At 40.4% G+C, this 56,795-nt stretch overlaps 2 long non-coding RNA genes across 2 annotated transcripts; both read left to right on the plus strand.

Moving 5' to 3' along the window:
* Nucleotides 1-1,866: 1,866 nt before the first annotated feature.
* Nucleotides 1,867-18,443, plus strand: LOC146785699 (uncharacterized). Its single transcript, XR_014970766.1, has 13 exons — nt 1,867-2,023; nt 3,275-3,396; nt 4,648-4,768; nt 5,986-6,138; nt 7,390-7,513; nt 8,765-8,887; nt 10,139-10,261; nt 11,479-11,630; nt 12,882-13,004; nt 14,256-14,377; nt 15,629-15,751; nt 17,003-17,124; nt 18,376-18,443. It is a non-coding gene; the product is annotated as an uncharacterized LOC146785699 (long non-coding RNA).
* A 1,273-nt stretch (nt 18,444-19,716) lies between these two features.
* Nucleotides 19,717-41,776, plus strand: LOC146785700 (uncharacterized). Its single transcript, XR_014970768.1, has 17 exons — nt 19,717-19,873; nt 21,125-21,247; nt 22,465-22,616; nt 23,868-23,990; nt 25,242-25,363; nt 26,615-26,737; nt 27,989-28,110; nt 29,362-29,482; nt 30,734-30,856; nt 32,074-32,226; nt 33,476-33,597; nt 34,849-34,969; nt 36,187-36,338; nt 37,590-37,711; nt 38,963-39,085; nt 40,337-40,458; nt 41,710-41,776. It is a non-coding gene; the product is annotated as an uncharacterized LOC146785700 (long non-coding RNA).
* The last annotated feature ends 15,019 nt before the right edge of the window (nt 41,777-56,795 follow it).

Here is a 56,795-nt window from a genome sequence, read left to right on the forward strand (position 1 = left end):
ATGTCCAACTGAAAACTAAGATGAAAGAAATTAGGAAAGTTTTTGAGACTTGTCATTTTGTATCAACGTACGTTTGAGGATAAGAGTCATCTTCACCATTTCTGAAGTGGTGGGAATTGGCTAAAATGGAGATGGTCATTATGCTATTCATAGTTTTTATTATTCCCATGAACTGTGGCATAACCCTTACTCTCAACTTATCAGCTGGCTTAATTGCTACTGGTGTACCATATCCTAAAACAAAAGAAGTGAGAATGGTTCACTGCCACTTGGCTGGCAAAAACATCTATTGATCTATGTCCTAATGTACGCGCTACAGTTGTTTAGAGAGTTTTAGCAAATGAGGCAAGGGATGCAGAGAAGTATGCGAGGATAAAAAGCTAAAATTGAGATTTGATTTTCTAATGAGCTGTTGATTTACACAATAAAAGACTCCATAGTATTGATCTGTTTACCCTTTATAAAAATCAAGATTTTTTTGTATCGCTTATAGAAAATGTGCTAACAGTGGACTTTTCCATCTGCAGATTATACTGAATGACCACCGGTGGCAGTGTTTCACAACCGAGTTTCTCTGAATTGCCGAGACTGAAGGAAAAAAAAAAATTGAAGTCTTCCGGCATACGGCATCATTTTACCAATTTATATGGTAAGTAAAACTCCCAATCATTCCTTTAGGCATTAAAAAGTTCACAGCATCAGCATGTCCTCACTAGCTTGTAGTGGGAGACTGTGCCTGAATAGAATTTCTGTCAAGCTGAAAGTAATATGGATCACATTGTGTTGGTCATAATAATTCATAAAAGCCCGGCTGTCTCCAACGCTACTAAAGCCTGCTTTAGATCCTGGAACTAGCAATGTTCCATTCGAGCAAATTGCTGCCTTTGAGGCTGAAATGTACTACCTCATTTCAGAACGAGCGTGTTACATTCTCATGGAAGGAAGCTCATTTCACCTCTTCTCCTGCACTCCCTATGTTGGACTCTGATACTCAAGATGGATTGTTAAGGATAATCTGTTTATGTATCTCCATCCGACTTTCAAAAAGGCCCCAGTGCTTTGAGTGGTTCAGAGTCCTTTACCATTCCCCCTCCTACTTGCCTTGTAGTCATGAATACAGATAGTAACCTACTGCATAACTTCTGATCTCATCCTCCTGTGTGGTCAGCTGCCACAAGGACAATTGGTCCAGTGGTGCGCTGACATCATAAAGCTAATCAGATGTTGTCTGACATGAGGGCCACTCTGTTGCCTAGCAAGCTGACATCATAAAGCTAAAGCAAGATGTTGTCGGACATGAGGGCCACTCTGTTGGCTAACAAGCAGTAGGATACATTGATGTTGGTAACTAAATGAGTAGCAGGGTGGACAGGATGTCCAACTGAAAACTAAGATGAAAGAAATTAGGAAAGTTTTTGAGACTTGTCATTTTGTATCAACGTACGTTTGAGGATAAGAGTCATCTTCACCATTTCTGAAGTGGTGGGAATTGGCTAAAATGGAGATGGTCATTATGCTATTCATAGTTTTTATTATTCCCATGAACTGTGGCATAACCCTAACTCTCAAATTATCAGCTGGCTTAATTGCTACTGGTGTACCATATCCTAAAACAAAAGAAGTGAGAATGGTTCACTGCCACTTGGCTGGCAAAAACATCTATTGATCTATGTCCTAATGTACGCGCTACAGTTGTTTAGAGTGTTTTAGCAAATGAGGCAAGGGATGCAGAGAAGTATGCGAGGATAAAAAGCTAAAATTGAGATTTGATTTTCTAATGAGCTGTTGATTTACACAATAAAAGACTCCATAGTATTGATCTGTTTACCCATTATAAAAATCAAGATTTTTTTGTATCGCTTATAGAAAATGTGCTAACAGTGGACTTTTCCATCTGCAGATTATACTGAATGACCACCGGTGGCAGTGTTTCACAACCGAGTTTCTCTGAATTGCCGAGACTGAAGGAAAAAAAAAAAAAGGAAGTCTTCCGGCATACGGCATCATTTTACCAATTTATATGGTAAGTAAAACTCCCAATCATTCCTTTAGGCATTAAAAAGTTCACAGCATCAGCATGTCCTCACTAGCTTGTAGTGGGAGACTGTGCCTGAATAGAATTTCTGTCAAGCTGAAAGTAATATGGATCACATTGTGTTGGTCATAATAATTCATAAAAGCCCGGCTGTCTCCAACGCTACTAAAGCCTGCTTTAGATCCTGGAACTAGCAATGTTCCATTCGAGCAAATTGCTGCCTTTGAGGCTGAAATGTACTACCTCATTTCAGAACGAGCGTGTTACATTCTCACGGAAGGAAGCTCATTTCACCTCTTCTCCTGCACTCCCTATGTTGGACTCTGATACTCAAGATGGATTGTTAAGGATAATCTGTTTATGTATCTCCATCCGACTTTCAAAAAGGCCCCAGTGCTTTGAGTGGTTCAGAGTCCTTTACCATTCCCCCTCCTACTTGCCTTGTAGTCATGAATACAGATAGTAACCTACTGCATAACTTCTGATCTCATCCTCCTGTGTGGTCAGCTGCCACAAGGACAATTGGTCCAGTGGTGCGCTGACATCATAAAGCTAATCAGATGTTGTCTGACATGAGGGCCACTCTGTTGCCTAGCAAGCTGACATCATAAAGCTAAAGCAAGATGTTGTCGGACATGAGGGCCACTCTGTTGGCTAACAAGCAGTAGGATACATTGATGTTGGTAACTAAATGAGTAGCAGGGTGGACAGGATGTCCAACTGAAAACTAAGATGAAAGAAATTAGGAAAGTTTTTGAGACTTGTCATTTTGTATCAACGTACGTTTGAGGATAAGAGTCATCTTCACCATTTCTGAAGTGGTGGGAATTGGCTAAAATGGAGATGGTCATTATGCTATTCATAGTTTTTATTATTCCCATGAACTGTGGCATAACCCTTACTCTCAACTTATCAGCTGGCTTAATTGCTACTGGTGTACCATATCCTAAAACAAAAGAAGTGAGAATGGTTCACTGCCACTTGGCTGGCAAAAACATCTATTGATCTATGTCCTAATGTACGCGCTACAGTTGTTTAGAGAGTTTTAGCAAATGAGGCAAGGGATGCAGAGAAGTATGCGAGGATAAAAAGCTAAAATTGAGATTTGATTTTCTAATGAGCTGTTGATTTACACAATAAAAGACTCCATAGTATTGATCTGTTTACCCTTTATAAAAATCAAGATTTTTTTGTATCGCTTATAGAAAATGTGCTAACAGTGGACTTTTCCATCTGCAGATTATACTGAATGACCACCGGTGGCAGTGTTTCACAACCGAGTTTCTCTGAATTGCCGAGACTGAAGGAAAAAAAAAAATTGAAGTCTTCCGGCATACGGCATCATTTTACCAATTTATATGGTAAGTAAAACTCCCAATCATTCCTTTAGGCATTAAAAAGTTCACAGCATCAGCATGTCCTCACTAGCTTGTAGTGGGAGACTGTGCCTGAATAGAATTTCTGTCAAGCTGAAAGTAATATGGATCACATTGTGTTGGTCATAATAATTCATAAAAGCCCGGCTGTCTCCAACGCTACTAAAGCCTGCTTTAGATCCTGGAACTAGCAATGTTCCATTCGAGCAAATTGCTGCCTTTGAGGCTGAAATGTACTACCTCATTTCAGAACGAGCGTGTTACATTCTCATGGAAGGAAGCTCATTTCACCTCTTCTCCTGCACTCCCTATGTTGGACTCTGATACTCAAGATGGATTGTTAAGGATAATCTGTTTATGTATCTCCATCCGACTTTCAAAAAGGCCCCAGTGCTTTGAGTGGTTCAGAGTCCTTTACCATTCCCCCTCCTACTTGCCTTGTAGTCATGAATACAGATAGTAACCTACTGCATAACTTCTGATCTCATCCTCCTGTGTGGTCAGCTGCCACAAGGACAATTGGTCCAGTGGTGCGCTGACATCATAAAGCTAATCAGATGTTGTCTGACATGAGGGCCACTCTGTTGCCTAGCAAGCTGACATCATAAAGCTAAAGCAAGATGTTGTCGGACATGAGGGCCACTCTGTTGGCTAACAAGCAGTAGGATACATTGATGTTGGTAACTAAATGAGTAGCAGGGTGGACAGGATGTCCAACTGAAAACTAAGATGAAAGAAATTAGGAAAGTTTTTGAGACTTGTCATTTTGTATCAACGTACGTTTGAGGATAAGAGTCATCTTCACCATTTCTGAAGTGGTGGGAATTGGCTAAAATGGAGATGGTCATTATGCTATTCATAGTTTTTATTATTCCCATGAACTGTGGCATAACCCTAACTCTCAAATTATCAGCTGGCTTAATTGCTACTGGTGTACCATATCCTAAAACAAAAGAAGTGAGAATGGTTCACTGCCACTTGGCTGGCAAAAACATCTATTGATCTATGTCCTAATGTACGCGCTACAGTTGTTTAGAGAGTTTTAGCAAATGAGGCAAGGGATGCAGAGAAGTATGCGAGGATAAAAAGCTAAAATTGAGATTTGATTTTCTAATGAGCTGTTGATTTACACAATAAAAGACTCCATAGTATTGATCTGTTTACCCATTATAAAAATCAAGATTTTTTTGTATTGCTTATAGAAAATGTGCTAACAGTGGACTTTTCCATCTGCAGATCATACTGAATGACCACCGGTGGCAGTGTTTCACAACCGAGTTTCTCTGAATTGCCGAGACTGAAGAAAAAAAAAAATGGAAGTCTTCCGGCATACGGCATCATTTTACCAATTTATATGGTAAGTAAAACTCCCAATCATTCCTTTAGGCATTAAAAAGTTCACAGCATCAGCATGTCCTCACTAGCTTGTAGTGGGAGACTGTGCCTGAATAGAATTTCTGTCAAGCTGAAAGTAATATGGATCACATTGTGTTGGTCATAATAATTCATAAAAGCCCGGCTGTCTCCAACGCTACTAAAGCCTGCTTTAGATCCTGGAACTAGCAATGTTCCATTCGAGCAAATTGCTGCCTTTGAGGCTGAAATGTACTACCTCATTTCAGAACGAGCGTGTTACATTCTCACGGAAGGAAGCTCATTTCACCTCTTCTCCTGCACTCCCTATGTTGGACTCTGATACTCAAGATGGATTGTTAAGGATAATCTGTTTATGTATCTCCATCCGACTTTCAAAAAGGCCCCAGTGCTTTGAGTGGTTCAGAGTCCTTTACCATTCCCCCTCCTACTTGCCTTGTAGTCATGAATACAGATAGTAACCTACTGCATAACTTCTGATGTCATCCTCCTGTGTGGTCAGCTGCCACAAGGACAATTGGTCCAGTGGTGCGCTGACATCATAAAGCTAATCAGATGTTGTCTGACATGAGGGCCACTCTGTTGCCTAGCAAGCTGACATCATAAAGCTAAAGCAAGATGTTGTCGGACATGAGGGCCACTCTGTTGGCTAACAAGCAGTAGGATACATTGATGTTGGTAACTAAATGAGTAGCAGGGTGGACAGGATGTCCAACTGAAAACTAAGATGAAAGAAATTAGGAAAGTTTTTGAGACTTCTCGTTTTGTATCAACGTACGTTTGAGGATAAGAGTCATCTTCACCATTTCTGAAGTGGTGGGAATTGGCTAAAATGGAGATGGTCATTATGCTATTCATAGTTTTTATTATTCCCATGAACTGTGGCATAACCCTTACTCTCAACTTATCAGCTGGCTTAATTGCTACTGGTGTACCATATCCTAAAACAAAAGAAGTGAGAATGGTTCACTGCCACTAGGCTGGCAAAAACATCTATTGATCTATGTCCTAATGTACGCGCTACAGTTGTTTAGAGAGTTTTAGCAAATGAGGCAAGGGATGCAGAGAAGTATGCGAGGATAAAAAGCTAAAATTGAGATTTGATTTTCTAATGAGCTGTTGATTTACACAATAAAAGACTCCATAGTATTGATCTGTTTACCCATTATAAAAATCAAGATTTTTTTGTATTGCTTATAGAAAATGTGCCAACAGTGGACGTTTCCATCTGCTGATTATACTGAATGACCACCGGTGGCAGTGTTTCACAACAGTTTCTCTGAATTGCCGAGACTGAAGGAAAAAAAAAAAGGAAGTCTTCCGGCATACGGCATCATTTTACCAATTTATATGGTAAGTAAAACTCCCAATCATTCCTTTAGGCATTAAAAAGTTCACAGCATCAGCATGTCCTCACTAGCTTGTAGTGGGAGACTGTGCCTGAATAGAATTTCTGTCAAGCTGAAAGTAATATGGATCACATTGTGTTGGTCATAATAATTCATAAAAGCCCGGCTGTCTCCAACGTTACTAAAGCCTGCTTTAGGTCCTGGAACTAGCAATGTTCCATTCGAGCAAATTGCTGCCTTTGAGGCTGAAATGTACTACCTCATTTCAGAACGAGCGTGTTACATTCTCACGGAAGGAAGCTCATTTCACCTCTTCTCCTGCACTCCGTATGTTGGACTCTGATACTCAAGATGGATTGTTAAGGATAATCTGTTTATGTATCTCCATCCGACTTTCAAAAAGGCCCCAGTGCTTTGAGTGGTTCAGAGTCCTTTACCATTCCCCCTCCTACTTGCCGTGTAGTCATGAATACAGATAGTAACCTACTGCATAACTTCTGATGTCATCCTCCTGTGTGGTCAGCTGCCACAAGGACAATTGGTCCAGTGGTGCGCTGACATCATAAAGCTAATCAGATGTTGTCTGACATGAGGGCCACTCTGTTGCCTAGCAAGCTGACATCATAAAGCTAAAGCAAGATGTTGTCGGACATGAGGGCCACTCTGTTGGCTAACAAGCAGTAGGATACATTGATGTTGGTAACTAAATGAGTAGCAGGGTGGACAGGATGTCCAACTGAAAACTAAGATGAAAGAAATTAGGAAAGTTTTTGAGACTTGTCATTTTGTATCAACGTACGTTTGAGGATAAGAGTCATCTTCACCATTTCTGAAGTGGTGGGAATTGGCTAAAATGGAGATGGTCATTATGCTATTCATAGTTTTTATTATTCCCATGAACTGTGGCATAACCCTTACTCTCAACTTATCAGCTGGCTTAATTGCTACTGGTGTACCATATCCTAAAACAAAAGAAGTGAGAATGGTTCACTGCCACTTGGCTGGCAAAAACATCTATTGATCTATGTCCTAATGTACGCGCTACAGTTGTTTAGAGAGTTTTAGCAAATGAGGCAAGGGATGCAGAGAAGTATGCGAGGATAAAAAGCTAAAATTGAGATTTGATTTTCTAATGAGCTGTTGATTTACACAATAAAAGACTCCATAGTATTGATCTGTTTACCCTTTATAAAAATCAAGATTTTTTTGTATCGCTTATAGAAAATGTGCTAACAGTGGACTTTTCCATCTGCAGATTATACTGAATGACCACCGGTGGCAGTGTTTCACAACCGAGTTTCTCTGAATTGCCGAGACTGAAGGAAAAAAAAAAAAAAGGAAGTCTTCCGGCATACGGCATCATTTTACCAATTTATATGGTAAGTAAAACTCCCAATCATTCCTTTAGGCATTAAAAAGTTCACAGCATCAGCATGTCCTCACTAGCTTGTAGTGGGAGACTGTGCCTGAATAGAATTTCTGTCAAGCTGAAAGTAATATGGATCACATTGTGTTGGTCATAATAATTCATAAAAGCCCGGCTGTCTCCAACGCTACTAAAGCCTGCTTTAGATCCTGGAACTAGCAATGTTCCATTCGAGCAAATTGCTGCCTTTGAGGCTGAAATGTACTACCTCATTTCAGAACGAGCGTGTTACATTCTCACGGAAGGAAGCTCATTTCACCTCTTCTCCTGCACTCCCTATGTTGGACTCTGATACTCAAGATGGATTGTTAAGGATAATCTGTTTATGTATCGCCATCCGACTTTCAAAAAGGCCCCAGTGCTTTGAGTGGTTCAGAGTCCTTTACCATTCCCCCTCCTACTTGCCTTGTAGTCATGAATACAGATAGTAACCTACTGCATAACTTCTGATCTCATCCTCCTGTGTGGTCAGCTGCCACAAGGACAATTGGTCCAGTGGTGCGCTGACATCATAAAGCTAATCAGATGTTGTCTGACATGAGGGCCACTCTGTTGCCTAGCAAGCTGACATCATAAAGCTAAAGCAAGATGTTGTCGGACATGAGGGCCACTCTGTTGGCTAACAAGCAGTCGGATACATTGATGTTGGTAACTAAATGAGTAGCAGGGTGGACAGGATGTCCAACTGAAAACTAAGATGAAAGAAATTAGGAAAGTTTTTGAGACTTCTCGTTTTGTATCAACGTACGTTTGAGGATAAGAGTCATCTTCACCATTTCTGAAGTGGTGGGAATTGGCTAAAATGGAGATGGTCATTATGCTATTCATAGTTTTTATTATTCCCATGAACTGTGGCATAACCCTTACTCTCAACTTATCAGCTGGCTTAATTGCTACTGGTGTACCATATCCTAAAACAAAAGAAGTGAGAATGGTTCACTGCCACTTGGCTGGCAAAAACATCTATTGATCTATGTCCTAATGTACGCGCTACAGTTGTTTAGAGAGTTTTAGCAAATGAGGCAAGGGATGCAGAGAAGTATGCGAGGATAAAAAGCTAAAATTGAGATTTGATTTTCTAATGAGCTGTTGATTTACACAATAAAAGACTCCATAGTATTGATCTGTTTACCCTTTATAAAAATCAAGATTTTTTTGTATCGCTTATAGAAAATGTGCTAACAGTGGACTTTTCCATCTGCAGATTATACTGAATGACCACCGGTGGCAGTGTTTCACAACCGAGTTTCTCTGAATTGCCGAGACTGAAGGAAAAAAAAAAAATTGAAGTCTTCCGGCATACGGCATCATTTTACCAATTTATATGGTAAGTAAAACTCCCAATCATTCCTTTAGGCATTAAAAAGTTCACAGCATCAGCATGTCCTCACTAGCTTGTAGTGGGAGACTGTGCCTGAATAGAATTTCTGTCAAGCTGAAAGTAATATGGATCACATTGTGTTGGTCATAATAATTCATAAAAGCCCGGCTGTCTCCAACGCTACTAAAGCCTGCTTTAGATCCTGGAACTAGCAATGTTCCATTCGAGCAAATTGCTGCCTTTGAGGCTGAAATGTACTACCTCATTTCAGAACGAGCGTGTTACATTCTCATGGAAGGAAGCTCATTTCACCTCTTCTCCTGCACTCCCTATGTTGGACTCTGATTCTCAAGATGGATTGTTAAGGATAATCTGTTTATGTATCTCCATCCGACTTTCAAAAAGGCCCCAGTGCTTTGAGTGGTTCAGAGTCCTTTACCATTCCCCCTCCTACTTGCCTTGTAGTCATGAATACAGATAGTAACCTACTGCATAACTTCTGATCTCATCCTCCTGTGTGGTCAGCTGCCACAAGGACAATTTGTCCAGTGGTGCGCTGACATCATAAAGCTAATCAGATGTTGTCTGACATGAGGGCCACTCTGTTGCCTAGCAAGCTGACATCATAAAGCTAAAGCAAGATGTTGTCGGACATGAGGGCCACTCTGTTGGCTAACAAGCAGTCGGATACATTGATGTTGGTAACTAAATGAGTAGCAGGGTGGACAGGATGTCCAACTGAAAACTAAGATGAAAGAAATTAGGAAAGTTTTTGAGACTTCTCGTTTTGTATCAACGTACGTTTGAGGATAAGAGTCATCTTCACCATTTCTGAAGTGGTGGGAATTGGCTAAAATGGAGATGGTCATTATGCTATTCATAGTTTTTATTATTCCCATGAACTGTGGCATAACCCTTACTCTCAACTTATCAGCTGGCTTAATTGCTACTGGTGTACCATATCCTAAAACAAAAGAAGTGAGAATGGTTCACTGCCACTTGGCTGGCAAAAACATCTATTGATCTATGTCCTAATGTACGCGCTACAGTTGTTTAGAGAGTTTTAGCAAATGAGGCAAGGGATGCAGAGAAGTATGCGAGGATAAAAAGCTAAAATTGAGATTTGATTTTCTAATGAGCTGTTGATTTACACAATAAAAGACTCCATAGTATTGATCTGTTTACCCTTTATAAAAATCAAGATTTTTTTGTATCGCTTATAGAAAATGTGCTAACAGTGGACTTTTCCATCTGCAGATTATACTGAATGACCACCAGTGGCAGTGTTTCACAACCGAGTTTCTCTGAATTGCCGAGACTGAAGAAAAAAAAAAAAATTGAAGTCTTCCGGCATACGGCATCATTTTACCAATTTATATGGTAAGTAAAACTCCCAATCATTCCTTTAGGCATTAAAAAGTTCACAGCATCAGCATGTCCTCACTAGCTTGTAGTGGGAGACTGTGCCTGAATAGAATTTCTGTCAAGCTGAAAGTAATATGGATCACATTGTGTTGGTCATAATAATTCATAAAAGCCCGGCTGTCTCCAACGCTACTAAAGCCTGCTTTAGATCCTGGAACTAGCAATGTTCCATTCGAGCAAATTGCTGCCTTTGAGGCTGAAATGTACTACCTCATTTCAGAACGAGCGTGTTACATTCTCACGGAAGGAAGCTCATTTCACCTCTTCTCCTGCACTCCCTATGTTGGACTCTGATACTCAAGATGGATTGTTAAGGATAATCTGTTTATGTATCTCCATCCGACTTTCAAAAAGGCCCCAGTGCTTTGAGTGGTTCAGAGTCCTTTACCATTCCCCCTCCTACTTGCCTTGTAGTCATGAATACAGATAGTAACCTACTGCATAACTTCTGATGTCATCCTCCTGTGTGGTCAGCTGCCACAAGGACAATTGGTCCAGTGGTGCGCTGACATCATGAAGCTAATCAGATGTTGTCTGACATGAGGGCCACTCTGTTGCCTAGCAAGCTGACATCATAAAGCTAAAGCAAGATGTTGTCGGACATGAGGGCCACTCTGTTGGCTAACAAGCAGTAGGATACATTGATGTTGGTAACTAAATGAGTAGCAGGGTGGACAGGATGTCCAACTGAAAACTAAGATGAAAGAAATTAGGAAAGTTTTTGAGACTTCTCGTTTTGTATCAACGTACGTTTGAGGATAAGAGTCATCTTCACCATTTCTGAAGTGGTGGGAATTGGCTAAAATGGAGATGGTCATTATGCTATTCATAGTTTTTATTATTCCCATGAACTGTGGCATAACCCTTACTCTCAACTTATCAGCTGGCTTAATTGCTACTGGTGTACCATATCCTAAAACAAAAGAAGTGAGAATGGTTCACTGCCACTAGGCTGGCAAAAACATCTATTGATCTATGTCCTAATGTACGCGCTACAGTTGTTTAGAGAGTTTTAGCAAATGAGGCAAGGGATGCAGAGAAGTATGCGAGGATAAAAAGCTAAAATTGAGATTTGATTTTCTAATGAGCTGTTGATTTACACAATAAAAGACTCCATAGTATTGATCTGTTTACCCATTATAAAAATCAAGATTTTTTTGTATTGCTTATAGAAAATGTGCCAACAGTGGACTTTTCCATCTGCTGATTATACTGAATGACCACCGGTGGCAGTGTTTCACAACAGTTTCTCTGAATTGCCGAGACTGAAGGAAAAAAAAAAGGAAGTCTTCCGGCATACGGCATCATTTTACCAATTTATATGGTAAGTAAAACTCCCAATCATTCCTTTAGGCATTAAAAAGTTCACAGCATCAGCATGTCCTCACTAGCTTGTAGTGGGAGACTGTGCCTGAATAGAATTTCTGTCAAGCTGAAAGTAATATGGATCACATTGTGTTGGTCATAATAATTCATAAAAGCCCGGCTGTCTCCAACGTTACTAAAGCCTGCTTTAGATCCTGGAACTAGCAATGTTCCATTCGAGCAAATTGCTGCCTTTGAGGCTGAAATGTACTACCTCATTTCAGAACGAGCGTGTTACATTCTCACGGAAGGAAGCTCATTTCACCTCTTCTCCTGCACTCCGTATGTTGGACTCTGATACTCAAGATGGATTGTTAAGGATAATCTGTTTATGTATCTCCATCCGACTTTCAAAAAGGCCCCAGTGCTTTGAGTGGTTCAGAGTCCTTTACCATTCCCCCTCCTACTTGCCTTGTAGTCATGAATACAGATAGTAACCTACTGCATAACTTCTGATGTCATCCTCCTGTGTGGTCAGCTGCCACAAGGACAATTGGTCCAGTGGTGCGCTGACATCATAAAGCTAATCAGATGTTGTCTGACATGAGGGCCACTCTGTTGCCTAGCAAGCTGACATCATAAAGCTAAAGCAAGATGTTGTCGGACATGAGGGCCACTCTGTTGGCTAACAAGCAGTAGGATACATTGATGTTGGTAACTAAATGAGTAGCAGGGTGGACAGGATGTCCAACTGAAAACTAAGATGAAAGAAATTAGGAAAGTTTTTGAGACTTGTCATTTTGTATCAACGTACGTTTGAGGATAAGAGTCATCTTCACCATTTCTGAAGTGGTGGGAATTGGCTAAAATGGAGATGGTCATTATGCTATTCATAGTTTTTATTATTCCCATGAACTGTGGCATAACCCTTACTCTCAACTTATCAGCTGGCTTAATTGCTACTGGTGTACCATATCCTAAAACAAAAGAAGTGAGAATGGTTCACTGCCACTTGGCTGGCAAAAACATCTATTGATCTATGTCCTAATGTACGCGCTACAGTTGTTTAGAGAGTTTTAGCAAATGAGGCAAGGGATGCAGAGAAGTATGCGAGGATAAAAAGCTAAAATTGAGATTTGATTTTCTAATGAGCTGTTGATTTACACAATAAAAGACTCCATAGTATTGATCTGTTTACCCTTTATAAAAATCAAGATTTTTTTGTATCGCTTATAGAAAATGTGCTAACAGTGGACTTTTCCATCTGCAGATTATACTGAATGACCACCGGTGGCAGTGTTTCACAACCGAGTTTCTCTGAATTGCCGAGACTGAAGGAAAAAAAAAAAAAGGAAGTCTTCCGGCATACGGCATCATTTTACCAATTTATATGGTAAGTAAAACTCCCAATCATTCCTTTAGGCATTAAAAAGTTCACAGCATCAGCATGTCCTCACTAGCTTGTAGTGGGAGACTGTGCCTGAATAGAATTTCTGTCAAGCTGAAAGTAATATGGATCACATTGTGTTGGTCATAATAATTCATAAAAGCCCGGCTGTCTCCAACGCTACTAAAGCCTGCTTTAGATCCTGGAACTAGCAATGTTCCATTCGAGCAAATTGCTGCCTTTGAGGCTGAAATGTACTACCTCATTTCAGAACGAGCGTGTTACATTCTCACGGAAGGAAGCTCATTTCACCTCTTCTCCTGCACTCCCTATGTTGGACTCTGATACTCAAGATGGATTGTTAAGGATAATCTGTTTATGTATCTCCATCCGACTTTCAAAAAGGCCCCAGTGCTTTGAGTGGTTCAGAGTCCTTTACCATTCCCCCTCCTACTTGCCTTGTAGTCATGAATACAGATAGTAACCTACTGCATAACTTCTGATCTCATCCTCCTGTGTGGTCAGCTGCCACAAGGACAATTGGTCCAGTGGTGCGCTGACATCATAAAGCTAATCAGATGTTGTCTGACATGAGGGCCACTCTGTTGCCTAGCAAGCTGACATCATAAAGCTAAAGCAAGATGTTGTCGGACATGAGGGCCACTCTGTTGGCTAACAAGCAGTAGGATACATTGATGTTGGTAACTAAATGAGTAGCAGGGTGGACAGGATGTCCAACTGAAAACTAAGATGAAAGAAATTAGGAAAGTTTTTGAGACTTGTCATTTTGTATCAACGTACGTTTGAGGATAAGAGTCATCTTCACCATTTCTGAAGTGGTGGGAATTGGCTAAAATGGAGATGGTCATTATGCTATTCATAGTTTTTATTATTCCCATGAACTGTGGCATAACCCTTACTCTCAACTTATCAGCTGGCTTAATTGCTACTGGTGTACCATATCCTAAAACAAAAGAAGTGAGAATGGTTCACTGCCACTTGGCTGGCAAAAACATCTATTGATCTATGTCCTAATGTACGCGCTACAGTTGTTTAGAGAGTTTTAGCAAATGAGGCAAGGGATGCAGAGAAGTATGCGAGGATAAAAAGCTAAAATTGAGATTTGATTTTCTAATGAGCTGTTGATTTACACAATAAAAGACTCCATAGTATTGATCTGTTTACCCTTTATAAAAATCAAGATTTTTTTGTATCGCTTATAGAAAATGTGCTAACAGTGGACTTTTCCATCTGCAGATTATACTGAATGACCACCGGTGGCAGTGTTTCACAACCGAGTTTCTCTGAATTGCCGAGACTGAAGGAAAAAAAAAAATTGAAGTCTTCCGGCATACGGCATCATTTTACCAATTTATATGGTAAGTAAAACTCCCAATCATTCCTTTAGGCATTAAAAAGTTCACAGCATCAGCATGTCCTCACTAGCTTGTAGTGGGAGACTGTGCCTGAATAGAATTTCTGTCAAGCTGAAAGTAATATGGATCACATTGTGTTGGTCATAATAATTCATAAAAGCCCGGCTGTCTCCAACGCTACTAAAGCCTGCTTTAGATCCTGGAACTAGCAATGTTCCATTCGAGCAAATTGCTGCCTTTGAGGCTGAAATGTACTACCTCATTTCAGAACGAGCGTGTTACATTCTCATGGAAGGAAGCTCATTTCACCTCTTCTCCTGCACTCCCTATGTTGGACTCTGATACTCAAGATGGATTGTTAAGGATAATCTGTTTATGTATCTCCATCCGACTTTCAAAAAGGCCCCAGTGCTTTGAGTGGTTCAGAGTCCTTTACCATTCCCCCTCCTACTTGCCTTGTAGTCATGAATACAGATAGTAACCTACTGCATAACTTCTGATCTCATCCTCCTGTGTGGTCAGCTGCCACAAGGACAATTGGTCCAGTGGTGCGCTGACATCATAAAGCTAATCAGATGTTGTCTGACATGAGGGCCACTCTGTTGCCTAGCAAGCTGACATCATAAAGCTAAAGCAAGATGTTGTCGGACATGAGGGCCACTCTGTTGGCTAACAAGCAGTAGGATACATTGATGTTGGTAACTAAATGAGTAGCAGGGTGGACAGGATGTCCAACTGAAAACTAAGATGAAAGAAATTAGGAAAGTTTTTGAGACTTGTCATTTTGTATCAACGTACGTTTGAGGATAAGAGTCATCTTCACCATTTCTGAAGTGGTGGGAATTGGCTAAAATGGAGATGGTCATTATGCTATTCATAGTTTTTATTATTCCCATGAACTGTGGCATAACCCTAACTCTCAAATTATCAGCTGGCTTAATTGCTACTGGTGTACCATATCCTAAAACAAAAGAAGTGAGAATGGTTCACTGCCACTTGGCTGGCAAAAACATCTATTGATCTATGTCCTAATGTACGCGCTACAGTTGTTTAGAGAGTTTTAGCAAATGAGGCAAGGGATGCAGAGAAGTATGCGAGGATAAAAAGCTAAAATTGAGATTTGATTTTCTAATGAGCTGTTGATTTACACAATAAAAGACTCCATAGTATTGATCTGTTTACCCATTATAAAAATCAAGATTTTTTTGTATCGCTTATAGAAAATGTGCTAACAGTGGACTTTTCCATCTGCAGATTATACTGAATGACCACCGGTGGCAGTGTTTCACAACCGAGTTTCTCTGAATTGCCGAGACTGAAGGAAAAAAAAAAAAAGGAAGTCTTCCGGCATACGGCATCATTTTACCAATTTATATGGTAAGTAAAACTCCCAATCATTCCTTTAGGCATTAAAAAGTTCACAGCATCAGCATGTCCTCACTAGCTTGTAGTGGGAGACTGTGCCTGAATAGAATTTCTGTCAAGCTGAAAGTAATATGGATCACATTGTGTTGGTCATAATAATTCATAAAAGCCCGGCTGTCTCCAACGCTACTAAAGCCTGCTTTAGATCCTGGAACTAGCAATGTTCCATTCGAGCAAATTGCTGCCTTTGAGGCTGAAATGTACTACCTCATTTCAGAACGAGCGTGTTACATTCTCACGGAAGGAAGCTCATTTCACCTCTTCTCCTGCACTCCCTATGTTGGACTCTGATACTCAAGATGGATTGTTAAGGATAATCTGTTTATGTATCTCCATCCGACTTTCAAAAAGGCCCCAGTGCTTTGAGTGGTTCAGAGTCCTTTACCATTCCCCCTCCTACTTGCCTTGTAGTCATGAATACAGATAGTAACCTACTGCATAACTTCTGATCTCATCCTCCTGTGTGGTCAGCTGCCACAAGGACAATTGGTCCAGTGGTGCGCTGACATCATAAAGCTAATCAGATGTTGTCTGACATGAGGGCCACTCTGTTGCCTAGCAAGCTGACATCATAAAGCTAAAGCAAGATGTTGTCGGACATGAGGGCCACTCTGTTGGCTAACAAGCAGTAGGATACATTGATGTTGGTAACTAAATGAGTAGCAGGGTGGACAGGATGTCCAACTGAAAACTAAGATGAAAGAAATTAGGAAAGTTTTTGAGACTTGTCATTTTGTATCAACGTACGTTTGAGGATAAGAGTCATCTTCACCATTTCTGAAGTGGTGGGAATTGGCTAAAATGGAGATGGTCATTATGCTATTCATAGTTTTTATTATTCCCATGAACTGTGGCATAACCCTTACTCTCAACTTATCAGCTGGCTTAATTGCTACTGGTGTACCATATCCTAAAACAAAAGAAGTGAGAATGGTTCACTGCCACTTGGCTGGCAAAAACATCTATTGATCTATGTCCTAATGTACGCGCTACAGTTGTTTAGAGAGTTTTAGCAAATGAGGCAAGGGATGCAGAGAAGTATGCGAGGATAAAAAGCTAAAATTGAGATTTGATTTTCTAATGAGCTGTTGATTTACACAATAAAAGACTCCATAGTATTGATCTGTTTACCCTTTATAAAAATCAAGATTTTTTTGTATCGCTTATAGAAAATGTGCTAACAGTGGACTTTTCCATCTGCAGATTATACTGAATGACCACCGGTGGCAGTGTTTCACAACCGAGTTTCTCTGAATTGCCGAGACTGAAGGAAAAAAAAAAATTGAAGTCTTCCGGCATACGGCATCATTTTACCAATTTATATGGTAAGTAAAACTCCCAATCATTCCTTTAGGCATTAAAAAGTTCACAGCATCAGCATGTCCTCACTAGCTTGTAGTGGGAGACTGTGCCTGAATAGAATTTCTGTCAAGCTGAAAGTAATATGGATCACATTGTGTTGGTCATAATAATTCATAAAAGCCCGGCTGTCTCCAACGTTACTAAAGCCTGCTTTAGGTCCTGGAACTAGCAATGTTCCATTCGAGCAAATTGCTGCCTTTGAGGCTGAAATGTACTACCTCATTTCAGAACGAGCGTGTTACATTCTCACGGAAGGAAGCTCATTTCACCTCTTCTCCTGCACTCCGTATGTTGGACTCTGATACTCAAGATGGATTGTTAAGGATAATCTGTTTATGTATCTCCATCCGACTTTCAAAAAGGCCCCAGTGCTTTGAGTGGTTCAGAGTCCTTTACCATTCCCCCTCCTACTTGCCGTGTAGTCATGAATACAGATAGTAACCTACTGCATAACTTCTGATGTCATCCTCCTGTGTGGTCAGCTGCCACAAGGACAATTGGTCCAGTGGTGCGCTGACATCATAAAGCTAATCAGATGTTGTCTGACATGAGGGCCACTCTGTTGCCTAGCAAGCTGACATCATAAAGCTAAAGCAAGATGTTGTCGGACATGAGGGCCACTCTGTTGGCTAACAAGCAGTAGGATACATTGATGTTGGTAACTAAATGAGTAGCAGGGTGGACAGGATGTCCAACTGAAAACTAAGATGAAAGAAATTAGGAAAGTTTTTGAGACTTGTCATTTTGTATCAACGTACGTTTGAGGATAAGAGTCATCTTCACCATTTCTGAAGTGGTGGGAATTGGCTAAAATGGAGATGGTCATTATGCTATTCATAGTTTTTATTATTCCCATGAACTGTGGCATAACCCTTACTCTCAACTTATCAGCTGGCTTAATTGCTACTGGTGTACCATATCCTAAAACAAAAGAAGTGAGAATGGTTCACTGCCACTTGGCTGGCAAAAACATCTATTGATCTATGTCCTAATGTACGCGCTACAGTTGTTTAGAGAGTTTTAGCAAATGAGGCAAGGGATGCAGAGAAGTATGCGAGGATAAAAAGCTAAAATTGAGATTTGATTTTCTAATGAGCTGTTGATTTACACAATAAAAGACTCCATAGTATTGATCTGTTTACCCTTTATAAAAATCAAGATTTTTTTGTATCGCTTATAGAAAATGTGCTAACAGTGGACTTTTCCATCTGCAGATTATACTGAATGACCACCGGTGGCAGTGTTTCACAACCGAGTTTCTCTGAATTGCCGAGACTGAAGGAAAAAAAAAAAAAAGGAAGTCTTCCGGCATACGGCATCATTTTACCAATTTATATGGTAAGTAAAACTCCCAATCATTCCTTTAGGCATTAAAAAGTTCACAGCATCAGCATGTCCTCACTAGCTTGTAGTGGGAGACTGTGCCTGAATAGAATTTCTGTCAAGCTGAAAGTAATATGGATCACATTGTGTTGGTCATAATAATTCATAAAAGCCCGGCTGTCTCCAACGCTACTAAAGCCTGCTTTAGATCCTGGAACTAGCAATGTTCCATTCGAGCAAATTGCTGCCTTTGAGGCTGAAATGTACTACCTCATTTCAGAACGAGCGTGTTACATTCTCACGGAAGGAAGCTCATTTCACCTCTTCTCCTGCACTCCCTATGTTGGACTCTGATACTCAAGATGGATTGTTAAGGATAATCTGTTTATGTATCGCCATCCGACTTTCAAAAAGGCCCCAGTGCTTTGAGTGGTTCAGAGTCCTTTACCATTCCCCCTCCTACTTGCCTTGTAGTCATGAATACAGATAGTAACCTACTGCATAACTTCTGATCTCATCCTCCTGTGTGGTCAGCTGCCACAAGGACAATTGGTCCAGTGGTGCGCTGACATCATAAAGCTAATCAGATGTTGTCTGACATGAGGGCCACTCTGTTGCCTAGCAAGCTGACATCATAAAGCTAAAGCAAGATGTTGTCGGACATGAGGGCCACTCTGTTGGCTAACAAGCAGTCGGATACATTGATGTTGGTAACTAAATGAGTAGCAGGGTGGACAGGATGTCCAACTGAAAACTAAGATGAAAGAAATTAGGAAAGTTTTTGAGACTTCTCGTTTTGTATCAACGTACGTTTGAGGATAAGAGTCATCTTCACCATTTCTGAAGTGGTGGGAATTGGCTAAAATGGAGATGGTCATTATGCTATTCATAGTTTTTATTATTCCCATGAACTGTGGCATAACCCTTACTCTCAACTTATCAGCTGGCTTAATTGCTACTGGTGTACCATATCCTAAAACAAAAGAAGTGAGAATGGTTCACTGCCACTTGGCTGGCAAAAACATCTATTGATCTATGTCCTAATGTACGCGCTACAGTTGTTTAGAGAGTTTTAGCAAATGAGGCAAGGGATGCAGAGAAGTATGCGAGGATAAAAAGCTAAAATTGAGATTTGATTTTCTAATGAGCTGTTGATTTACACAATAAAAGACTCCATAGTATTGATCTGTTTACCCTTTATAAAAATCAAGATTTTTTTGTATCGCTTATAGAAAATGTGCTAACAGTGGACTTTTCCATCTGCAGATTATACTGAATGACCACCGGTGGCAGTGTTTCACAACCGAGTTTCTCTGAATTGCCGAGACTGAAGGAAAAAAAAAAAATTGAAGTCTTCCGGCATACGGCATCATTTTACCAATTTATATGGTAAGTAAAACTCCCAATCATTCCTTTAGGCATTAAAAAGTTCACAGCATCAGCATGTCCTCACTAGCTTGTAGTGGGAGACTGTGCCTGAATAGAATTTCTGTCAAGCTGAAAGTAATATGGATCACATTGTGTTGGTCATAATAATTCATAAAAGCCCGGCTGTCTCCAACGCTACTAAAGCCTGCTTTAGATCCTGGAACTAGCAATGTTCCATTCGAGCAAATTGCTGCCTTTGAGGCTGAAATGTACTACCTCATTTCAGAACGAGCGTGTTACATTCTCATGGAAGGAAGCTCATTTCACCTCTTCTCCTGCACTCCCTATGTTGGACTCTGATTCTCAAGATGGATTGTTAAGGATAATCTGTTTATGTATCTCCATCCGACTTTCAAAAAGGCCCCAGTGCTTTGAGTGGTTCAGAGTCCTTTACCATTCCCCCTCCTACTTGCCTTGTAGTCATGAATACAGATAGTAACCTACTGCATAACTTCTGATCTCATCCTCCTGTGTGGTCAGCTGCCACAAGGACAATTTGTCCAGTGGTGCGCTGACATCATAAAGCTAATCAGATGTTGTCTGACATGAGGGCCACTCTGTTGCCTAGCAAGCTGACATCATAAAGCTAAAGCAAGATGTTGTCGGACATGAGGGCCACTCTGTTGGCTAACAAGCAGTCGGATACATTGATGTTGGTAACTAAATGAGTAGCAGGGTGGACAGGATGTCCAACTGAAAACTAAGATGAAAGAAATTAGGAAAGTTTTTGAGACTTCTCGTTTTGTATCAACGTACGTTTGAGGATAAGAGTCATCTTCACCATTTCTGAAGTGGTGGGAATTGGCTAAAATGGAGATGGTCATTATGCTATTCATAGTTTTTATTATTCCCATGAACTGTGGCATAACCCTTACTCTCAACTTATCAGCTGGCTTAATTGCTACTGGTGTACCATATCCTAAAACAAAAGAAGTGAGAATGGTTCACTGCCACTTGGCTGGCAAAAACATCTATTGATCTATGTCCTAATGTACGCGCTACAGTTGTTTAGAGAGTTTTAGCAAATGAGGCAAGGGATGCAGAGAAGTATGCGAGGATAAAAAGCTAAAATTGAGATTTGATTTTCTAATGAGCTGTTGATTTACACAATAAAAGACTCCATAGTATTGATCTGTTTACCCTTTATAAAAATCAAGATTTTTTTGTATCGCTTATAGAAAATGTGCTAACAGTGGACTTTTCCATCTGCAGATTATACTGAATGACCACCAGTGGCAGTGTTTCACAACCGAGTTTCTCTGAATTGCCGAGACTGAAGAAAAAAAAAAAAATTGAAGTCTTCCGGCATACGGCATCATTTTACCAATTTATATGGTAAGTAAAACTCCCAATCATTCCTTTAGGCATTAAAAAGTTCACAGCATCAGCATGTCCTCACTAGCTTGTAGTGGGAGACTGTGCCTGAATAGAATTTCTGTCAAGCTGAAAGTAATATGGATCACATTGTGTTGGTCATAATAATTCATAAAAGCCCGGCTGTCTCCAACGCTACTAAAGCCTGCTTTAGATCCTGGAACTAGCAATGTTCCATTCGAGCAAATTGCTGCCTTTGAGGCTGAAATGTACTACCTCATTTCAGAACGAGCGTGTTACATTCTCACGGAAGGAAGCTCATTTCACCTCTTCTCCTGCACTCCCTATGTTGGACTCTGATACTCAAGATGGATTGTTAAGGATAATCTGTTTATGTATCTCCATCCGACTTTCAAAAAGGCCCCAGTGCTTTGAGTGGTTCAGAGTCCTTTACCATTCCCCCTCCTACTTGCCTTGTAGTCATGAATACAGATAGTAACCTACTGCATAACTTCTGATGTCATCCTCCTGTGTGGTCAGCTGCCACAAGGACAATTGGTCCAGTGGTGCGCTGACATCATGAAGCTAATCAGATGTTGTCTGACATGAGGGCCACTCTGTTGCCTAGCAAGCTGACATCATAAAGCTAAAGCAAGATGTTGTCGGACATGAGGGCCACTCTGTTGGCTAACAAGCAGTAGGATACATTGATGTTGGTAACTAAATGAGTAGCAGGGTGGACAGGATGTCCAACTGAAAACTAAGATGAAAGAAATTAGGAAAGTTTTTGAGACTTCTCGTTTTGTATCAACGTACGTTTGAGGATAAGAGTCATCTTCACCATTTCTGAAGTGGTGGGAATTGGCTAAAATGGAGATGGTCATTATGCTATTCATAGTTTTTATTATTCCCATGAACTGTGGCATAACCCTTACTCTCAACTTATCAGCTGGCTTAATTGCTACTGGTGTACCATATCCTAAAACAAAAGAAGTGAGAATGGTTCACTGCCACTAGGCTGGCAAAAACATCTATTGATCTATGTCCTAATGTACGCGCTACAGTTGTTTAGAGAGTTTTAGCAAATGAGGCAAGGGATGCAGAGAAGTATGCGAGGATAAAAAGCTAAAATTGAGATTTGATTTTCTAATGAGCTGTTGATTTACACAATAAAAGACTCCATAGTATTGATCTGTTTACCCATTATAAAAATCAAGATTTTTTTGTATTGCTTATAGAAAATGTGCCAACAGTGGACTTTTCCATCTGCTGATTATACTGAATGACCACCGGTGGCAGTGTTTCACAACAGTTTCTCTGAATTGCCGAGACTGAAGGAAAAAAAAAAGGAAGTCTTCCGGCATACGGCATCATTTTACCAATTTATATGGTAAGTAAAACTCCCAATCATTCCTTTAGGCATTAAAAAGTTCACAGCATCAGCATGTCCTCACTAGCTTGTAGTGGGAGACTGTGCCTGAATAGAATTTCTGTCAAGCTGAAAGTAATATGGATCACATTGTGTTGGTCATAATAATTCATAAAAGCCCGGCTGTCTCCAACGTTACTAAAGCCTGCTTTAGATCCTGGAACTAGCAATGTTCCATTCGAGCAAATTGCTGCCTTTGAGGCTGAAATGTACTACCTCATTTCAGAACGAGCGTGTTACATTCTCACGGAAGGAAGCTCATTTCACCTCTTCTCCTGCACTCCGTATGTTGGACTCTGATACTCAAGATGGATTGTTAAGGATAATCTGTTTATGTATCTCCATCCGACTTTCAAAAAGGCCCCAGTGCTTTGAGTGGTTCAGAGTCCTTTACCATTCCCCCTCCTACTTGCCTTGTAGTCATGAATACAGATAGTAACCTACTGCATAACTTCTGATGTCATCCTCCTGTGTGGTCAGCTGCCACAAGGACAATTGGTCCAGTGGTGCGCTGACATCATAAAGCTAATCAGATGTTGTCTGACATGAGGGCCACTCTGTTGCCTAGCAAGCTGACATCATAAAGCTAAAGCAAGATGTTGTCGGACATGAGGGCCACTCTGTTGGCTAACAAGCAGTAGGATACATTGATGTTGGTAACTAAATGAGTAGCAGGGTGGACAGGATGTCCAACTGAAAACTAAGATGAAAGAAATTAGGAAAGTTTTTGAGACTTGTCATTTTGTATCAACGTACGTTTGAGGATAAGAGTCATCTTCACCATTTCTGAAGTGGTGGGAATTGGCTAAAATGGAGATGGTCATTATGCTATTCATAGTTTTTATTATTCCCATGAACTGTGGCATAACCCTTACTCTCAACTTATCAGCTGGCTTAATTGCTACTGGTGTACCATATCCTAAAACAAAAGAAGTGAGAATGGTTCACTGCCACTTGGCTGGCAAAAACATCTATTGATCTATGTCCTAATGTACGCGCTACAGTTGTTTAGAGAGTTTTAGCAAATGAGGCAAGGGATGCAGAGAAGTATGCGAGGATAAAAAGCTAAAATTGAGATTTGATTTTCTAATGAGCTGTTGATTTACACAATAAAAGACTCCATAGTATTGATCTGTTTACCCTTTATAAAAATCAAGATTTTTTTGTATCGCTTATAGAAAATGTGCTAACAGTGGACTTTTCCATCTGCAGATTATACTGAATGACCACCGGTGGCAGTGTTTCACAACCGAGTTTCTCTGAATTGCCGAGACTGAAGGAAAAAAAAAAAAAGGAAGTCTTCCGGCATACGGCATCATTTTACCAATTTATATGGTAAGTAAAACTCCCAATCATTCCTTTAGGCATTAAAAAGTTCACAGCATCAGCATGTCCTCACTAGCTTGTAGTGGGAGACTGTGCCTGAATAGAATTTCTGTCAAGCTGAAAGTAATATGGATCACATTGTGTTGGTCATAATAATTCATAAAAGCCCGGCTGTCTCCAACGCTACTAAAGCCTGCTTTAGATCCTGGAACTAGCAATGTTCCATTCGAGCAAATTGCTGCCTTTGAGGCTGAAATGTACTACCTCATTTCAGAACGAGCGTGTTACATTCTCACGGAAGGAAGCTCATTTCACCTCTTCTCCTGCACTCCCTATGTTGGACTCTGATACTCAAGATGGATTGTTAAGGATAATCTGTTTATGTATCTCCATCCGACTTTCAAAAAGGCCCCAGTGCTTTGAGTGGTTCAGAGTCCTTTACCATTCCCCCTCCTACTTGCCTTGTAGTCATGAATACAGATAGTAACCTACTGCATAACTTCTGATCTCATCCTCCTGTGTGGTCAGCTGCCACAAGGACAATTGGTCCAGTGGTGCGCTGACATCATAAAGCTAATCAGATGTTGTCTGACATGAGGGCCACTCTGTTGCCTAGCAAGCTGACATCATAAAGCTAAAGCAAGATGTTGTCGGACATGAGGGCCACTCTGTTGGCTAACAAGCAGTAGGATACATTGATGTTGGTAACTAAATGAGTAGCAGGGTGGACAGGATGTCCAACTGAAAACTAAGATGAAAGAAATTAGGAAAGTTTTTGAGACTTGTCATTTTGTATCAACGTACGTTTGAGGATAAGAGTCATCTTCACCATTTCTGAAGTGGTGGGAATTGGCTAAAATGGAGATGGTCATTATGCTATTCATAGTTTTTATTATTCCCATGAACTGTGGCATAACCCTTACTCTCAACTTATCAGCTGGCTTAATTGCTACTGGTGTACCATATCCTAAAACAAAAGAAGTGAGAATGGTTCACTGCCACTTGGCTGGCAAAAACATCTATTGATCTATGTCCTAATGTACGCGCTACAGTTGTTTAGAGAGTTTTAGCAAATGAGGCAAGGGATGCAGAGAAGTATGCGAGGATAAAAAGCTAAAATTGAGATTTGATTTTCTAATGAGCTGTTGATTTACACAATAAAAGACTCCATAGTATTGATCTGTTTACCCTTTATAAAAATCAAGATTTTTTTGTATCGCTTATAGAAAATGTGCTAACAGTGGACTTTTCCATCTGCAGATTATACTGAATGACCACCGGTGGCAGTGTTTCACAACCGAGTTTCTCTGAATTGCCGAGACTGAAGGAAAAAAAAAAATTGAAGTCTTCCGGCATACGGCATCATTTTACCAATTTATATGGTAAGTAAAACTCCCAATCATTCCTTTAGGCATTAAAAAGTTCACAGCATCAGCATGTCCTCACTAGCTTGTAGTGGGAGACTGTGCCTGAATAGAATTTCTGTCAAGCTGAAAGTAATATGGATCACATTGTGTTGGTCATAATAATTCATAAAAGCCCGGCTGTCTCCAACGCTACTAAAGCCTGCTTTAGATCCTGGAACTAGCAATGTTCCATTCGAGCAAATTGCTGCCTTTGAGGCTGAAATGTACTACCTCATTTCAGAACGAGCGTGTTACATTCTCATGGAAGGAAGCTCATTTCACCTCTTCTCCTGCACTCCCTATGTTGGCCTCTGATACTCAAGATGGATTGTTAAGGATAATCTGTTTATGTATCTCCATCCGACTTTCAAAAAGGCCCCAGTGCTTTGAGTGGTTCAGAGTCCTTTACCATTCCCCCTCCTACTTGCCTTGTAGTCATGAATACAGATAGTAACCTACTGCATAACTTCTGATCTCATCCTCCTGTGTGGTCAGCTGCCACAAGGACAATTGGTCCAGTGGTGCGCTGACATCATAAAGCTAATCAGATGTTGTCTGACATGAGGGCCACTCTGTTGCCTAGCAAGCTGACATCATAAAGCTAAAGCAAGATGTTGTCGGACATGAGGGCCACTCTGTTGGCTAACAAGCAGTAGGATACATTGATGTTGGTAACTAAATGAGTAGCAGGGTGGACAGGATGTCCAACTGAAAACTAAGATGAAAGAAATTAGGAAAGTTTTTGAGACTTGTCATTTTGTATCAACGTACGTTTGAGGATAAGAGTCATCTTCACCATTTCTGAAGTGGTGGGAATTGGCTAAAATGGAGATGGTCATTATGCTATTCATAGTTTTTATTATTCCCATGAACTGTGGCATAACCCTAACTCTCAAATTATCAGCTGGCTTAATTGCTACTGGTGTACCATATCCTAAAACAAAAGAAGTGAGAATGGTTCACTGCCACTTGGCTGGCAAAAACATCTATTGATCTATGTCCTAATGTACGCGCTACAGTTGTTTAGAGAGTTTTAGCAAATGAGGCAAGGGATGCAGAGAAGTATGCGAGGATAAAAAGCTAAAATTGAGATTTGATTTTCTAATGAGCTGTTGATTTACACAATAAAAGACTCCATAGTATTGATCTGTTTACCCATTATAAAAATCAAGATTTTTTTGTATCGCTTATAGAAAATGTGCTAACAGTGGACTTTTCCATCTGCAGATTATACTGAATGACCACCGGTGGCAGTGTTTCACAACCGAGTTTCTCTGAATTGCCGAGACTGAAGGAAAAAAAAAAAAAGGAAGTCTTCCGGCATACGGCATCATTTTACCAATTTATATGGTAAGTAAAACTCCCAATCATTCCTTTAGGCATTAAAAAGTTCACAGCATCAGCATGTCCTCACTAGCTTGTAGTGGGAGACTGTGCCTGAATAGAATTTCTGTCAAGCTGAAAGTAATATGGATCACATTGTGTTGGTCATAATAATTCATAAAAGCCCGGCTGTCTCCAACGCTACTAAAGCCTGCTTTAGATCCTGGAACTAGCAATGTTCCATTCGAGCAAATTGCTGCCTTTGAGGCTGAAATGTACTACCTCATTTCAGAACGAGCGTGTTACATTCTCACGGAAGGAAGCTCATTTCACCTCTTCTCCTGCACTCCCTATGTTGGACTCTGATACTCAAGATGGATTGTTAAGGATAATCTGTTTATGTATCTCCATCCGACTTTCAAAAAGGCCCCAGTGCTTTGAGTGGTTCAGAGTCCTTTACCATTCCCCCTCCTACTTGCCTTGTAGTCATGAATACAGATAGTAACCTACTGCATAACTTCTGATCTCATCCTCCTGTGTGGTCAGCTGCCACAAGGACAATTGGTCCAGTGGTGCGCTGACATCATAAAGCTAATCAGATGTTGTCTGACATGAGGGCCACTCTGTTGCCTAGCAAGCTGACATCATAAAGCTAAAGCAAGATGTTGTCGGACATGAGGGCCACTCTGTTGGCTAACAAGCAGTAGGATACATTGATGTTGGTAACTAAATGAGTAGCAGGGTGGACAGGATGTCCAACTGAAAACTAAGATGAAAGAAATTAGGAAAGTTTTTGAGACTTGTCATTTTGTATCAACGTACGTTTGAGGATAAGAGTCATCTTCACCATTTCTGAAGTGGTGGGAATTGGCTAAAATGGAGATGGTCATTATGCTATTCATAGTTTTTATTATTCCCATGAACTGTGGCATAACCCTTACTCTCAACTTATCAGCTGGCTTAATTGCTACTGGTGTACCATATCCTAAAACAAAAGAAGTGAGAATGGTTCACTGCCACTTGGCTGGCAAAAACATCTATTGATCTATGTCCTAATGTACGCGCTACAGTTGTTTAGAGAGTTTTAGCAAATGAGGCAAGGGATGCAGAGAAGTATGCGAGGATAAAAAGCTAAAATTGAGATTTGATTTTCTAATGAGCTGTTGATTTACACAATAAAAGACTCCATAGTATTGATCTGTTTACCCTTTATAAAAATCAAGATTTTTTTGTATCGCTTATAGAAAATGTGCTAACAGTGGACTTTTCCATCTGCAGATTATACTGAATGACCACCGGTGGCAGTGTTTCACAACCGAGTTTCTCTGAATTGCCGAGACTGAAGGAAAAAAAAAAATTGAAGTCTTCCGGCATACGGCATCATTTTACCAATTTATATGGTAAGTAAAACTCCCAATCATTCCTTTAGGCATTAAAAAGTTCACAGCATCAGCATGTCCTCACTAGCTTGTAGTGGGAGACTGTGCCTGAATAGAATTTCTGTCAAGCTGAAAGTAATATGGATCACATTGTGTTGGTCATAATAATTCATAAAAGCCCGGCTGTCTCCAACGCTACTAAAGCCTGCTTTAGATCCTGGAACTAGCAATGTTCCATTCGAGCAAATTGCTGCCTTTGAGGCTGAAATGTACTACCTCATTTCAGAACGAGCGTGTTACATTCTCATGGAAGGAAGCTCATTTCACCTCTTCTCCTGCACTCCCTATGTTGGACTCTGATACTCAAGATGGATTGTTAAGGATAATCTGTTTATGTATCTCCATCCGACTTTCAAAAAGGCCCCAGTGCTTTGAGTGGTTCAGAGTCCTTTACCATTCCCCCTCCTACTTGCCTTGTAGTCATGAATACAGATAGTAACCTACTGCATAACTTCTGATCTCATCCTCCTGTGTGGTCAGCTGCCACAAGGACAATTGGTCCAGTGGTGCGCTGACATCATAAAGCTAATCAGATGTTGTCTGACATGAGGGCCACTCTGTTGCCTAGCAAGCTGACATCATAAAGCTAAAGCAAGATGTTGTCGGACATGAGGGCCACTCTGTTGGCTAACAAGCAGTAGGATACATTGATGTTGGTAACTAAATGAGTAGCAGGGTGGACAGGATGTCCAACTGAAAACTAAGATGAAAGAAATTAGGAAAGTTTTTGAGACTTGTCATTTTGTATCAACGTACGTTTGAGGATAAGAGTCATCTTCACCATTTCTGAAGTGGTGGGAATTGGCTAAAATGGAGATGGTCATTATGCTATTCATAGTTTTTATTATTCCCATGAACTGTGGCATAACCCTAACTCTCAAATTATCAGCTGGCTTAATTGCTACTGGTGTACCATATCCTAAAACAAAAGAAGTGAGAATGGTTCACTGCCACTTGGCTGGCAAAAACATCTATTGATCTATGTCCTAATGTACGCGCTACAGTTGTTTAGAGAGTTTTAGCAAATGAGGCAAGGGATGCAGAGAAGTATGCGAGGATAAAAAGCTAAAATTGAGATTTGATTTTCTAATGAGCTGTTGATTTACACAATAAAAGACTCCATAGTATTGATCTGTTTACCCATTATAAAAATCAAGATTTTTTTGTATTGCTTATAGAAAATGTGCTAACAGTGGACTTTTCCATCTGCAGATTATACTGAATGACCACCGGTGGCAGTGTTTCACAACCGAGTTTCTCTGAATTGCCGAGACTGAAGAAAAAAAAAAATGGAAGTCTTCCGGCATACGGCATCATTTTACCAATTTATATGGTAAGTAAAACTCCCAATCATTCCTTTAGGCATTAAAAAATTCACAGCATCAGCATGTCCTCACTAGCTTGTAGTGGGAGACTGTGCCTGAATAGAATTTCTGTCAAGCTGAAAGTAATATGGATCACATTGTGTTGGTCATAATAATTCATAAAAGCCCGGCTGTCTCCAACGCTACTAAAGCCTGCTTTAGATCCTGGAACTAGCAATGTTCCATTCGAGCAAATTGCTGCCTTTGAGGCTGAAATGTACTACCTCATTTCAGAACGAGCGTGTTACATTCTCACGGAAGGAAGCTCATTTCACCTCTTCTCCTGCACTCCGTATGTTGGACTCTGATACTCAAGATGGATTGTTAAGGATAATCTGTTTATGTATCTCCATCCGACTTTCAAAAAGGCCCCAGTGCTTTGAGTGGTTCAGAGTCCTTTACCATTCCCCCTCCTACTTGCCTTGTAGTCATGAATACAGATAGTAACCTACTGCATAACTTCTGATGTCATCCTCCTGTGTGGTCAGCTGCCACAAGGACAATTGGTCCAGTGGTGCGCTGACATCATAAAGCTAATCAGATGTTGTCTGACATGAGGGCCACTCTGTTGCCTAGCAAGCTGACATCATAAAGCTAAAGCAAGATGTTGTCGGACATGAGGGCCACTCTGTTGGCTAACAAGCAGTAGGATACATTGATGTTGGTAACTAAATGAGTAGCAGGGTGGACAGGATGTCCAACTGAAAACTAAGATGAAAGAAATTAGGAAAGTTTTTGAGACTTGTCATTTTGTATCAACGTACGTTTGAGGATAAGAGTCATCTTCACCATTTCTGAAGTGGTGGGAATTGGCTAAAATGGAGATGGTCATTATGCTATTCATAGTTTTTATTATTCCCATGAACTGTGGCATAACCCTTACTCTCAACTTATCAGCTGGCTTAATTGCTACTGGTGTACCATATCCTAAAACAAAAGAAGTGAGAATGGTTCACTGCCACTTGGCTGGCAAAAACATCTATTGATCTATGTCCTAATGTACGCGCTACAGTTGTTTAGAGAGTTTTAGCAAATGAGGCAAGGGATGCAGAGAAGTATGCGAGGATAAAAAGCTAAAATTGAGATTTGATTTTCTAATGAGCTGTTGATTTACACAATAAAAGACTCCATAGTATTGATCTGTTTACCCTTTATAAAAATCAAGATTTTTTTGTATCGCTTATAGAAAATGTGCTAACAGTGGACTTTTCCATCTGCAGATTATACTGAATGACCACCGGTGGCAGTGTTTCACAACCGAGTTTCTCTGAATTGCCGAGACTGAAGGAAAAAAAAAAAATTGAAGTCTTCCGGCATACGGCATCATTTTACCAATTTATATGGTAAGTAAAACTCCCAATCATTCCTTTAGGCATTAAAAAGTTCACAGCATCAGCATGTCCTCACTAGCTTGTAGTGGGAGACTGTGCCTGAATAGAATTTCTGTCAAGCTGAAAGTAATATGGATCACATTGTGTTGGTCATAATAATTCATAAAAGCCCGGCTGTTTCCAACGCTACTAAAGCCTGCTTTAGATCCTGGAACTAGCAATGTTCCATTCGAGCAAATTGCTGCCTTTGAGGCTGAAATGTACTACCTCATTTCAGAACGAGCGTGTTACATTCTCACGGAAGGAAGCTCATTTCACCTCTTCTCCTGCACTCCCTATGTTGGACTCTGATACTCAAGATGGATTGTTAAGGATAATCTGTTTATGTATCTCCATCCGACTTTCAAAAAGGCCCCAGTGCTTTGAGTGGTTCAGAGTCCTTTACCATTCCCCCTCCTACTTGCCTTGTAGTCATGAATACAGATAGTAACCTACTGCATAACTTCTGATGTCATCCTCCTGTGTGGTCAGCTGCCACAAGGACAATTGGTCCAGTGGTGCGCTGACATCATAAAGCTAATCAGATGTTGTCTGACATGAGGGCCACTCTGTTGCCTAGCAAGCTGACATCATAAAGCTAAAGCAAGATGTTGTCGGACATGAGGGCCACTCTGTTGGCTAACAAGCAGTAGGATACATTGATGTTGGTAACTAAATGAGTAGCAGGGTGGACAGGATGTCCAACTGAAAACTAAGATGAAAGAAATTAGGAAAGTTTTTGAGACTTCTCGTTTTGTATCAACGTACGTTTGAGGATAAGAGTCATCTTCACCATTTCTGAAGTGGTGGGAATTGGCTAAAATGGAGATGGTCATTATGCTATTCATAGTTTTTATTATTCCCATGAACTGTGGCATAACCCTTACTCTCAACTTATCAGCTGGCTTAATTGCTACTGGTGTACCATATCCTAAAACAAAAGAAGTGAGAATGGTTCACTGCCACTAGGCTGGCAAAAACATCTATTGATCTATGTCCTAATGTACGCGCTACAGTTGTTTAGAGAGTTTTAGCAAATGAGGCAAGGGATGCAGAGAAGTATGCGAGGATAAAAAGCTAAAATTGAGATTTGATTTTCTAATGAGCTGTTGATTTACACAATAAAAGACTCCATAGTATTGATCTGTTTACCCATTATAAAAATCAAGATTTTTTTGTATTGCTTATAGAAAATGTGCCAACAGTGGACTTTTCCATCTGCTGATTATACTGAATGACCACCGGTGGCAGTGTTTCACAACAGTTTCTCTGAATTGCCGAGACTGAAGGAAAAAAAAAAAGGAAGTCTTCCGGCATACGGCATCATTTTACCAATTTATATGGTAAGTAAAACTCCCAATCATTCCTTTAGGCATTAAAAAGTTCACAGCATCAGCATGTCCTCACTAGCTTGTAGTGGGAGACTGTGCCTGAATAGAATTTCTGTCAAGCTGAAAGTAATATGGATCACATTGTGTTGGTCATAATAATTCATAAAAGCCCGGCTGTCTCCAACGTTACTAAAGCCTGCTTTAGGTCCTGGAACTAGCAATGTTCCATTCGAGCAAATTGCTGCCTTTGAGGCTGAAATGTACTACCTCATTTCAGAACGAGCGTGTTACATTCTCACGGAAGGAAGCTCATTTCACCTCTTCTCCTGCACTCCGTATGTTGGACTCTGATACTCAAGATGGATTGTTAAGGATAATCTGTTTATGTATCTCCATCCGACTTTCAAAAAGGCCCCAGTGCTTTGAGTGGTTCAGAGTCCTTTACCATTCCCCCTCCTACTTGCCTTGTAGTCATGAATACAGATAGTAACCTACTGCATAACTTCTGATGTCATCCTCCTGTGTGGTCAGCTGCCACAAGGACAATTGGTCCAGTGGTGCGCTGACATCATAAAGCTAATCAGATGTTGTCTGACATGAGGGCCACTCTGTTGCCTAGCAAGCTGACATCATAAAGCTAAAGCAAGATGTTGTCGGACATGAGGGCCACTCTGTTGGCTAACAAGCAGTAGGATACATTGATGTTGGTAACTAAATGAGTAGCAGGGTGGACAGGATGTCCAACTGAAAACTAAGATGAAAGAAATTAGGAAAGTTTTTGAGACTTGTCGTTTTGTATCAACGTACGTTTGAGGATAAGTCATCTTCACCATTTCTGAAGTGGTGGGAATTGGCTAAAATGGAGATGGTCATTATGCTATTCATAGTTTTTATTATTCCCATGAACTGTGGCATAACCCTTACTCTCAACTTATCAGCTGGCTTAATTGCTACTGGTGTACCATATCCTAAAACAAAAGAAGTGAGAATGGTTCACTGCCACTTGGCTGGCAAAAACATCTATTGATCTATGTCCTAATGTACGCGCTACAGTTGTTTAGAGAGTTTTAGCAAATGAGGCAAGGGATGCAGAGAAGTATGCGAGGATAAAAAGCTAAAATTGAGATTTGATTTTCTAATGAGCTGTTGATTTACACAATAAAAGACTCCATAGTATTGATCTGTTTACCCTTTATAAAAATCAAGATTTTTTTGTATCGCTTATAGAAAATGTGCTAACAGTGGACTTTTCCATCTGCAGATTATACTGAATGACCACCGGTGGCAGTGTTTCACAACCGAGTTTCTCTGAATTGCCGAGACTGAAGGAAAAAAAAAAATTGAAGTCTTCCGGCATACGGCATCATTTTACCAATTTATATGGTAAGTAAAACTCCCAATCATTCCTTTAGGCATTAAAAAGTTCACAGCATCAGCATGTCCTCACTAGCTTGTAGTGGGAGACTGTGCCTGAATAGAATTTCTGTCAAGCTGAAAGTAATATGGATCACATTGTGTTGGTCATAATAATTCATAAAAGCCCGGCTGTCTCCAACGCTACTAAAGCCTGCTTTAGATCCTGGAACTAGCAATGTTCCATTCGAGCAAATTGCTGCCTTTGAGGCTGAAATGTACTACCTCATTTCAGAACGAGCGTGTTACATTCTCATGGAAGGAAGCTCATTTCACCTCTTCTCCTGCACTCCCTATGTTGGACTCTGATACTCAAGATGGATTGTTAAGGATAATCTGTTTATGTATCTCCATCCGACTTTCAAAAAGGCCCCAGTGCTTTGAGTGGTTCAGAGTCCTTTACCATTCCCCCTCCTACTTGCCTTGTAGTCATGAATACAGATAGTAACCTACTGCATAACTTCTGATCTCATCCTCCTGTGTGGTCAGCTGCCACAAGGACAATTGGTCCAGTGGTGCGCTGACATCATAAAGCTAATCAGATGTTGTCTGACATGAGGGCCACTCTGTTGCCTAGCAAGCTGACATCATAAAGCTAAAGCAAGATGTTGTCGGACATGAGGGCCACTCTGTTGGCTAACAAGCAGTAGGATACATCGATGTTGGTAACTAAATGAGTAGCAGGGTGGACAGGATGTCCAACTGAAAACTAAGATGAAAGAAATTAGGAAAGTTTTTGAGACTTGTCATTTTGTATCAACGTACGTTTGAGGATAAGAGTCATCTTCACCATTTCTGAAGTGGTGGGAATTGGCTAAAATGGAGATGGTCATTATGCTATTCATAGTTTTTATTATTCCCATGAACTGTGGCATAACCCTAACTCTCAAATTATCAGCTGGCTTAATTGCTACTGGTGTACCATATCCTAAAACAAAAGAAGTGAGAATGGTTCACTGCCACTTGGCTGGCAAAAACATCTATTGATCTATGTCCTAATGTACGCGCTACAGTTGTTTAGAGAGTTTTAGCAAATGAGGCAAGGGATGCAGAGAAGTATGCGAGGATAAAAAGCTAAAATTGAGATTTGATTTTCTAATGAGCTGTTGATTTACACAATAAAAGACTCCATAGTATTGATCTGTTTACCCATTATAAAAATCAAGATTTTTTTGTATTGCTTATAGAAAATGTGCTAACAGTGGACTTTTCCATCTGTAGATTATACTGAATGACCACCGGTGGCAGTGTTTCACAACCGAGTTTCTCTGAATTGCCGAGACTGAAGAAAAAAAAAAATGGAAGTCTTCCGGCATACGGCATCATTTTACCAATTTATATGGTAAGTAAAACTCCCAATCATTCCTTTAGGCATTAAAAAATTCACAGCATCAGCATGTCCTCACTAGCTTGTAGTGGGAGACTGTGCCTGAATAGAATTTCTGTCAAGCTGAAAGTAATATGGATCACATTGTGTTGGTCATAATAATTCATAAAAGCCCGGCTGTCTCCAACGCTACTAAAGCCTGCTTTAGATCCTGGAACTAGCAATGTTCCATTCGAGCAAATTGCTGCCTTTGAGGCTGAAATGTACTACCTCATTTCAGAACGAGCGTGTTACATTCTCACGGAAGGAAGCTCATTTCACCTCTTCTCCTGCACTCCGTATGTTGGACTCTGATACTCAAGATGGATTGTTAAGGATAATCTGTTTATGTATCTCCATCCGACTTTCAAAAAGGCCCCAGTGCTTTGAGTGGTTCAGAGTCCTTTACCATTCCCCCTCCTACTTGCCTTGTAGTCATGAATACAGATAGTAACCTACTGCATAACTTCTGATGTCATCCTCCTGTGTGGTCAGCTGCCACAAGGACAATTGGTCCAGTGGTGCGCTGACATCATAAAGCTAATCAGATGTTGTCTGACATGAGGGCCACTCTGTTGCCTAGCAAGCTGACATCATAAAGCTAAAGCAAGATGTTGTCGGACATGAGGGCCACTCTGTTGGCTAACAAGCAGTAGGATACATTGATGTTGGTAACTAAATGAGTAGCAGGGTGGACAGGATGTCCAACTGAAAACTAAGATGAAAGAAATTAGGAAAGTTTTTGAGACTTGTCATTTTGTATCAACGTACGTTTGAGGATAAGAGTCATCTTCACCATTTCTGAAGTGGTGGGAATTGGCTAAAATGGAGATGGTCATTATGCTATTCATAGTTTTTATTATTCCCATGAACTGTGGCATAACCCTTACTCTCAACTTATCAGCTGGCTTAATTGCTACTGGTGTACCATATCCTAAAACAAAAGAAGTGAGAATGGTTCACTGCCACTTGGCTGGCAAAAACATCTATTGATCTATGTCCTAATGTACGCGCTACAGTTGTTTAGAGAGTTTTAGCAAATGAGGCAAGGGATGCAGAGAAGTATGCGAGGATAAAAAGCTAAAATTGAGATTTGATTTTCTAATGAGCTGTTGATTTACACAATAAAAGACTCCATAGTATTGATCTGTTTACCCATTATAAAAATCAAGATTTTTTTGTATTGCTTATAGAAAATGTGCCAACAGTGGACTTTTCCATCTGCTGATTATACTGAATGACCACCGGTGGCAGTGTTTCACAACAGTTTCTCTGAATTGCCGAGACTGAAGGAAAAAAAAAAGGAAGTCTTCCGGCATACGGCATCATTTTACCAATTTATATGGTAAGTAAAACTCCCAATCATTCCTTTAGGCATTAAAAAGTTCACAGCATCAGCATGTCCTCACTAGCTTGTAGTGGGAGACTGTGCCTGAATAGAATTTCTGTCAAGCTGAAAGTAATATGGATCACATTGTGTTGGTCATAATAATTCATAAAAGCCCGGCTGTCTCCAACGCTACTAAAGCCTGCTTTAGATCCTGGAACTAGCAATGTTCCATTCGAGCAAATTGCTGCCTTTGAGGCTGAAATGTACTACCTCATTTCAGAACGAGCGTGTTACATTCTCACGGAAGGAAGCTCATTTCACCTCTTCTCCTGCACTCCCTATGTTGGACTCTGATACTCAAGATGGATTGTTAAGGATAATCTGTTTATGTATCTCCATCCGACTTTCAAAAAGGCCCCAGTGCTTTGAGTGGTTCAGAGTCCTTTACCATTCCCCCTCCTACTTGCCTTGTAGTCATGAATACAGATAGTAACCTACTGCATAACTTCTGATCTCATCCTCCTGTGTGGTCAGCTGCCACAAGGACAATTGGTCCAGTGGTGCGCTGACATCATAAAGCTAATCAGATGTTGTCTGACATGAGGGCCACTCTGTTGCCTAGCAAGCTGACATCATAAAGCTAAAGCAAGATGTTGTCGGACATGAGGGCCACTCTGTTGGCTAACAAGCAGTAGGATACATTGATGTTGGTAACTAAATGAGTAGCAGGGTGGACAGGATGTCCAACTGAAAACTAAGATGAAAGAAATTAGGAAAGTTTTTGAGACTTGTCATTTTGTATCAACGTACGTTTGAGGATAAGAGTCATCTTCACCATTTCTGAAGTGGTGGGAATTGGCTAAAATGGAGATGGTCATTATGCTATTCATAGTTTTTATTATTCCCATGAACTGTGGCATAACCCTTACTCTCAACTTATCAGCTGGCTTAATTGCTACTGGTGTACCATATCCTAAAACAAAAGAAGTGAGAATGGTTCACTGCCACTTGGCTGGCAAAAACATCTATTGATCTATGTCCTAATGTACGCGCTACAGTTGTTTAGAGAGTTTTAGCAAATGAGGCAAGGGATGCAGAGAAGTATGCGAGGATAAAAAGCTAAAATTGAGATTTGATTTTCTAATGAGCTGTTGATTTACACAATAAAAGACTCCATAGTATTGATCTGTTTACCCTTTATAAAAATCAAGATTTTTTTGTATCGCTTATAGAAAATGTGCTAACAGTGGACTTTTCCATCTGCAGATTATACTGAATGACCACCGGTGGCAGTGTTTCACAACCGAGTTTCTCTGAATTGCCGAGACTGAAGGAAAAAAAAAAATTGAAGTCTTCCGGCATACGGCATCATTTTACCAATTTATATGGTAAGTAAAACTCCCAATCATTCCTTTAGGCATTAAAAAGTTCACAGCATCAGCATGTCCTCACTAGCTTGTAGTGGGAGACTGTGCCTGAATAGAATTTCTGTCAAGCTGAAAGTAATATGGATCACATTGTGTTGGTCATAATAATTCATAAAAGCCCGGCTGTCTCCAACGCTACTAAAGCCTGCTTTAGATCCTGGAACTAGCAATGTTCCATTCGAGCAAATTGCTGCCTTTGAGGCTGAAATGTACTACCTCATTTCAGAACGAGCGTGTTACATTCTCATGGAAGGAAGCTCATTTCACCTCTTCTCCTGCACTCCCTATGTTGGACTCTGATACTCAAGATGGATTGTTAAGGATAATCTGTTTATGTATCTCCATCCGACTTTCAAAAAGGCCCCAGTGCTTTGAGTGGTTCAGAGTCCTTTACCATTCCCCCTCCTACTTGCCTTGTAGTCATGAATACAGATAGTAACCTACTGCATAACTTCTGATCTCATCCTCCTGTGTGGTCAGCTGCCACAAGGACAATTGGTCCAGTGGTGCGCTGACATCATAAAGCTAATCAGATGTTGTCTGACATGAGGGCCACTCTGTTGCCTAGCAAGCTGACATCATAAAGCTAAAGCAAGATGTTGTCGGACATGAGGGCCACTCTGTTGGCTAACAAGCAGTAGGATACATCGATGTTGGTAACTAAATGAGTAGCAGGGTGGACAGGATGTCCAACTGAAAACTAAGATGAAAGAAATTAGGAAAGTTTTTGAGACTTGTCATTTTGTATCAACGTACGTTTGAGGATAAGAGTCATCTTCACCATTTCTGAAGTGGTGGGAATTGGCTAAAATGGAGATGGTCATTATGCTATTCATAGTTTTTATTATTCCCATGAACTGTGGCATAACCCTAACTCTCAAATTATCAGCTGGCTTAATTGCTACTGGTGTACCATATCCTAAAACAAAAGAAGTGAGAATGGTTCACTGCCACTTGGCTGGCAAAAACATCTATTGATCTATGTCCTAATGTACGCGCTACAGTTGTTTAGAGAGTTTTAGCAAATGAGGCAAGGGATGCAGAGAAGTATGCGAGGATAAAAAGCTAAAATTGAGATTTGATTTTCTAATGAGCTGTTGATTTACACAATAAAAGACTCCATAGTATTGATCTGTTTACCCATTATAAAAATCAAGATTTTTTTGTATCGCTTATAGAAAATGTGCTAACAGTGGACTTTTCCATCTGCAGATTATACTGAATGACCACCGGTGGCAGTGTTTCACAACCGAGTTTCTCTGAATTGCCGAGACTGAAGGAAAAAAAAAAAAAGGAAGTCTTCCGGCATACGGCATCATTTTACCAATTTATATGGTAAGTAAAACTCCCAATCATTCCTTTAGGCATTAAAAAGTTCACAGCATCAGCATGTCCTCACTAGCTTGTAGTGGGAGACTGTGCCTGAATAGAATTTCTGTCAAGCTGAAAGTAATATGGATCACATTGTGTTGGTCATAATAATTCATAAAAGCCCGGCTGTCTCCAACGCTACTAAAGCCTGCTTTAGATCCTGGAACTAGCAATGTTCCATTCGAGCAAATTGCTGCCTTTGAGGCTGAAATGTACTACCTCATTTCAGAACGAGCGTGTTACATTCTCACGGAAGGAAGCTCATTTCACCTCTTCTCCTGCACTCCCTATGTTGGACTCTGATACTCAAGATGGATTGTTAAGGATAATCTGTTTATGTATCTCCATCCGACTTTCAAAAAGGCCCCAGTGCTTTGAGTGGTTCAGAGTCCTTTACCATTCCCCCTCCTACTTGCCTTGTAGTCATGAATACAGATAGTAACCTACTGCATAACTTCTGATCTCATCCTCCTGTGTGGTCAGCTGCCACAAGGACAATTGGTCCAGTGGTGCGCTGACATCATAAAGCTAATCAGATGTTGTCTGACATGAGGGCCACTCTGTTGCCTAGCAAGCTGACATCATAAAGCTAAAGCAAGATGTTGTCGGACATGAGGGCCACTCTGTTGGCTAACAAGCAGTAGGATACATTGATGTTGGTAACTAAATGAGTAGCAGGGTGGACAGGATGTCCAACTGAAAACTAAGATGAAAGAAATTAGGAAAGTTTTTGAGACTTGTCATTTTGTATCAACGTACGTTTGAGGATAAGAGTCATCTTCACCATTTCTGAAGTGGTGGGAATTGGCTAAAATGGAGATGGTCATTATGCTATTCATAGTTTTTATTATTCCCATGAACTGTGGCATAACCCTTACTCTCAACTTATCAGCTGGCTTAATTGCTACTGGTGTACCATATCCTAAAACAAAAGAAGTGAGAATGGTTCACTGCCACTTGGCTGGCAAAAACATCTATTGATCTATGTCCTAATGTACGCGCTACAGTTGTTTAGAGAGTTTTAGCAAATGAGGCAAGGGATGCAGAGAAGTATGCGAGGATAAAAAGCTAAAATTGAGATTTGATTTTCTAATGAGCTGTTGATTTACACAATAAAAGACTCCATAGTATTGATCTGTTTACCCTTTATAAAAATCAAGATTTTTTTGTATCGCTTATAGAAAATGTGCTAACAGTGGACTTTTCCATCTGCAGATTATACTGAATGACCACCGGTGGCAGTGTTTCACAACCGAGTTTCTCTGAATTGCCGAGACTGAAGGAAAAAAAAAAATTGAAGTCTTCCGGCATACGGCATCATTTTACCAATTTATATGGTAAGTAAAACTCCCAATCATTCCTTTAGGCATTAAAAAGTTCACAGCATCAGCATGTCCTCACTAGCTTGTAGTGGGAGACTGTGCCTGAATAGAATTTCTGTCAAGCTGAAAGTAATATGGATCACATTGTGTTGGTCATAATAATTCATAAAAGCCCGGCTGTCTCCAACGCTACTAAAGCCTGCTTTAGATCCTGGAACTAGCAATGTTCCATTCGAGCAAATTGCTGCCTTTGAGGCTGAAATGTACTACCTCATTTCAGAACGAGCGTGTTACATTCTCATGGAAGGAAGCTCATTTCACCTCTTCTCCTGCACTCCCTATGTTGGACTCTGATACTCAAGATGGATTGTTAAGGATAATCTGTTTATGTATCTCCATCCGACTTTCAAAAAGGCCCCAGTGCTTTGAGTGGTTCAGAGTCCTTTACCATTCCCCCTCCTACTTGCCTTGTAGTCATGAATACAGATAGTAACCTACTGCATAACTTCTGATCTCATCCTCCTGTGTGGTCAGCTGCCACAAGGACAATTGGTCCAGTGGTGCGCTGACATCATAAAGCTAATCAGATGTTGTCTGACATGAGGGCCACTCTGTTGCCTAGCAAGCTGACATCATAAAGCTAAAGCAAGATGTTGTCGGACATGAGGGCCACTCTGTTGGCTAACAAGCAGTAGGATACATTGATGTTGGTAACTAAATGAGTAGCAGGGTGGACAGGATGTCCAACTGAAAACTAAGATGAAAGAAATTAGGAAAGTTTTTGAGACTTGTCATTTTGTATCAACGTACGTTTGAGGATAAGAGTCATCTTCACCATTTCTGAAGTGGTGGGAATTGGCTAAAATGGAGATGGTCATTATGCTATTCATAGTTTTTATTATTCCCATGAACTGTGGCATAACCCTAACTCTCAAATTATCAGCTGGCTTAATTGCTACTGGTGTACCATATCCTAAAACAAAAGAAGTGAGAATGGTTCACTGCCACTTGGCTGGCAAAAACATCTATTGATCTATGTCCTAATGTACGCGCTACAGTTGTTTAGAGAGTTTTAGCAAATGAGGCAAGGGATGCAGAGAAGTATGCGAGGATAAAAAGCTAAAATTGAGATTTGATTTTCTAATGAGCTGTTGATTTACACAATAAAAGACTCCATAGTATTGATCTGTTTACCCATTATAAAAATCAAGATTTTTTTGTATTGCTTATAGAAAATGTGCTAACAGTGGACTTTTCCATCTGCAGATTATACTGAATGACCACCGGTGGCAGTGTTTCACAACCGAGTTTCTCTGAATTGCCGAGACTGAAGAAAAAAAAAAATGGAAGTCTTCCGGCATACGGCATCATTTTACCAATTTATATGGTAAGTAAAACTCCCAATCATTCCTTTAGGCATTAAAAAATTCACAGCATCAGCATGTCCTCACTAGCTTGTAGTGGGAGACTGTGCCTGAATAGAATTTCTGTCAAGCTGAAAGTAATATGGATCACATTGTGTTGGTCATAATAATTCATAAAAGCCCGGCTGTCTCCAACGCTACTAAAGCCTGCTTTAGATCCTGGAACCAGCAATGTTCCATTCGAGCAAATTGCTGCCTTTGAGGCTGAAATGTACTACCTCATTTCAGAACGAGCGTGTTACATTCTCACGGAAGGAAGCTCATTTCACCTCTTCTCCTGCACTCCGTATGTTGGACTCTGATACTCAAGATGGATTGTTAAGGATAATCTGTTTATGTATCTCCATCCGACTTTCAAAAAGGCCCCAGTGCTTTGAGTGGTTCAGAGTCCTTTACCATTCCCCCTCCTACTTGCCTTGTAGTCATGAATACAGATAGTAACCTACTGCATAACTTCTGATGTCATCCTCCTGTGTGGTCAGCTGCCACAAGGACAATTGGTCCAGTGGTGCGCTGACATCATAAAGCTAATCAGATGTTGTCTGACATGAGGGCCACTCTGTTGCCTAGCAAGCTGACATCATAAAGCTAAAGCAAGATGTTGTCGGACATGAGGGCCACTCTGTTGGCTAACAAGCAGTAGGATACATTGATGTTGGTAACTAAATGAGTAGCAGGGTGGACAGGATGTCCAACTGAAAACTAAGATGAAAGAAATTAGGAAAGTTTTTGAGACTTGTCATTTTGTATCAACGTACGTTTGAGGATAAGAGTCATCTTCACCATTTCTGAAGTGGTGGGAATTGGCTAAAATGGAGATGGTCATTATGCTATTCATAGTTTTTATTATTCCCATGAACTGTGGCATAACCCTTACTCTCAACTCATCAGCTGGCTTAATTGCTACTGGTGTACCATATCCTAAAACAAAAGAAGTGAGAATGGTTCACTGCCACTTGGCTGGCAAAAACATCTATTGATCTATGTCCTAATGTACGCGCTACAGTTGTTTAGAGAGTTTTAGCAAATGAGGCAAGGGATGCAGAGAAGTATGCGAGGATAAAAAGCTAAAATTGAGATTTGATTTTCTAATGAGCTGTTGATTTACACAATAAAAGACTCCATAGTATTGATCTGTTTACCCTTTATAAAAATCAAGATTTTTTTGTATCGCTTATAGAAAATGTGCTAACAGTGGACTTTTCCATCTGCAGATTATACTGAATGACCACCGGTGGCAGTGTTTCACAACCGAGTTTCTCTGAATTGCCGAGACTGAAGAAAAAAAAAAATGGAAGTCTTCCGGCATACGGCATCATTTTACCAATTTATATGGTAAGTAAAACTCCCAATCATTCCTTTAGGCATTAAAAAATTCACAGCATCAGCATGTCCTCACTAGCTTGTAGTGGGAGACTGTGCCTGAATAGAATTTCTGTCAAGCTGAAAGTAATATGGATCACATTGTGTTGGTCATAATAATTCATAAAAGCCCGGCTGTCTCCAACGCTACTAAAGCCTGCTTTAGATCCTGGAACTAGCAATGTTCCATTCGAGCAAATTGCTGCCTTTGAGGCTGAAATGTACTACCTCATTTCAGAACGAGCGTGTTACATTCTCACGGAAGGAAGCTCATTTCACCTCTTCTCCTGCACTCCGTATGTTGGACTCTGATACTCAAGATGGATTGTTAAGGATAATCTGTTTATGTATCTCCATCCGACTTTCAAAAAGGCCCCAGTGCTTTGAGTGGTTCAGAGTCCTTTACCATTCCCCCTCCTACTTGCCTTGTAGTCATGAATACAGATAGTAACCTACTGCATAACTTCTGATGTCATCCTCCTGTGTGGTCAGCTGCCACAAGGACAATTGGTCCAGTGGTGCGCTGACATCATAAAGCTAATCAGATGTTGTCTGACATGAGGGCCACTCTGTTGCCTAGCAAGCTGACATCATAAAGCTAAAGCAAGATGTTGTCGGACATGAGGGCCACTCTGTTGGCTAACAAGCAGTAGGATACATTGATGTTGGTAACTAAATGAGTAGCAGGGTGGACAGGATGTCCAACTGAAAACTAAGATGAAAGAAATTAGGAAAGTTTTTGAGACTTGTCATTTTGTATCAACGTACGTTTGAGGATAAGAGTCATCTTCACCATTTCTGAAGTGGTGGGAATTGGCTAAAATGGAGATGGTCATTATGCTATTCATAGTTTTTATTATTCCCATGAACTGTGGCATAACCCTTACTCTCAACTTATCAGCTGGCTTAATTGCTACTGGTGTACCATATCCTAAAACAAAAGAAGTGAGAATGGTTCACTGCCACTTGGCTGGCAAAAACATCTATTGATCTATGTCCTAATGTACGCGCTACAGTTGTTTAGAGAGTTTTAGCAAATGAGGCAAGGGATGCAGAGAAGTATGCGAGGATAAAAAGCTAAAATTGAGATTTGATTTTCTAATGAGCTGTTGATTTACACAATAAAAGACTCCATAGTATTGATCTGTTTACCCATTATAAAAATCAAGATTTTTTTGTATTGCTTATAGAAAATGTGCTAACAGTGGACTTTTCCATCTGCAGATTATACTGAATGACCACCGGTGGCAGTGTTTCACAACCGAGTTTCTCTGAATTGCCGAGACTGAAGAAAAAAAAAAATGGAAGTCTTCCGGCATACGGCATCATTTTACCAATTTATATGGTAAGTAAAACTCCCAATCATTCCTTTAGGCATTAAAAAATTCACAGCATCAGCATGTCCTCACTAGCTTGTAGTGGGAGACTGTGCCTGAATAGAATTTCTGTCAAGCTGAAAGTAATATGGATCACATTGTGTTGGTCATAATAATTCATAAAAGCCCGGCTGTCTCCAACGCTACTAAAGCCTGCTTTAGATCCTGGAACCAGCAATGTTCCATTCGAGCAAATTGCTGCCTTTGAGGCTGAAATGTACTACCTCATTTCAGAACGAGCGTGTTACATTCTCACGGAAGGAAGCTCATTTCACCTCTTCTCCTGCACTCCGTATGTTGGACTCTGATACTCAAGATGGATTGTTAAGGATAATCTGTTTATGTATCTCCATCCGACTTTCAAAAAGGCCCCAGTGCTTTGAGTGGTTCAGAGTCCTTTACCATTCCCCCTCCTACTTGCCTTGTAGTCATGAATACAGATAGTAACCTACTGCATAACTTCTGATGTCATCCTCCTGTGTGGTCAGCTGCCACAAGGACAATTGGTCCAGTGGTGCGCTGACATCATAAAGCTAATCAGATGTTGTCTGACATGAGGGCCACTCTGTTGCCTAGCAAGCTGACATCATAAAGCTAAAGCAAGATGTTGTCGGACATGAGGGCCACTCTGTTGGCTAACAAGCAGTAGGATACATTGATGTTGGTAACTAAATGAGTAGCAGGGTGGACAGGATGTCCAACTGAAAACTAAGATGAAAGAAATTAGGAAAGTTTTTGAGACTTGTCATTTTGTATCAACGTACGTTTGAGGATAAGAGTCATCTTCACCATTTCTGAAGTGGTGGGAATTGGCTAAAATGGAGATGGTCATTATGCTATTCATAGTTTTTATTATTCCCATGAACTGTGGCATAACCCTTACTCTCAACTCATCAGCTGGCTTAATTGCTACTGGTGTACCATATCCTAAAACAAAAGAAGTGAGAATGGTTCACTGCCACTTGGCTGGCAAAAACATCTATTGATCTATGTCCTAATGTACGCGCTACAGTTGTTTAGAGAGTTTTAGCAAATGAGGCAAGGGATGCAGAGAAGTATGCGAGGATAAAAAGCTAAAATTGAGATTTGATTTTCTAATGAGCTGTTGATTTACACAATAAAAGACTCCATAGTATTGATCTGTTTACCCTTTATAAAAATCAAGATTTTTTTGTATCGCTTATAGAAAATGTGCTAACAGTGGACTTTTCCATCTGCAGATTATACTGAATGACCACCGGTGGCAGTGTTTCACAACCGAGTTTCTCTGAATTGCCGAGACTGAAGAAAAAAAAAAATGGAAGTCTTCCGGCATACGGCATCATTTTACCAATTTATATGGTAAGTAAAACTCCCAATCATTCCTTTAGGCATTAAAAAATTCACAGCATCAGCATGTCCTCACTAGCTTGTAGTGGGAGACTGTGCCTGAATAGAATTTCTGTCAAGCTGAAAGTAATATGGATCACATTGTGTTGGTCATAATAATTCATAAAAGCCCGGCTGTCTCCAACGCTACTAAAGCCTGCTTTAGATCCTGGAACTAGCAATGTTCCATTCGAGCAAATTGCTGCCTTTGAGGCTGAAATGTACTACCTCATTTCAGAACGAGCGTGTTACATTCTCACGGAAGGAAGCTCATTTCACCTCTTCTCCTGCACTCCGTATGTTGGACTCTGATACTCAAGATGGATTGTTAAGGATAATCTGTTTATGTATCTCCATCCGACTTTCAAAAAGGCCCCAGTGCTTTGAGTGGTTCAGAGTCCTTTACCATTCCCCCTCCTACTTGCCTTGTAGTCATGAATACAGATAGTAACCTACTGCATAACTTCTGATGTCATCCTCCTGTGTGGTCAGCTGCCACAAGGACAATTGGTCCAGTGGTGCGCTGACATCATAAAGCTAATCAGATGTTGTCTGACATGAGGGCCACTCTGTTGCCTAGCAAGCTGACATCATAAAGCTAAAGCAAGATGTTGTCGGACATGAGGGCCACTCTGTTGGCTAACAAGCAGTAGGATACATTGATGTTGGTAACTAAATGAGTAGCAGGGTGGACAGGATGTCCAACTGAAAACTAAGATGAAAGAAATTAGGAAAGTTTTTGAGACTTGTCATTTTGTATCAACGTACGTTTGAGGATAAGAGTCATCTTCACCATTTCTGAAGTGGTGGGAATTGGCTAAAATGGAGATGGTCATTATGCTATTCATAGTTTTTATTATTCCCATGAACTGTGGCATAACCCTTACTCTCAACTTATCAGCTGGCTTAATTGCTACTGGTGTACCATATCCTAAAACAAAAGAAGTGAGAATGGTTCACTGCCACTTGGCTGGCAAAAACATCTATTGATCTATGTCCTAATGTACGCGCTACAGTTGTTTAGAGAGTTTTAGCAAATGAGGCAAGGGATGCAGAGAAGTATGCGAGGATAAAAAGCTAAAATTGAGATTTGATTTTCTAATGAGCTGTTGATTTACACAATAAAAGACTCCATAGTATTGATCTGTTTACCCTTTATAAAAATCAAGATTTTTTTGTATCGCTTATAGAAAATGTGCTAACAGTGGACTTTTCCATCTGCAGATTATACTGAATGACCACCGGTGGCAGTGTTTCACAACCGAGTTTCTCTGAATTGCCGAGACTGAAGGAAAAAAAAAAAATTGAAGTCTTCCGGCATACGGCATCATTTTACCAATTTATATGGTAAGTAAAACTCCCAATCATTCCTTTAGGCATTAAAAAGTTCACAGCATCAGCATGTCCTCACTAGCTTGTAGTGGGAGACTGTGCCTGAATAGAATTTCTGTCAAGCTGAAAGTAATATGGATCACATTGTGTTGGTCATAATAATTCATAAAAGCCCGGCTGTTTCCAACGCTACTAAAGCCTGCTTTAGATCCTGGAACTAGCAATGTTCCATTCGAGCAAATTGCTGCCTTTGAGGCTGAAATGTACTACCTCATTTCAGAACGAGCGTGTTACATTCTCATGGAAGGAAGCTCATTTCACCTCTTCTCCTGCACTCCCTATGTTGGACTCTGATACTCAAGATGGATTGTTAAGGATAATCTGTTTATGTATCTCCATCCGACTTTCAAAAAGGCCCCAGTGCTTTGAGTGGTTCAGAGTCCTTTACCATTCCCCCTCCTACTTGCCTTGTAGTCATGAATACAGATAGTAACCTACTGCATAACTTCTGATCTCATCCTCCTGTGTGGTCAGCTGCCACAAGGACAATTGGTCCAGTGGTGCGCTGACATCATAAAGCTAATCAGATGTTGTCTGACATGAGGGCCACTCTGTTGCCTAGCAAGCTGACATCATAAAGCTAAAGCAAGATGTTGTCGGACATGAGGGCCACTCTGTTGGCTAACAAGCAGTAGGATACATTGATGTTGGTAACTAAATGAGTAGCAGGGTGGACAGGATGTCCAACTGAAAACTAAGATGAAAGAAATTAGGAAAGTTTTTGAGACTTGTCATTTTGTATCAACGTACGTTTGAGGATAAGAGTCATCTTCACCATTTCTGAAGTGGTGGGAATTGGCTAAAATGGAGATGGTCATTATGCTATTCATAGTTTTTATTATTCCCATGAACTGTGGCATAACCCTTACTCTCAAATTATCAGCTGGCTTAATTGCTACTGGTGTACCATATCCTAAAACAAAAGAAGTGAGAATGGTTCACTGCCACTTGGCTGGCAAAAACATCTATTGATCTATGTCCTAATGTACGCGCTACAGTTGTTTAGAGAGTTTTAGCAAATGAGGCAAGGGATGCAGAGAAGTATGCGAGGATAAAAAGCTAAAATTGAGATTTGATTTTCTAATGAGCTGTTGATTTACACAATAAAAGACTCCATAGTATTGATCTGTTTACCCTTTATAAAAATCAAGATTTTTTTGTATTGCTTATAGAAAATGTGCTAACAGTGGACTTTTCCATCTGCAGATTATACTGAATGACCACCGGTGGCAGTGTTTCACAACCGAGTTTCTCTGAATTGCCGAGACTGAAGAAAAAAAAAAATGGAAGTCTTCCGGCATACGGCATCATTTTACCAATTTATATGGTAAGTAAAACTCCCAATCATTCCTTTAGGCATTAAAAAATTCACAGCATCAGCATGTCCTCACTAGCTTGTAGTGGGAGACTGTGCCTGAATAGAATTTCTGTCAAGCTGAAAGTAATATGGATCACATTGTGTTGGTCATAATAATTCATAAAAGCCCGGCTGTCTCCAACGCTACTAAAGCCTGCTTTAGATCCTGGAACTAGCAATGTTCCATTCGAGCAAATTGCTGCCTTTGAGGCTGAAATGTACTACCTCATTTCAGAACGAGCGTGTTACATTCTCACGGAAGGAAGCTCATTTCACCTCTTCTCCTGCACTCCCTATGTTGGACTCTGATACTCAAGATGGATTGTTAAGGATAATCTGTTTATGTATCTCCATCCGACTTTCAAAAAGGCCCCAGTGCTTTGAGTGGTTCAGAGTCCTTTACCATTCCCCCTCCTACTTGCCTTGTAGTCATGAATACAGATAGTAACCTACTGCATAACTTCTGATGTCATCCTCCTGTGTGGTCAGCTGCCACAAGGACAATTGGTCCAGTGGTGCGCTGACATCATAAAGCTAATCAGATGTTGTCTGACATGAGGGCCACTCTGTTGCCTAGCAAGCTGACATCATAAAGCTAAAGCAAGATGTTGTCGGACATGAGGGCCACTCTGTTGGCTAACAAGCAGTAGGATACATTGATGTTGGTAACTAAATGAGTAGCAGGGTGGACAGGATGTCCAACTGAAAACTAAGATGAAAGAAATTAGGAAAGTTTTTGAGACTTCTCGTTTTGTATCAACGTACGTTTGAGGATAAGAGTCATCTTCACCATTTCTGAAGTGGTGGGAATTGGCTAAAATGGAGATGGTCATTATGCTATTCATAGTTTTTATTATTCCCATGAACTGTGGCATAACCCTTACTCTCAACTTATCAGCTGGCTTAATTGCTACTGGTGTACCATATCCTAAAACAAAAGAAGTGAGAATGGTTCACTGCCACTAGGCTGGCAAAAACATCTATTGATCTATGTCCTAATGTACGCGCTACAGTTGTTTAGAGAGTTTTAGCAAATGAGGCAAGGGATGCAGAGAAGTATGCGAGGATAAAAAGCTAAAATTGAGATTTGATTTTCTAATGAGCTGTTGATTTACACAATAAAAGACTCCATAGTATTGATCTGTTTACCCATTATAAAAATCAAGATTTTTTTGTATTGCTTATAGAAAATGTGCCAACAGTGGACTTTTCCATCTGCTGATTATACTGAATGACCACCGGTGGCAGTGTTTCACAACAGTTTCTCTGAATTGCCGAGACTGAAGGAAAAAAAAAAAGGAAGTCTTCCGGCATACGGCATCATTTTACCAATTTATATGGTAAGTAAAACTCCCAATCATTCCTTTAGGCATTAAAAAGTTCACAGCATCAGCATGTCCTCACTAGCTTGTAGTGGGAGACTGTGCCTGAATAGAATTTCTGTCAAGCTGAAAGTAATATGGATCACATTGTGTTGGTCATAATAATTCATAAAAGCCCGGCTGTCTCCAACGTTACTAAAGCCTGCTTTAGGTCCTGGAACTAGCAATGTTCCATTCGAGCAAATTGCTGCCTTTGAGGCTGAAATGTACTACCTCATTTCAGAACGAGCGTGTTACATTCTCACGGAAGGAAGCTCATTTCACCTCTTCTCCTGCACTCCGTATGTTGGACTCTGATACTCAAGATGGATTGTTAAGGATAATCTGTTTATGTATCTCCATCCGACTTTCAAAAAGGCCCCAGTGCTTTGAGTGGTTCAGAGTCCTTTACCATTCCCCCTCCTACTTGCCTTGTAGTCATGAATACAGATAGTAACCTACTGCATAACTTCTGATGTCATCCTCCTGTGTGGTCAGCTGCCACAAGGACAATTGGTCCAGTGGTGCGCTGACATCATAAAGCTAATCAGATGTTGTCTGACATGAGGGCCACTCTGTTGCCTAGCAAGCTGACATCATAAAGCTAAAGCAAGATGTTGTCGGACATGAGGGCCACTCTGTTGGCTAACAAGCAGTAGGATACATTGATGTTGGTAACTAAATGAGTAGCAGGGTGGACAGGATGTCCAACTGAAAACTAAGATGAAAGAAATTAGGAAAGTTTTTGAGACTTGTCGTTTTGTATCAACGTACGTTTGAGGATAAGTCATCTTCACCATTTCTGAAGTGGTGGGAATTGGCTAAAATGGAGATGGTCATTATGCTATTCATAGTTTTTATTATTCCCATGAACTGTGGCATAACCCTTACTCTCAACTTATCAGCTGGCTTAATTGCTACTGGTGTACCATATCCTAAAACAAAAGAAGTGAGAATGGTTCACTGCCACTTGGCTGGCAAAAACATCTATTGATCTATGTCCTAATGTACGCGCTACAGTTGTTTAGAGAGTTTTAGCAAATGAGGCAAGGGATGCAGAGAAGTATGCGAGGATAAAAAGCTAAAATTGAGATTTGATTTTCTAATGAGCTGTTGATTTACACAATAAAAGACTCCATAGTATTGATCTGTTTACCCATTATAAAAATCAAGATTTTTTTGTATTGCTTATAGAAAATGTGCCAACAGTGGACTTTTCCATCTGCTGATTATACTGAATGACCACCGGTGGCAGTGTTTCACAACAGTTTCTCTGAATTGCCGAGACTGAAGGAAAAAAAAAAGGAAGTCTTCCGGCATACGGCATCATTTTACCAATTTATATGGTAAGTAAAACTCCCAATCATTCCTTTAGGCATTAAAAAGTTCACAGCATCAGCATGTCCTCACTAGCTTGTAGTGGGAGACTGTGCCTGAATAGAATTTCTGTCAAGCTGAAAGTAATATGGATCACATTGTGTTGGTCATAATAATTCATAAAAGCCCGGCTGTCTCCAACGCTACTAAAGCCTGCTTTAGATCCTGGAACTAGCAATGTTCCATTCGAGCAAATTGCTGCCTTTGAGGCTGAAATGTACTACCTCATTTCAGAACGAGCGTGTTACATTCTCACGGAAGGAAGCTCATTTCACCTCTTCTCCTGCACTCCCTATGTTGGACTCTGATACTCAAGATGGATTGTTAAGGATAATCTGTTTATGTATCTCCATCCGACTTTCAAAAAGGCCCCAGTGCTTTGAGTGGTTCAGAGTCCTTTACCATTCCCCCTCCTACTTGCCTTGTAGTCATGAATACAGATAGTAACCTACTGCATAACTTCTGATCTCATCCTCCTGTGTGGTCAGCTGCCACAAGGACAATTGGTCCAGTGGTGCGCTGACATCATAAAGCTAATCAGATGTTGTCTGACATGAGGGCCACTCTGTTGCCTAGCAAGCTGACATCATAAAGCTAAAGCAAGATGTTGTCGGACATGAGGGCCACTCTGTTGGCTAACAAGCAGTAGGATACATTGATGTTGGTAACTAAATGAGTAGCAGGGTGGACAGGATGTCCAACTGAAAACTAAGATGAAAGAAATTAGGAAAGTTTTTGAGACTTGTCATTTTGTATCAACGTACGTTTGAGGATAAGAGTCATCTTCACCATTTCTGAAGTGGTGGGAATTGGCTAAAATGGAGATGGTCATTATGCTATTCATAGTTTTTATTATTCCCATGAACTGTGGCATAACCCTTACTCTCAACTTATCAGCTGGCTTAATTGCTACTGGTGTACCATATCCTAAAACAAAAGAAGTGAGAATGGTTCACTGCCACTTGGCTGGCAAAAACATCTATTGATCTATGTCCTAATGTACGCGCTACAGTTGTTTAGAGAGTTTTAGCAAATGAGGCAAGGGATGCAGAGAAGTATGCGAGGATAAAAAGCTAAAATTGAGATTTGATTTTCTAATGAGCTGTTGATTTACACAATAAAAGACTCCATAGTATTGATCTGTTTACCCTTTATAAAAATCAAGATTTTTTTGTATCGCTTATAGAAAATGTGCTAACAGTGGACTTTTCCATCTGCAGATTATACTGAATGACCACCGGTGGCAGTGTTTCACAACCGAGTTTCTCTGAATTGCCGAGACTGAAGAAAAAAAAAAATGGAAGTCTTCCGGCATACGGCATCATTTTACCAATTTATATGGTAAGTAAAACTCCCAATCATTCCTTTAGGCATTAAAAAATTCACAGCATCAGCATGTCCTCACTAGCTTGTAGTGGGAGACTGTGCCTGAATAGAATTTCTGTCAAGCTGAAAGTAATATGGATCACATTGTGTTGGTCATAATAATTCATAAAAGCCCGGCTGTCTCCAACGCTACTAAAGCCTGCTTTAGATCCTGGAACTAGCAATGTTCCATTCGAGCAAATTGCTGCCTTTGAGGCTGAAATGTACTACCTCATTTCAGAACGAGCGTGTTACATTCTCACGGAAGGAAGCTCATTTCACCTCTTCTCCTGCACTCCGTATGTTGGACTCTGATACTCAAGATGGATTGTTAAGGATAATCTGTTTATGTATCTCCATCCGACTTTCAAAAAGGCCCCAGTGCTTTGAGTGGTTCAGAGTCCTTTACCATTCCCCCTCCTACTTGCCTTGTAGTCATGAATACAGATAGTAACCTACTGCATAACTTCTGATGTCATCCTCCTGTGTGGTCAGCTGCCACAAGGACAATTGGTCCAGTGGTGCGCTGACATCATAAAGCTAATCAGATGTTGTCTGACATGAGGGCCACTCTGTTGCCTAGCAAGCTGACATCATAAAGCTAAAGCAAGATGTTGTCGGACATGAGGGCCACTCTGTTGGCTAACAAGCAGTAGGATACATTGATGTTGGTAACTAAATGAGTAGCAGGGTGGACAGGATGTCCAACTGAAAACTAAGATGAAAGAAATTAGGAAAGTTTTTGAGACTTGTCATTTTGTATCAACGTACGTTTGAGGATAAGAGTCATCTTCACCATTTCTGAAGTGGTGGGAATTGGCTAAAATGGAGATGGTCATTATGCTATTCATAGTTTTTATTATTCCCATGAACTGTGGCATAACCCTTACTCTCAACTTATCAGCTGGCTTAATTGCTACTGGTGTACCATATCCTAAAACAAAAGAAGTGAGAATGGTTCACTGCCACTTGGCTGGCAAAAACATCTATTGATCTATGTCCTAATGTACGCGCTACAGTTGTTTAGAGAGTTTTAGCAAATGAGGCAAGGGATGCAGAGAAGTATGCGAGGATAAAAAGCTAAAATTGAGATTTGATTTTCTAATGAGCTGTTGATTTACACAATAAAAGACTCCATAGTATTGATCTGTTTACCCTTTATAAAAATCAAGATTTTTTTGTATCGCTTATAGAAAATGTGCTAACAGTGGACTTTTCCATCTGCAGATTATACTGAATGACCACCGGTGGCAGTGTTTCACAACCGAGTTTCTCTGAATTGCCGAGACTGAAGGAAAAAAAAAAAATTGAAGTCTTCCGGCATACGGCATCATTTTACCAATTTATATGGTAAGTAAAACTCCCAATCATTCCTTTAGGCATTAAAAAGTTCACAGCATCAGCATGTCCTCACTAGCTTGTAGTGGGAGACTGTGCCTGAATAGAATTTCTGTCAAGCTGAAAGTAATATGGATCACATTGTGTTGGTCATAATAATTCATAAAAGCCCGGCTGTTTCCAACGCTACTAAAGCCTGCTTTAGATCCTGGAACTAGCAATGTTCCATTCGAGCAAATTGCTGCCTTTGAGGCTGAAATGTACTACCTCATTTCAGAACGAGCGTGTTACATTCTCATGGAAGGAAGCTCATTTCACCTCTTCTCCTGCACTCCCTATGTTGGACTCTGATACTCAAGATGGATTGTTAAGGATAATCTGTTTATGTATCTCCATCCGACTTTCAAAAAGGCCCCAGTGCTTTGAGTGGTTCAGAGTCCTTTACCATTCCCCCTCCTACTTGCCTTGTAGTCATGAATACAGATAGTAACCTACTGCATAACTTCTGATCTCATCCTCCTGTGTGGTCAGCTGCCACAAGGACAATTGGTCCAGTGGTGCGCTGACATCATAAAGCTAATCAGATGTTGTCTGACATGAGGGCCACTCTGTTGCCTAGCAAGCTGACATCATAAAGCTAAAGCAAGATGTTGTCGGACATGAGGGCCACTCTGTTGGCTAACAAGCAGTAGGATACATTGATGTTGGTAACTAAATGAGTAGCAGGGTGGACAGGATGTCCAACTGAAAACTAAGATGAAAGAAATTAGGAAAGTTTTTGAGACTTCTCGTTTTGTATCAACGTACGTTTGAGGATAAGAGTCATCTTCACCATTTCTGAAGTGGTGGGAATTGGCTAAAATGGAGATGGTCATTATGCTATTCATAGTTTTTATTATTCCCATGAACTGTGGCATAACCCTTACTCTCAACTTATCAGCTGGCTTAATTGCTACTGGTGTACCATATCCTAAAACAAAAGAAGTGAGAATGGTTCACTGCCACTAGGCTGGCAAAAACATCTATTGATCTATGTCCTAATGTACGCGCTACAGTTGTTTAGAGAGTTTTAGCAAATGAGGCAAGGGATGCAGAGAAGTATGCGAGGATAAAAAGCTAAAATTGAGATTTGATTTTCTAATGAGCTGTTGATTTACACAATAAAAGACTCCATAGTATTGATCTGTTTACCCATTATAAAAATCAAGATTTTTTTGTATTGCTTATAGAAAATGTGCCAACAGTGGACTTTTCCATCTGCTGATTATACTGAATGACCACCGGTGGCAGTGTTTCACAACAGTTTCTCTGAATTGCCGAGACTGAAGGAAAAAAAAAAAGGAAGTCTTCCGGCATACGGCATCATTTTACCAATTTATATGGTAAGTAAAACTCCCAATCATTCCTTTAGGCATTAAAAAGTTCACAGCATCAGCATGTCCTCACTAGCTTGTAGTGGGAGACTGTGCCTGAATAGAATTTCTGTCAAGCTGAAAGTAATATGGATCACATTGTGTTGGTCATAATAATTCATAAAAGCCCGGCTGTCTCCAACGTTACTAAAGCCTGCTTTAGGTCCTGGAACTAGCAATGTTCCATTCGAGCAAATTGCTGCCTTTGAGGCTGAAATGTACTACCTCATTTCAGAACGAGCGTGTTACATTCTCACGGAAGGAAGCTCATTTCACCTCTTCTCCTGCACTCCGTATGTTGGACTCTGATACTCAAGATGGATTGTTAAGGATAATCTGTTTATGTATCTCCATCCGACTTTCAAAAAGGCCCCAGTGCTTTGAGTGGTTCAGAGTCCTTTACCATTCCCCCTCCTACTTGCCTTGTAGTCATGAATACAGATAGTAACCTACTGCATAACTTCTGATGTCATCCTCCTGTGTGGTCAGCTGCCACAAGGACAATTGGTCCAGTGGTGCGCTGACATCATAAAGCTAATCAGATGTTGTCTGACATGAGGGCCACTCTGTTGCCTAGCAAGCTGACATCATAAAGCTAAAGCAAGATGTTGTCGGACATGAGGGCCACTCTGTTGGCTAACAAGCAGTAGGATACATTGATGTTGGTAACTAAATGAGTAGCAGGGTGGACAGGATGTCCAACTGAAAACTAAGATGAAAGAAATTAGGAAAGTTTTTGAGACTTGTCGTTTTGTATCAACGTACGTTTGAGGATAAGTCATCTTCACCATTTCTGAAGTGGTGGGAATTGGCTAAAATGGAGATGGTCATTATGCTATTCATAGTTTTTATTATTCCCATGAACTGTGGCATAACCCTTACTCTCAACTTATCAGCTGGCTTAATTGCTACTGGTGTACCATATCCTAAAACAAAAGAAGTGAGAATGGTTCACTGCCACTTGGCTGGCAAAAACATCTATTGATCTATGTCCTAATGTACGCGCTACAGTTGTTTAGAGAGTTTTAGCAAATGAGGCAAGGGATGCAGAGAAGTATGCGAGGATAAAAAGCTAAAATTGAGATTTGATTTTCTAATGAGCTGTTGATTTACACAATAAAAGACTCCATAGTATTGATCTGTTTACCCATTATAAAAATCAAGATTTTTTTGTATTGCTTATAGAAAATGTGCCAACAGTGGACTTTTCCATCTGCTGA

The sequence above is a fragment of the Triturus cristatus genome, chromosome 11, assembly GCF_964204655.1.
Source record: "Triturus cristatus chromosome 11, aTriCri1.1, whole genome shotgun sequence".
Lineage (NCBI taxonomy): Eukaryota > Metazoa > Chordata > Amphibia > Caudata > Salamandridae > Triturus > Triturus cristatus.